Raw genomic sequence first — 72,089 nt, 5'->3', positions numbered from 1 at the left:
TAGCGGAATGAGGCGTTACCTGTTGTGCAGCATTGTATGATTTTCACCATTGCACTATGAGCCGAAAGTATTTTCTTACGATTTCCTTATCGATGTTTGATCTGACTGCTTGTAGATCTTTCACAGAAGCAATAAAAACTTCACTGTCAGTGTGACTAGAACCGGGAAGCATAACAGAGAGTTTTTCTCAGGTCAGTAAATTACCACAGAATTACGAGGTGAATAGTGGATAGAACTCGTAAACCGCTACTTAAAGGACTAGATTAGTAGCGATTTCAGAGTACTATGACTTTCGTGGACTGAAAACCGCAAATTTACAAAGTTTTGGTTCACCTCAAATAATAATAACTCAGTTTATTTAATGGAAATGACCGGAAAACTCAAGTGAACTTTGAGGATTAATTCCGTGCACACCAGTAAGTAACTCGTCGATCACACAGTTGCCTAACGTACCTTGCCTTGTTGCCAAATCTCAGTTAGAGTACCAACAGAAAGACGACGAACAGATGTGTGGCTACAGCTGGCTGGTAAGTGACCATAGCTGGCGTCTCAAAGATACGCAATGCATCTGATTCGCATTTCTGTAACTAGTCTTAGGGACTGGAGTAGAGTTACTAATAATACTCAGAACTGACAGCAAACTAAGCATCATAAATCAGTAACTCTCATAGTTGTTATTATATTTCTTTCATAAGTGTACTCAAAACTAAGAAATTCATTCATGGTCATTTTCGTGCCTGACCGATAGTCGAACACAACAAACAAATAAAATTATAAAAATAATGTGTGTGTGTGTGTGTGTGTGTGTGTGTGTGTGTGTGTGTGTGTGACAAGAGAGAGAGAGAGAGAGACATAAATATAAAAAAGAATGAGAGAGAGAGAGTAAAAAGTACTTCTAAAGAAACTGAAACATGGAATGTAAAGAAACCTCTCATAAAAACGACACGTTCCACATGATTACGCAATGTCGTATTCATGATCTGTGGAACAAGTAGTAATGTAATCAGATCTAATCTAATTTAATCATTTCGATTGCTGACTAGCCATGAACAGTCAGGAATTACCGAAATTTTCGCCAATATCAGTAACCGAATCTAAGCCTGAAAGTAAAAGGCAACTGTTTTTGTAATAAACCGGGGCTACAATCAAGACTCTTTCGTCCCTGTTAACTAACCACGAAATATGTCTAATATACTTCCATTCAGAATTAACAAAGTGTGCATGCTTTTTAAGATGAAACGCATGATGAGAAGTTCTGTGATGCAGATACGAACCCAACTCATAATCTTTTTGTAAATTAAGTAAAATGAAATGTTATGTATCGGTTTTTCTTACCAGCTGCTAGGTTTTTAAAGCTAAAATAAGAATACAAATTTTTGTGCCTGAGGGACAATCGAACCGCACACCTACCGTCCTTCTTTATCATCCACGAATATAGCTTAAGAATCAATTGCTTAGTCATCAACAGTAAGAGGTGTGTGTGTTTGACCAGAAATAACGACGCCTATAGCGATTGTTGACAACACATGAACAGACATTAAAAATGCACATTAATTTTCACTAGCAGGCTGGTTTGCACGTGAAAATGAAATTATGAATATTTTTGTACTGGATCAGGATTCGGAGCCACTTATGTACCTTTGGAAGAGACCTAGGGAAGAGTGCAGTCTTGGGAAAAGGAACGAAATTATTGAACTATGCTGTTCCAAGAGATTCAGATCCTCAAATGAGGAGATGCGTATTCGAATCACAGTCCAGTACCAAATTTTTCAACGTCTCTAGTTCATTCAAGTACAAATAAAATAAGAGCCCTGTTCCTTTATGTGGCTATCGGTACATGAAACAAAATAAATTTTTCTAATGTAAGTAAGTTTCCTGGCGATAGTATTTCTGTTTATCATGACATCCGCCTATGTCATTTCCCAACGTAAACAGCATCTGAACAGTTGGAAATGAAGGAACGTGATGTTTAGTACGGATTCTGGATTATATCGTCTTTCTCTTGAAGTTACCAGAGGTAAAGTAAATCTGTCTGTGCGTCTCAAAAGTAAAAGCCTGAACCCACGCGTTGTACCTGTGTTAGTTCGTTCCACCAGACCATTATGGCCACATATCCCAGCTGAAGGAGTGTGCTGTAAAGGAATATGTGCGTAGCTTACAAAATTAGTCACGGTGGAAAAAATGCGAGTCTATAAAATGGTTAAGTAGAAGCAAGCTCCTGACGTGGAGATTATGCTATTCTCATGTCAGCAGGATGTAAATACTTCTCTAGGCATCATAGCCTCAATGTGAAGCCATTTTGAAATTTTCACTAATTTAGGAAATGTCTTAGTTCGAGAAAATCCAGTGTGAAGTGTGAAGTTACCGGAAAATTCGATTATTACCGTCATTATTACAATCTTTTTCTTCATACCGCTGACGGAACACATTTGCTTGAAGATCATATAATTCCTTTTGGTGATTATAGAAGCAGTTGCCCAAGAACAGGTTCTTCCCTGTCTGCGGAATCCTTTTCATGTTAATATCAAACATCAGCAATTACTCGTGGATTACATTAAAACTGAAGTAATTGATGAAGTCGTTGCTTGATAACAAAAACGCTCTGCCCTTCTTCATTTACTTACGCCTAGAAATGGCTGTCGAATACTGACAAACAAAAAGCCCAGGGATTTTACTGCCTTCCGATATACGTCGCTGTCAGTTTTTCCATATGATTTGCTCGACCTGACCTGTTTCAAGTTGTGTATGGCAGAGATTGTTTTAGAAAATCAATTGTTTTCCTTAGCAATAAACAGAAAGATTTACATTCTAAGCAATGCAAGTTCAAACTTTTCGCAATATTAGTTCAAATTTAATATTCGCTTCTATAATGTAGTAAAGTATTTCACAGTTGCAAAACCCGCATCCGACTCGTTGACCTTACACTTGGTCGCTGACCATAAATTCTAGCTCTGAGTGACGCCAGTTTAAGTAACCTAATGTAGCGACGACTGTTTGCCATTGCTCTTTCTCACCGGAAAATAGGCAGTTCACTACTTGGGCTTAATAAGTACACTGTAATAGTAATTTCTGTGTGTATGGAATTCGTACGGATTGTAGAATTTGGTGGTGCTCTGTCTTCTACTCCTGTATACAATATGCCTGACGTAAATGGGCCATTTCTCATTACACGCCCCGGGCAGTACAACATCATACTGACAACAGTAACGTGCTTATACTGACAACCTCACAGTTCGTTTTACCTGATTTTGTAATCATTTAAATAAAACAACATGACCTTCCAGTGAGAGACGTTTCCTGCCCATTTTCCTGTGAAATTTGTCAGTAAGCTTTTTGCCTTCCAACCAGCGAAATGCGGCAGAGGACGGTTGCTGAACGATTCACAAACCACGATTTAGTGCCGTTAAGACGATTTCTTTAAACTTTGTCGTAGCTGAAGGAATTTAATTTCTTCTTAACTCGCCTTATGCAGCAACGTTCACAGACATCTCAAACAGGAAAAGCTCTTTATCTAGATACGAAGGTAGTAAAATAAACCTCTCACAGTTTGTGTCAGGTTGATCTTTTCGTCTGACAGCACTGCATTAGTATTTTGTCTAAGAGGTATCACAAGTAGTGTTCCTGTAACTGTAGGAATCATAGGTTGAAAACTAGTTTTAACACCGATGGGTACAGTACTGCTAAATCAATCTAACAGAATTTTTTCTGTAAATTATCAGCTCCATTAAATAAATCAGAAAAAGAGCTTGCACATGCTGACCCCTATCACGGTTATAACTGACGACTAAGTGAGCCGTTGCGACACGAGACACGGGTGGTAGCATGGGGCTACGGACACACTGCTGCCAGCATGCCACTCTCGTAATTATATTGGTCGCTCAGCCTAATAACGCATCGTGAAAGATAATAAAATTTGTCACTTACGTGAAGAATAGCATTTCTTTAGCCAAAAGATTGAATTCTCATTCTCAGCGTCTTAGTTTACGTGAGGATTATATAGCACGAATCATTCAAATTGAAAGGGAATATCAAGTGAATGTAGCAAGTCAGTTCAGTACCATACACGAAAGTGATTGTGCTGTCTCAGTGTTGCCAAATGTTTGTGACGATGTTGCCAATTCTCAGCTGTGCTAGGACCAGCACATAGAGGCATTCGACTGAAACATAGCCATGACCAAGATTGTAACTGGGGTCGACAGCATCGGCGTCTACCACCTTGACAACTCGAACGGTGACAGTGCTCGGCCGGTTACTTACGTTTACTGGTATCAAAAGTACAACATGAAAACACAAAAATGTTAATAACCCAGAGATTATTAACTTTGAAACCCATAGTAAAGTAAAGCAGTCATCAGTCGGAAGATTGGTTTGGACGCCACAGTGCTTTCTTGTTGGAGGTGGTATGCCGTTGTTATCCTCCGACCTTTGAGTTGACGTACCTAACCAGTTAATAATGGAACCTACAGTTTAACGAGGCTTTCGGACCACAGTGCTACTCGGCATTTTTCACATCATCAAACACTGCCCGAGGTGAAATAAGTGTACAGTGGCACATGAAAATTGTGGTACTGATCAAGGTTGCACCCGAGACCATTGTAGTCTTAGTCTTGCTCTTTACCACTTCGCCACCATGTAACGGCTGGAAGCTCTAACGTAATAATGAAATGTTTTATTTGTAGACGCTATTTCGGTGTACAACAATGAAAATACGATTGTCCGTCCTCAACTTTGTCCTCGATTTTTTCAGATGCTATGGAGTGTATAGCACAAAGCTAGAACATCCATGCAATATTTGACAAAAATCGGTAGCGCACTTGTCAGACCCTCTCCCTGTGGAACTTATTTGCAAATCGGAAGTTTTTGGAGACTGTTTCCCCCTGCTCCCCACAACGAGCGTTCCAAGTGACATACAGCAATGTATGCAATATCTCGAATATACTGAACGCCACAGTTTTCTTTAGTCTTCCGTACTAAAACATGTTCGTTCCATCGAAATAATAGTTACGGCTAAAACATATTTCTGTATACCCTGAATTTTGTTGGACAGATATATATCGTCATCTAACACAGCTCATAACAATTTCAGACTAGTGATTTTGGCTGATATAACAATAAACACACCTATCTGTTGTAACTGGATCGTCTGCAACAGCATTGATTTAATGATATTGCTCTAAACGTTCCAGTGAAATCGTGAATATAATCCGCGTGTCACAGTATTGAAAGCTTGAAATCGGGAATGAATTTGACGTCGGTGCTGGTGCGAGTGCTCTGCTTCCTGTGTGGCACTTCGTTTCCTGTTGCCTTGTGAGTAGGTTCTTACTTCTGTCAAGGCGACATGTCACAGCTCATTGAGTTTGATAAAGGTCGTGTCGTTGCGCTTTATGAAGACGGGTACTGGTTCAAATGGTTCAAATGGCTCTGAGCACTATGAGACTTAACTTCTGAGGTCATCAGTCCCTTAGAACTTAGGACTACTTAAACCTAACTAACCTAAGGATATCACAGACGTGCATACCCGAGGCAGGATTCGAACCTGCGACCATAGCAGTCGCGCGGTTCCAGACTGAAGCGCCTAGAACCGCTCGGCCACTCCGTCCGGCAAGACGGGTACTGTATCAGTGCCATTTCCCGTGTTCTGGGATACAGCAAATCCACTGTTCATCTCTGGGTGAAGAGGATGGAAGATGAAGGCCACGTAAACCGTCGTCGTCGCTCTGGACGCCCACGGACTATCACATGGAATGAAGACAGGAGTATACTCCGCTGCAGTGTTGAGGACCCTTTCAGGAGTGGCAGAGAAAGTAAAAACATCCTGCAGCTAACAGTGAGCAGGTCGACCATACGTCGTCGGCTCAACGAGGAAGCAAAGAATGGACGTAAATCGGCGGTTAAGGAAATGCTGAAAGAGCAACATAGGGCTGCCAGGTTAAATTTCGCGCAGGCCTGTAGAAGGAAGCCGCTTTCGTACTGGGACAGAGTTATGTTTACCGACGAGAAGGTATTTTCAACTGCTCCAAATAGCTCTGTCCATGTGTATCGACCAAGTTTAACGAGATACGACCGTAAATATGTCCAACAGAGGCAAAGGCGTGACCGGACGTCTGTCACAGTTTGGGGCTGGATATCAGCAAATGGTTGAGGCGTGCTGTGGGAACTTGAGCGTCCGCTTTGTAGTGCTTATTACTGCGAAATACTGGAAGAAATCATATTTCCTTCTGTTCGCCAGCGATTTCCAGGAGGCAGAATCATTTTCCAACATGACTATTCCCCACTTCATACAGCCAATCGTGTATGACACTGTTTTCAGATGAAAGGAGACGTTGAGCTGTTAGACTGGCCTCCAAATGCTGCTGACCTAAATCCCATAGAGCACGTGTGGGCAGAGATGGAAAAAATTACTAGGAGGAAAAGACCTGCACCAACATCCAAGGCAGCGTTGTCGGAAGCAGTTCACGCTGCGTGCAAAGAGATATCACAGAGTGACAGATGCATCAGAAAAGCTTGTTTCCTCTGTTCCCTGGCGATTAAATGCAGTTGTAGAAGCGGACGGGAACTGGACGCGGTACTGATCCTACTGTGTTAATAGGAAGACGACATTGTTTGAAGCACATATTGTTTAATTTCAGCTTAACTTCTCTTCAGAGATTAAGATGCTGTGAACAAAAGGAAAACGTCTCCTATCTTAATTTTGTTAGTAACATTTTAATGTAAAATAAATCGCAAATATTAGCATAACAAGACAAAGATGTTAATTTTGGCCAAGAGTACGTTTTTTCTCATAAGACGTATAATGGCAATGAAGATTAAGGCATCAAAGAGAGACCATTTATGTTGTTTAACTTTTCTCCATTTCTGTTTATGCCAACTTGGAGGCACTACATTCAATTCAGTTCCATTTACTCTGGTGCAAGTGCCAACGCTGGCACAAACGAGAGATTCTTAATTTTAAGGCCAAGCAAAAGCCACAGTGGTGGCTATGTGGTGGCAAAGTGGTAAAAAGCAGTCAGCTGTGGGGCAAGGTCGTCGTGCCTGTGTCCCCCTGTTAGCGTACCGCGCGCGCGCGTGTTTACTTGTTTACCTTCCGCTGCGGCGAATGTCACGCGTCCGTGTCTCTGTAGTGCCATGGCGCACTCGTTCCGCAAGACCACAATTAAGATCACATTTCAAGCGGACTACGCAAGACATCGAGCACTTGACATTGAACGTTTCATCCGGGAAGAACTTCAGTTGCACCTCAAGACATCATTGGGATCCACTATTCCATAACACAAAGTTATCAATGAAAAGGCGTCCACTGATGTTGTGCGCCGACACACTCATGGCCAAATAGGAACTGTCACGATCGACCACGCTGGATTAGGCCTTCGCATTCTAAGGGTCTTCCAGCTGCCATTGGAAATACCGCCAGATGTTGTGATGACAGCTTTCAAACCGTACGGCAACGTGCTAAGCCACTTGGCTGAAAAATGGCAAACGTCTGAGACGTACCCCATCTTAAAGGGAGTGCGACAAATTAAGATTGAACTGACGAAGCAGTAATTGGCGGCTGCAGACCCGTTGTCATGTACGACGGACAATCGCGTACTTGCGCCGGCTGTGGCCAGGAAGCACATGTCCGTTCGGCCTGCATTCAACGCCGACTGACCCTGACACCGGTTGGTGAAGTTTCATCCCCGGCGACGCCTACTTCACTCCCCATCACGTATGCAGCGGCTGCAACCGCAGCAGTTGTTCCTGCCCAGGATCGCAACACCGTATTGCAGTCAGTGGTCGATGACAGTGTGGCGGACAGCATATCCCCCACTACGACGTCATAGGCAGACCTGCCTCAAGACGGTGATCAATTGTGCCACCGAGACGAGCCTAAAGAGAAGGTGGAAGCAGAAACGGAAATTGACCCGACCCCTGCCTTCCTTCCAAAGGAGACCGCATCAGATGATTGTCACCCGCAGTCTGACACAGAACAACATGTCCGAAAACAACGGACCCCTCGGAAACGCAAGAAACGGCGCCATACGCCATCCGATGATTGCCTGCTTCGGATGTGTGACCCGGACGAATATCCGGCGTCGGGCGACACTTAGGACTCTACCACCACAGCTCACACTTCCCGTCACGATTCTACGGCGAATACAGTTCCTGAGCCTCGGTCTGACAACACCACTTCTGCTACTGAACATGCGCGTGAGCGCTCTACTGACAGCACTAGTCAACAGTTACCAATTGCTGCATCTGATTCTTGGGCGGATGACGTCGAGGATGAGCCACAGCACCAGGAGGATGCCGAGGGCAGAGATGCTCCCTCGGCTGTACCCAGCACCGACCAACCACAGTGACTACGGCTGTGTCGTCAGCCTCTGTGGGGCCGCCCCTGCCGCCCACACCTGGCCTCCTAAATAACCCAGTTGCCGACCTGGCTGACCAGACATATCGTCTAGCAACGATTAACATCAACAACATACGTGCCCGACATAAACAGCGATGCTACAGGTTCTGCTCAACGCAGCAGACATCGACATTGCGCTCCTTCAAGAGGTGTATAGGTGTATGTCGCAGACTTCAAGGAACCCTATAGCTACAAGGCTTGAGTCTCACATGCGTCGGACAATGGCAGTGGTATGGCGATCCTCCCCCGTGAAGGTATATCCGCAGAAGATGTCGAGTATTTCCTTGACGCCAGAGGCATGGCTCTTACTATCCAAGGAGTCAAACTTATTAACATCTATGCACCGTCAGGATCTGGTCGGCGTCGCGAACGATCCACCTTTTTCGCTCATACAATCACGCCCTTCTTTATGGCTATTCGGATGGGACTTCAGCAGTAGCCAAGATCAGTTACCACAATATTATCCCTGCACAGAACTTGCCACAATTATAAATAATCTTCAGTTGGTGGACTCGTGAGAACATGTTTGTGGCGATCGGTCCGGATTTACTCACTACACCAGCCATTCCTCCAGCCGTATCGACCGAATTTACATCTCGCGCTCCATAGCTGTGGGGACGAGAGCTGCCGAAGTTTGGCCCATAGTGTTTTCTGACCACGAGGCCTACATCTGCGCCATTACCCTCGGCCGTCAGAAGGTATGGCACAGCTGTGGGCCTTGGAAGTTGAACGTCACTCACCTAGCCTCTCAGGAATGCCGCAGCCTTATAGAGAACATGTGAGATTCCTGTAGCCGCCGGCGTGGAATGTACCGGTCTACACTGTCGTGGTGGTTACTCTGCGCCAAACCAGCCCTCCAGAAGATCTTGTTAGGCTACGGCCGAGATGTTGCAGCATGGAAGAGACATACCATGGACTTTTACTACAGCATCTTAATGAAATGTACAACATTGCGGTACTCACGTGCACGGCAGGTGACAGTGAACCGTGCCAAGGCACGGATCATCAGATTAACACGTTGCCAGCTTCAGGGTGCGAACGTCAGTCCGTGCACTCAAGACAGAGTGGGCCAGGAGGAACAGTCCATGTATCACGACATTGCAGAACGACGGCGCCGACGCAGGACCCTGATCCAAGCTATCACGACGGAAGACGGACGACGCCTTGATACCCAGCGCGATATAGGAAACGCCCTTCATGCTCACTACACTAGGCTGTACTCGGAACATCGACATCCCCCAGAGGTGATCGCCGAATTTTCTCAACTCACTTAGGCCACGATCTCTCCGACAGCAGCAGCGGATTTGACTGCAGATGTATCGGAAGAGGAAATCATTGAAGCAATACAGGCGGGGCTGCTCATAAGTCCCCGGGACCTGATGGCCTTCCTCTGGAATTATACCGGACATATCAACAATGGAATGGACAGTGTCTTGAAAGGAGGATATAAGATGAACATCAACAAAAGCAAAACAAGGATAATGGAATGTAGTCTAATTAAGTCGTGTGATGCTGAGGGAATTAGATTAGGAAATGAGGCACTTAAGTAGTAAAGGAGTTTTGCTATTTGGGGAGCAAAATAACTGATGATGGTCGAAGTAGAGAGGATATAAAATGTAGGCTGGCAATGGCAAGGAAAGCGTTTCTGAAGAAGAGAAATTTGTTAACATCCAGTATTGATTTAAGTGTCAGGAAGTCATTTCTGAAAGTATTTGTATGGAGTGTAGCCATGTATGGAAGTGAAACATGGACGATAAATAGTTTGGACAAGAAGAGAATAGAAGCTTTCGAAATGTGGTGCTACAGAAGAATGCTGAAGATTAGATGGGTAGATCACATTACTAATGAGGAAGTATTGAATAGGATTGGGGAGAAGAGAAGTTTGTGGCACAACTTGACCAGAAGAAGGGATCGGTTGGTAGGACATGTTCTGAGGCATCAAGGGATCACCAATTTAGTATTGGAGGGCAGCGTGGAGGGTAAAAATCGTAGAGGGAGACCAAGAGATGAATACACTAAGCAGATTCAGAAGGATGTAGGTTGCAGTAGGTACTGGGAGATGAAAAAGCTTGCACAGGATAGAGTAGCATGGAGAGCTGCATCAAACCAGTCTCAGGACTGAAGACCACAACAACAACAATCAACAATTGCTGGCACGAGCATGGACTGATAATTGCCGCGATCTTATGTCTCCCACGTCGAAGATTCCTGGGGCTTTCCTAGAAGGACTGATTGTGCCCATACACAAACCACGAGGCGGATCCAGGATCGGTGATTATCGCCCCTTGGCTTTATTCAACAGTGACTTGAAGATTTTCACCCGGCTTCTGTCAGCACGCCTAAAGCGATCGGTACAGTGTGTTGTGTCGCAGGACCAGGCATCGTTAGGTGGTGACCATAATATTCGCACTGCACTTTGCCGATATCGAGATATGATCACGCTAGCCAAAGCTCGCCAACTGCCAGGAGTTTTGGCCTCACTCGACTTTAGCCAGGCCTTTGACAGAGTCGACCACACATTTTTGATGGAGGTACTGCGACACATTGGGTATCCGGACATCATAGTTAAGGTACTGATGCGTCTCCTACGCGGCGCGACCTCCAAGGTGTTATGTAATGGCCGTCTCACGCCGCCGATACAGATCCAGCGATCGGTTCGACAAGGCTGCCCTCTTTCGGCGATATTGTACGCCCTCGTCTTGGAACCACTCCTCTGCGGCCTCCGGCAACACGTGACTGGCATGTCCCTTGGTGGACACACTTTTTGCTGCACTGCCTATGCGGATGATCTGGTACTCCTTCTTCGCAGTAATGACGATGTTTGTGCAGTACTGGCGTGGGTGGAGACCTACGGCGCGGCATAGGGGAGCAATCTCAATCTCCACAAATCGCACGCCCTGTCTATTTTCTACCCGACGTTACGAATCAGTGACACAATCCACTGTATTGGCATTGAATTCACATCTGACATGAAGCGTTAAACAGCCCTTAACTACAGGCGTTTATTGAATCAGATGAGAGCAGGAATAAGTGACCACCGTCTGAGACATCTAGACCTCCTGCAACGGACACGACATGCTAACGTCTATTTGGCGTCAAGTATCCCCCATTTTGCACAGATACTCCCGATACCACCTACTGTGGCTCACCGCATGTTGGCGGTTTTGGGATCCTTTGTTATTACGGGCATGTTATTTAACATTCGTTACAAGTCCTTAACCTTCCCGAGGAGCAGAGGGGGTTTAGGCCTTTGTCATGTTCAGAACACAGCGAAGGCCTTTGTCATGTTCAGAACACAGCAGGTGTCACCTGCAACTGTGGCGACGAAGTCCGACGTGCCTCACAAGTCTCTTACTGGAGACCTTACGACCAATCTCACTCGCACCGCCTGTGCTGACATCGGACATCCTAGCACCTTTCTTCTACATTAGCCAATTCTTCCTTGAAATAAACTACATCCGCACCGCACTACTACCCACACGCTTGATGATGACGAGGGCGATATATGCTTCCATGCAAATGAACAGGACGCCGAATGTGATTGACTGTGCCACTGTGTGGCACGCAGTGAATGCCACCACCCTTGATACTGACGTGCAGTCTGCATGGTACGTAACTGTTAATGGGAAACAGTTGTGCCAGACCCGCCTACATCACATCCACCTCGCCGATTCACCCTTGTGCGCCACATGCCAAGTGATTGACCCGTATGAACATCGTTTCGAATGCGGGTCGGCGAAGGACGTTTGGTATTTTTTGCGTCAGATATTGGCTTTTCTCACACGCAATACTCCCGACAGGATAACTACCCGGTCACTTCTTTTGCCCGATGAGATGTATTTCCAGAGAGCAAAAACGAACTCTATGACGTGGATTAGCGGCCACGCTGTTCACTACCTGTTCGGTAATGGCGAAAGGACAGTACCCGATTTTTGGTATTACCTCAACGAACGACATTTTGCGAACGTCAAAAACCCTAAATATAGGCAATATTTTTCCAATTTTCTTTGGAGCGCATTCCATAATCCGCCTCACAGCTGGATTATTGATGAAATGAGAACCATAGTACCTCTTCCCAGTTCCTTTTTTTATGAGATTGAACAAACAACGGAAACAACACAGCAACGAGACGACAGTCATCGAAAAATTCGCAGTGGGCTAAAGTATGGAGCACCCTTTATCGTAACGGGATGACTTCCTATTATTCTGTTTATGTAGCAGAAGAGGAACGGCTTTCCTTTTATCCATTTGTATAAAAATAAAATAAAATACAAATAAAAATAAAGCAGAAAAACAAACCTTCCAAAATCCTTTTTCCTTTTTTTTAATAAATAGAGAAATAAAGTAGGTATTGAAAAAAAAACTAAAAAAAAGTGGTAAAGAGCAAGACTAGGAATACGAAGTTCTCAGGTTCGATCCCTGGTCAACACCACAATTTTTATGTGCCATTTCACACATACTTCCCCTCGGGCAGTGTTTGATGATGTGAAAAATTCCGAGCTGCACTGTGGTCTGAAAGCCTCGTTAAACAGTAGGTTCCCCTATTAACTGGCAAGGTAAGACAACTGAAACGTCGGAGGAAAGCAATGGCATATGACCTCCAACAAGACCGTGCCTACTGAAGCACTGTGGTGTTCAAACCAATCTTCCGACTGATGACTGCTTTACTTTACTATGGGTTACAAAGTTAATGATCTCTGGGTTATTAACATTTCTGTGTTTTCATGCTGTAGCTTTGATACCAGTAAACGTAAGTAACTGTCCGAGCACTGTCACCGTTCGAGTTTTCAAGGTGGTAGACGACGATGCTGTCGACCCCAGTTACAATCTTGGTCATGGCTATGTTTCAGTCGAATGCCTCTATGTGCTGGTCCTAGTACAGCTGAGAATTGGCAACATCGTCACAAACATTTGGCAACAATGTGACAGTACAATCACTTCCATGTATGGTACTGAACTGACTTGTAAAATTCACTTGATATTCTCTTTCCATTTGAATGATTCGTGCTATATAATCCTCACGTAAACTAAGACGCTGAGAATGAAAATTCAATTTTTTGGCTAAAGAAATGCTATTCTTTACGTAAGTGACAAATTTTATTATCTTTCACGATGCGTTATGAGGCTGAGCGACCAATACCATGATGAGTGAAGGGTGCTGGCAGCTGTGTGTCTGTAGCCCCATGGTACCACCCTTTTCTCGTGTCGCAACGGCTCACTTAGTCGTCAGTTATAACTGTGGTAGGGGTCAGCATGTGCAAGCTCTTTTTCTGATTTATTTAATGGAGCTGCTAATTTACAGAAAAAAATTCCTTAACGAAATCTGAAGAAAATCTTTACACATCTATTCCTCTTGGTAGCTCGACTCAGTAAGTTGTATTAATGGTCATAGATCTCGGCTTTCTGACTGCCAAGCTACTTCACAATACAAGGTCTCTGAAGAAATTCGAATCGACCATCAACGATACGAATTTCATTGTTGTTCTTCACTTAGGACTCACTTGCCAGGATGATAAGTATGAAGAAAATTAACGTCTTGATTACTATAGGGCCTTTATGCTAAATTTCCACAGCAGCAATCAGAAACTCTCTGCAGACATTTGCTAACAGAGGCTTAAGCAACTTACTTTTTCTCTGGGTAGCTTCAAATATGTGCAATTTTGTCACCTTAACTCCAATTGAATATTTTAAATAACACTTTTGAACAACGTTCACTTCTCCATTAATTAATGTATGAACCTGAAAACAAGCAATTAGCCTGAGTAGCTATAGAACAGGTTCTGAAAGGTATTGACACAATGTTTCGCATCCATTTACCATAGGGAATCAAAGAAAGAAACCAAACACGTTACACTGCATTTACTCTCTGTGCATTGAATAACACGTATGAATCCAAGACAAAAATAAATTATTTGAAGAATCTCCTGTGAAAGGAAAAAGAACAGGATGTGACGCTTTAATTATATCACACTGGATCAGGAACAATGAAATTAATTCTGTGCCACATTGATGTATTGCATACTAGTGTAATAAAATACTCATCAAATAAAAACGGTTATGTGCTTCCATTGCTATCGGGTGTGACACACAAAACGTAGACAGATTTCATGGGTCACCACTCAACAACATTAGTGCATGTTACACCGTCGAAAGTGACGAGTGGAGCAGACGTTGTCGGAGAAGGCGAGACAGCGCAGTGCTTCAGCCCCCGCCGGTAGGCAGCAAACGGGTCCCAGAGAACTGAGACACATGCAGTGTACAGAGGCAGATGGTCAGCCAAGAAATCTCTCGCTAAAATATTGTTGAACATAACTGTAATTACCGATGTGACAGGAAGCGAGATATATTGTACATTCGCTTGAATTACACTCATAGCTTCAGCACCGAGAGGAAAGATGCGATAAAAACTTTGTCGACGTGTGCTTTCGGTTGCCAGACATCGTATTAGCTAGTCCCGCGTTTTACCTCAAGAATACGGTCCTAGTCAAGGGTGATGTACTCAGACTGCGGTCAAGAATTCCTCCGGGAAGTGCCTCAGTCTACAATGTTGCCAGATCGAGTATATTACCGTACATAGAATTCTGAGGGGAGCACGACAGTATTGTCCACCTTACATAAACGACTCGGCGGTCAATGTTTTTGTCTAAGACTGTATCTACAACACATATTGCACGCTCAAGACCTAGAAGAATTTACAAAAAATCACTTTATGAGAGCAATATTAATTATAGCGTTCGAAGTATTCATAGTATTGTATACGCGTGTGTAAACGCCTTCCAATGCCCACTCAAGGAAGACAAGGATACACTGTCTAGCTTCAATATTATAAATACGCTTCAGTTTGTGGATGAACTCAGACTTAGGTTGATTATCATTTTGAATATTCAAACTTAGGTTGATTATCAGTCTGAATATTCAGCATTCGTGTTAAAATCGTTTACAACCAATGATTCCCACAGCTATAGGAACACTACTTGTGATACCTCTTGGACAAAATACTTACGCAGTGCTATCAGATGAAACGATCAACCTGACACAAACTGTGGGAAGTTTGTTTTACAACCTTCGTACCTGGATAAAGGGCTTTTCCTATTTGAGATATCTGTGAACGTTGCAGCATAAGGCGATTTAAGAAGAAACTAAATTCCTTCAGCTACCACAATGTTTAAAGAAATCGTGGTTTGTGAATCGTTTACCGGCCGTACTATGCCGCATTTCGCTGTTTGGAAGGCAAAAAGCTTACTGACAAATTTCACAGAAGGAATAGGGGAACGAAACGTCTCCCAATGGAAGGTCATGTTGTTTTATTTAAATGATTACAAAATCAGGTAAAACGCATACTGTTACGCTATACTTATGGAGCCCAAGTAGTGAACTGCCTATTTTCCGGCGAGAAATAGCAATGGCAAACAGTCGTCGCTACATTAGGTTACTTAAACTGGCGTCACTCAGAGCGAGAATTTATAGTCAGCGACTAAGTGTAAGGTCAACGAGTCGGATGCGGGTTTTGCAACTGTGGAATACTTTACTACATTATAGAAGCAAATATTAAATTTCAACTAATATTGCGAAAAGATTGAACTTGCATAGCTTAGAATGTAAATCTTCCTGTTTATTGCAAAGGAAAACAATTGACTATCTAAAACATTCTGTGTCATACACAACTTGAAACAGGTCACGTCGACGAAATCATTTGGAAGAACTGACAGCGACGCATATCGGAAGGCAGTAAGATCCCATCGCTTTTGGTTTGGCAGTATTCGACAGCCATTTCTAGGCACAAGTAAATGAAGAAAGGCAGCGCGTTTTGTTATCAAGTAACGTCCTAATCTATTACTTTAGTTTTAATGGAATCTACGAGTAATTGCTGTGTTTGATATTAACATGAAAAGGATTCCGTAGACAGGGAAAGAACCTGTTCTTGGGAAACTGCTTCTATAATCACCAAAAGGCATTAAATGATCTTCAAGCAAATGTGTTCCATCAGCGGTATGAAGAAGATGATAGTAATAGTGACGGTAATAATCGAATTTTCCGGTAATTCCACCGTTCACAGTTGATTTTCTCGAAGTAAGAAACTTGCTAAATTAGTGAAAATTTCAAAATGGCTCCACATTGAGGCTACGATGCCCAACAGAGTCTTTACATCCTGCTGACATGAGAATAGCATAATCTCCGCGTCAGAAGCTTGCTTCTACATAACCATTTAATAGACTCGCATTTGTAAGATAAGCACATATTCCGTTACAGCACACTCCTTGCGCTGGGAAATGTGGCCACAATGGTCTGGTGGAACGAACTGTCACAGGTGCAACGCGTGGGATCAGACTTTTACTTTTGAGACGCACAAACAGATTTACTTTACCTATGGTAACCTCAAGAGAAAGACGATATAATCCAGAATCCGCATAAAACATCACGTTCCTTCATTACCAACTGGGCAGATGCTGTTTACGTTGGGAAATGACATAGGCGGATGTCATGAAAAACGGAAATACTGTCGCCACTAAACTTATTTACATTAGAAAATTTTATTTTGTTTCATGAACCGATAGCCATTTAAAGGAACAGGGCTCTTATTTTATTTGTACTTTATTGAACTAGAGACGTTGAAAAATTTGGTGCTGTTCTGTGATTCGAATTCGTATCTCCTCTTTTGCGGATCTGAATCTCTCGGAACAGTATAGTTGAATAATTTCGTTCCTTTTCTCAAGACTGCACTCTTCCCTAGGTCTTCTCCAAAGGTAAGTATGAGGGTCCGAATCCTGATCCAGTACAAAAATATTCATAATTTCATTTTCACGTGCAAACCAGCCTGCTAGTGAAAATTAATGTGCATTTTTAATGTCTGTTCATATGTTGTCAACAATCGCAATAGGCGTCGTTATTTCTGGTCAAACACGCACACATCTTACTGTTGAAGACTAAGCATTTAATACTTAAGCTATATGCTTGGATGATAAAGAAGGACGGTAGGTGTGCGGTTCGATTGTCGCTCAGGCACAAAAATTTGTATACTTATTTTAGATTCAAACACCTAGCAGCTGGTAAGAAAAACTGATATGTAACATTTCAATTTACTTAATTAACAATCCGATTATGAGCGGGATTCGTATCTCCATCACAGAACTTCTCATCATGAGTTTCATCTTAAAAAGCATGCACACTTTGTTACTTCTGAATGGAAGTATATTAGACATCTTTCGTGGTTAGTTAACAGGGACGAAAGATTCTTGATTGGAGTCCCGGTTTATTAGAAAAACTGTCGTCTTTTATTTTCAAGCTTAGATTTGGTTACTGATATCGGCAAAAATTTCGGTAATTCCTGACTTTTCACGGCTAGTCAGCAATATGATATGATTAAATTAGATTAGGTCTGGTTAGATTAATACTTGTTCCATAGATCATGAATACTACATTTCGTAATGATGTGGAACGTGTCATTATAATGAAAGGTTTCTTTACATACCATGTTTAATTTTATTTACAACTACTTTTTACTCTCTCTCTCATTCTTTTTTACATTTATGTCTCTCTCTCTCTCTCTTGTTACACACAACCACACACACACATTCTTGTTTTAATTTTATTTGTTTGTTGTGCTCGACTATCGGCCAGGCACGAAAATGACCATGAATGAATTTCTTAGTTTTGAGTACACTTGTGAAAGGAATATAAAAACAACTATGAGAGTTACTGATTTATGATGCTTAGTTTGCAGTCAGTTCTGAGTATTATTAGCAACTCTAGTCCAGTCCCTGAAACTAGTTACAGATATGCGAATCAGATGCATTGCGTATTCCTGCCCATGGCAGCCGCATCTTTGAGACGCCAGCTATGGTCACTTCCCAGCCCGCTATAGGCACACATCTGTTCGTCTCTTCCTGTTGGTACTGTAACTGAGATTTGACAACAAGGCAAGGTATGTTTGACAATTCTGTGAACGACGAGTTACTTCCTGGTGTGCACGGAATTAAGCCTCAAAGTTCACTTGAGTTTTCCAGTCATTTCCATTGAATAATCTGAGTTATTATTGCATGAGGTGTAACAAAACATTGTAAATTTACGGTTTTCAGTTCGCGAAAGTCATAGTACTCTGAAATCGCAACTAATCTCGTCCTTTAAATAGCGGTTTACGAGTTGTAGCCACTATTGACCTAGCACTGTCGTAATGTACTGACCTGTGAAAAACCATCAGTTATGCTTCCCGGTTCTAGTCACACTGACTGTGAAGTTTTTATCCCTCCTGTGAAAGATCTACTAGCAGTCAGATCAAACATCGATAAGGAAATCGTAAGAAAATAGTTTCGGCTCATAGTGCAATGGTGAAAAACATACTGGTAACGCCTCATTCCGCTGCTGAGAAGGAAATTTTGGGTTTCCAGGATTACATAACTTTGTTTATGAAATGCCACAGTGCGCAAATTTCGTAAGGTTTCTTTTAGTGTTGTTAAAACTGTAGTAAATCTGAGAGACAAATTAATCATCAACGTTATATGCGAATTCTCTGATGTTATCTATAACCGTCTGACTATACACATGCAGTTTATTGATTACATGCATGTAGAAAACTTGTTCTGAGTTAAGGCTGTCAAACAAGGTTTGAAGAACAATAAAATGCTACTACCACACGACAGCTAATGCAGGAAATACTTTTCTGACGTATTTTGGCACGATGCGCTCGCCCCATACTTAATACAAAAGTTTGGATTTGCATCTGATGCCTGACCGTCTATTAAACCTGAAAAGAACAAAATGTCGCAGAAGTTAGCCCTTTATCCACATGCGGCTATTTTGGGTTTAGAAGTGAAGGGAATTATGTGCAAAGTTCCATTAGATTGATTACCTCAGCAGACAGCAGAATTACGTTTTAAGAAATGCAGCAGTGAATGTATTCGAACTCGCGACACTTACCATGACGCTACCAGCTGACACATAGCTACAGCAGTTGCAGAAGTCTACAAAAATTCCTCCAGAACTCTTGCATTCCTCAGTGCTGTGAGATAATGCATATGGACGGATCTAGACTCCTGAGAGACAGACAGTTACACCTATTCTCTTGCACTGCATGACGTTTTCGACAAACAGATAGCGTAATAGAATAGCTCAAGTGGAAAGGAACACTTCCCATTTAAATTTCTGCATCCTACAGCGTTGGCAGTTCTGTGTAGGTGGCAGTTAGATGATTTTATTTCGGCGATTACACGATAGAGTCGAATGTATGCACTCGGTAGCCGAGGCAGCTGGTTCATGGCGATTTGGTCAACCGAGTAAATGAATGTACTGAACATGCAGCAAACCACTATAAGGAGCCTGTGTGTCAATTCTAATCCAGTGTGGCGCAACGGCGTTACGATAGAAAAATGAGTCACCGAGAAGAGGATCTGGTGGTCTGTTGGATTGATGATAGGTTCATATAGTTATGGTCGGGGTTTAATTCCAACTTCTGCCGATGATTTTTGACAGGGAGAGAGAGAGATACTTTTCTCTTCTGGCAACGCCAAGTGAAGAAGGTGTAATGACATTGTCGTCTGAAATTCCCATTAAACATGATATTCCGTCTCTACCAGGTACACGTTAGGCTGAACCACAATAGAGCCAGGAGTGGTGACATGTAGGGACTCTTATCACCGGTAACCTTTCTTATATTAGTTATTTATTTCTAGTGACGATACATACGCTATGTAGGGTCACAGGACGCTTATTCCATCTTTTATTTGAGCTTCTGTATGTCGATAAAATTGGTTCTGTACTGCGGATACAACTCAGAGCGGCCTTAACGCGGAATTTGACCTCTTAGTGACAATACAGCTCGGCTACAATTTGTTGTTTGTTCTAAACTGTAGATTCCTCAGCATCTCCACATATTGCGTGTGAATGGGTTTGAATCCTGGCACGGCACTAAAGTTTTCATTATGTATTATCAAGCTCTAAAATGAGAATACCTATCTGCTGGTGGACAATAGTTTTGATTTTTGATATATTTTCATTCATTGTCAACACTAACGATATCTGACGTTTTTGATTCCCAGTAAGACACAGAACTATTTGCGAGATCACTGTAAGTTCAAGGATGTGATTCTGAGCAGCTGGTGGAGAAAAATACGGTAGCTACGTCTCTTGTTGTGTAGTCAACAACGCTATGTGTGGGGATCGATTACCAGTCAGCACTGATCCCTTCGTCATATTATTTCTAGTTCAAACATGCTCACATGTCGCTGCTGGTGTAACAAACTCGTATTTAACGTTCGTTTTCTCTATAATATAACAGCGATAGGTGCCGGGTTGGAGTACTGGGGAGGTAAAAATTAATGTTTGATCTCGTCATTTCAGTTAAAACATCTAGCTACTGCCGTGAAAATCCGATATGTCACAGCTGATTATGTTTAATTCCTGTCCAACACAAAGCTTTACCTCACGGCATTTCAAGTAAGTCTCTTGTGAAGAAGCAATATTTAACATCTCTCGTAATTCGTTAACACGAACAACAGTTGCTGGGTGGAATTCGAGTACGTCAAAAATGATTTCCTTTTATAATTTAGAGTTGATATTTCCTAACTGATACTATCTAAAATCGTGGTATATCACTCTCTGTGTGCCCAGTCAGGAATGACTGCTAGTTTCCGTCAGTCACGAAATCTTAGCTTAGTCTGCATGACCTGAGTTTGAATCCATATGCAGAACGTGATGGCTCCTCGTGTCATTTGAAATTCATACATATTCTCAACTAGCTACTCGTGAATAACTTAAATTTTTAATATCATTTTCTGTTAAATAATAAGTTCGGAATGTTACTCTGAAGAGGAATTCATGACTACGACGAACTTACTGCGTACGTTACCTATCCGACGTAATAATGAGAGTGGTAACATTTCAGGTATGTCATTTATTGTAATAAATGTGAGCTTACAAGTCTTAAGGACAGTCTTATCTGTGATAAGGTGTTCCCTGATATTTTCAGTATCGTGGTATTACTTTACATCTTGAGCTATTGCGATACATGGCAGTGTTTTCTAGTGATGACTTGTTGAAACCATTTTCAATAGTCCAACGACTATACCGAGGAGTGATTAGAGGACCTGCTAGACAGCTGCGTTATGCGGGTTGCATGCTAATCAGGCGATATGCAATTCAGCTCGTTCGGATACTTCTGAGCACGACTGTTTATCCTCTACCATTATTATATTTGACATTTTAATTGTGTATTTTTACTAATCTTGAAAGTTTAAAATTGGTATCCTGAAAAAATTATCGTAACATGACTTAGCCTGTTTTCCTTTGGGCTGTTCATCTCTGTGTCATTTTGCTGTGGGCAGTAGCGACGTTCCAATGCCAGGCACCACCCTTGTGTTTTGGACGGCTGTTAACTGGCTGAGTAATTCCGGCACTTGTGGCACTGTGTTGGTAAGGTGAGCTGATAAAAGTTTCTGATGGCTGTCTGGCTGTTTTATTACGAGTGATACTTTCAGACCCGTTAATTGTTTTAAAATCACGTCAGATCAAATGACGGCTAGCGACCTATTTATCTCTCCTACGGTGTAATCTGTTTAATATTTGACAGGTCTGGCTCCCGACACAAGCTTGCCGGTTTTTCTTGATTATACTCTTTTTGTCACTGAAAAGTCTAGTTGCCACTTTACATTCAGCATATTGAAATTACATTAATATTTGAAGGGGCTAGATCCCGGCATCTATTTGCTGATTTTTCTGTATTGTTTTTAGTCATTAAAAGGGGATAGCGCCAGTTTTATCTCCTTTAATTGAAATTAGTTTAATATTTGAAGGGACTAGTACCTGACATCATCCTGTAAAGTTCCTCTAACATTTTTCAGGGACGCGTGTCCGTTTACCGTTTGCTATATTCAAACAGTTTTTGACACTTTAAGGAAGCAGATGTCGATCTTTACTGATTATGTTTCTTGTCTTGGGTTTCAGTGTAAGGAAAGATCGTAACTTGTCTTTGGTTCAAAAATGGTTCAAATGGCTCTGAGCACTATGGTACCTAACTTCTGAGGTCATAAGTCCCCTAGAACTTAGAACTACTTAAACCTAACTAACCTAAGGACATCACATACATCCATGCCCGAGGCAAGATTCGAACCTGCGACGGTAGTGGTCGCGCGGCTCCAGACTGTAGCGCCTAGAACCGCTCGACCACTCTGACCGGCCCTCCACTGCATAACGAACTCCAAAGCTTCAGTCATCACTAATCATATTCGAGGTTTCATAATTGGTATGGTTTCAGATGTGACTGAAACCAATAAATCTGCCACTTCTAGCGTTAAAAGATTTTTTGCTCTTCAGATTTAACCAAATATAACATTGATGATGATAATTTATGGCAATGTTTGCCGACAAGATAAAGAATGCAACTTTTAACACTAGATTGCGTACTCACGGCAGTTCTCCTTGGCCGTTTTTTGGTACGACTTCGAAAGAGAGAAAAATTAATGAATGATCGCCGATGCGTCGGTTCTCGATTATGTTCAGGAGACGTACAGATTCATTGCGCGAAAATAATTTCTCAAATGACCTCTTAACCCGGATTGCTTTCACGCAATCAGACTCTTCAAAGAAATTATCTAAGGGGCCTATTTGAATAATAAAAAAAATTGGAAATGAACGCAAAACAGTGAAATTTTGTAAAAAAAGTTGTCAGATCGGCAATTGAACCCATTAATGGTCTTCCAAATACAATCGAGACCACGCGATAGAGAGCGAACCTGTAACAAATTTCGTTTAAACATAAACATTATTTGTGGTTAATTTAAAGAAAAGAATAAGCATAGATTTTCTGTACAGTGAAGCATCAATATATTCTCAAAGAACAAAGGCGTTAAACTATAAACATTAACAAATTTACAGTGAATACAAAACTTACATTTTTATGTTTTTCTCCTACATGGAGCAGTCCAACAATCGCTGCTATTGTATGTGTGATATTTTGTAAAAAATTAAATGTCCTGGCGTGCGCGTAAGTATTTTTTATCGTCACAAGGTTTACAAAAGCGTTTTTTTTCTTGGTGATAACGTGGTTTTTCACACTAAATGAAATATAACTTGTAGCGGTGCTACACAACACGTCTTAACAAGTCGGCGACCAAACATCAAAGGTAATGAAGTACATGTTAACATATCGGCGACTAGAAGTACAGCTAACTATAAAGACTCTAGAATTTTCCTAACAAATGATAAATTGTTATTTCTTCTGTTTCGCAGCTTCTTGCTATCAAGCGCTGCGGCAATGATTTTAAATATCTGCGCCCAGCGAGTCATAGTGTTTAAAAGTACCTTTTAAACGCTGGCCGCGCGTCATGGTATAGGCGCACGTTATAAACAGATTTCGTTTCTTTACTCTCGCGTTGTCATGCTTAGTATCATTACAATCTACAGCTCGATGGCTGTCCTTTTCTCATATGCAAAATGTCTGAAATCCAATAATATCACACACTTCACAGTTCTTAGAAATAATAAATGTGAACAAGTGCACGATACAAAGACAGAGGCAGAATGCGTCGCACCAGATGCGACAGGCTGGCTTCACGAGTAACCACGGCATCCTCCGTCACAGTCCCCAGAAGTAAACCCACTGACTGCTGGGCTGGCAGGGTACTGCGCGTGTGTAGGTGGGACAGCAGTGTCTGAAGCCGTATTGAGAAGGAGGCAACCTAGTCGGGCCTCTTCTGGCAGCTGTGGCGTATACATGACTTGCATTTGGCACTGCTGATATGAGTTACATGTTAACGAATTATCTTAGTTCGAACTTTGTACCATGTATTGAAGAAGTCAAGGAGTGTTTGTATGTAGAAAATTGTTCTACAGCACCATAAACACACATGACACAACTAATGATCCAAGTTACTGTTAGAGTGCACTAGTGTATCTCGCGTCCGTCGGCCGTCGTAATTTAATATATTATTATTATTACTATTATTGATTGTTGCCGACTTGCGTGGTGGGCCTTAATAAAAATTATATTTCATTCAATTTTGATTTACGATTAAATGCTTTTGTGGAGGTCTCCTTTTTAACAATATTAATTTTAAATTATTTGTTACGTTAATGAACGTTAGACTCGCTGAATCTTAAAACATGAGAATATAAGCTGTACAATGTAATAAATTTTTCATATTAATTTCCTCGGCTAGTCAGCTCACTTTAAAACAAAAGATCTTTAGTTATTAATTACAATTACGGCCCACACACGCGCGAGGGTATTTTTTCTTACCTCCGTTAACCATTGTATTGTAGTCGGAGTCCTGGCTCTGGCTCTCGGCCATGGTACTGACAATAAGAATCTTAAAGCTACTTATTTTCTGCAACTACGTGCGGCTGTGGAAAAAAATGAATTTTATGTTAATAGCAGGTGAGTTTTTCGCTTCCCCTAATTTTATATAAGTTAATATGGCCACATAATGGCGCCGTTGGCTGCATCGGCCGCTGCTATTGTTGAACTGTAAATCACTTGAATGCAGGTTAATTCAAGGAAGGCGGACATGAAATCGGGATCACCTCTTACAAATTAAAAGTGCACAATAATATTAAATGAATATATTATATGCTTAATTATTACAAATATGCTTACATTTGCCAGCACACGCAAGATGTCCGTCTACACACAACCAAGACAAGAGAAGAAGTGAAGACGACTAAAAAAATTAAGAAAAGAGCGTATCTTATCGTCTCGTTAGATCATTTTGTTACATTTCTTTACTCTCGAGACTTACACAGAGAAATTGTTATTTTACGGGTACATTATATATATATATATATATATATATATATATATATATATATATATATATATATAATTCAATTTTTGAATGTCTCTTCTTTATAAATACCGTTTTTTAAGTCTTTTCGTAATATAGCACTGGGGACGCCATATGTATTAGACTTTTTTTGATTTTTGCGCTAAACTGAACAACGTTATTTTCACTTCAAAACTCTTTATTTGTCAAAACTAGTCTTTGTCTCATTTCAATGTGAAGGTCATCCAAACGTTATAGTGACCACCAAGATGGGGAGTCAACATTATCTTGCAGTATAAAACATTTGCCATCCTTTGCTGATAATGCTGACATGTCATTGCACAGTGGAGACTACAAGACATTTCTCACATCATACTTCGTCATTTTACAGAAACCTATCGTAAATGGTGTTGACTTCATGATACAATAAATAGTAAAATGCAACATGGGTATGTGTAGGGTATTTTACGATGGTTTTCGAGTAGCACATTGAAGTATGCCACAAGTTATTATAATTTATGTGGAGCGTGTGTATTTGTAGAGCAGTTAGTTACAATTTGGCGTAGCTTGTTACGATTTGTTATAACACGTTGAAGTATAAGGTATTTTCTTATATATTGGGCAATTTGTTACAACCTTGTTGTAATATTGCATAATTTTCTTACAATTTTGCTGTGGCAGAGCGGATTTTGTGGTAACATCCTACAATTTTGCTGTAAAGACATAATTTTTGGAGAATTTTGTAACAACTTTGCTGTAAAAAACGCGATGTAAGGGGCAATTTCTTACAGTTTTGCTGTGACATGTGGTAATCTATTATAAATTTGCTGAAACGTAGTAATACGTGAGGCACTTTGTTATAATTGTCAATTGGGAGATACAGTTGATTCCTTTGCTTGGGGCTTAGTAAAACATTTAGTTGACTTTGATATTGGTTTTAGTTGATAAGTTTTGGCAAGTAATGAACACGATTTAGCTGTGGGAATAAAATGTTCACTAGCATAGAAACATCAGCATATTCCCACTGACAAGTGCACTTTAACCTCTGAGTCAGATCATGTGCCATGTGTGCTTTGTATTCTTCTAGGAAACAATTCTACGTATTTTGGTAAGTAATATATACAACTCTTGCTTTCTTTAGTCTGTGGTACAAAAGTCGGCATGAAATCGTTGATTAATATGCATGTTATATCACTGATGCCAACATATCAGCCAAAAGTACCGTGAAGAATAATACAGACAAATACACGTGGAAATATCGAATTTTAGGATTCATTGTACCTTGCAAAAGTGCTTCAGTGATCAAAATGTTCACGTTAAAAATTTTATTTATCCGTAACGTACATAACCATTTTCTTTTATAATTTCGTTTTTGTACACGTCATAATAGTGCAGTGCAAAGTTACACTTTGGTACTACACAAATACGTAGTTTTACCGATAAAGTGCATTAAAGGTCTTGTCATGAGGCGGTAACCTTCTCCCCCTAAAATGAGGCTTCATCAGCTTGGTTTTTGCCCACAGTCTCTTGTATAGCTAACAAAAGCTATGAGCTGCGAGCTTAGCAATTTATTTTAGTACATCACGTGTTATATCACAGTTATAGATGTAGATGTATTATTACTGATCAGTTACTTTGAGAATACGCGTTTTAGGCCTCAGGTGGGAGTTACACGATCGTATCCTTTGGACATGTTGGGTTTTTCCATATTGTATTGGGAACATGATAAAACTTCCTTTGTATATTAAGATGATATGTAGTGCAGTTGACACAAGGCAATAGATATCACGTCACAAAGTATCATTCCTGTGGTAGCGTCTGTACTTAAGTTCCATAAAAATATAACGTTGATGGTTAGACACGTTACCAGATGTATGTTAAAGTTCTAAAGTAATACAATCAGTATTGTACATACTGTCATCGATTACATTTAAGCGTAAAACTTCCATCCCCTACCCCTCTATAAAAGTGCTTAACTATATGTCAGGGGATGAACATTCGATCTTTGTACAGAGAGTTCATTGCCTCAGGTAGATCTAAAATAGCAATGCCAATATCCTTTCGTAATTTATTAATTACCACAGGTAATTAGGAGATGTGTACAATAACCAATTTTGCTATTTAATCAGCTATAGTGAAATGTGCATTTCCGTAGATAATAAATATATTTTATACACTGAAGTACTGTAAGGTACACCAATATTATCAATATCTTAACACAGTCCATTAAAATATACAGGTAATACTTAATATGGAAAATTGTTGGCTATTAGAAGGTACAGAGAACAAGGAGAGCGACAGGCAGTTTCGTTTTAAAGTTTAATACTGTATCCTGACTGGCTGTTTAAGTTTTCATGGCTGGTAAATTACTTGCGTGAGACTGGAGCGCTGAGAGATCATGAAATGACAGAAATAGATATGGCTTAGGCAGGGACATGACCTCCACCTGCCACAGTCGGAGTCTCTACCTACCATCTACGGAGGAGGGAATGGCGTGGACACTTGACCCTTAAACCCCTTACATTCCTACTGATGAAGAGTGCAGGTGAGGCGTACGCAGGCAACCTCACTCTAATTTTAAACGATTGGCAAGGTGAGATCGGCACAGTTGGTATACTCAACGAATAAATAAGATCTAGCAGAACCATAATACCTCGATACATCAGTCTGTATCGAACTACGACTCAATTCTGTATCTCGGTAATAGTGAGTTTGTATACAGTGTATATAAATCACCATTTGGCATGATCATGGAAGGAGGAGGTTCATTTTATGAAAACATTCATTAACCCACTCATTTGAGACCTGTATAAGATGATAGTTGCAATATTACATTAATGCTGACAGGCTACCATACGTACCGTTACATTACTGCGGCTTTTGGTATTACTGGCATTATACAAGTGCTACTTCATTTTTAATTGTATCAGTACTACTACATTTTTAATAACTTTACCTATCCAGTGTACCAGTAGACTCTTGAGGAAGATAGTGGACAACAGGATTAGTTATTAATTAGTGCACATACCCCCTTTTTCCATTATGTGTCCGCATTTTATTACCGTGTAGATAGCGTGGCGTGAGTCCAGAGCATGAATGTTTGTTGATGCATCCATAAATGGATGTGTAATGTCAAGCTGTTAACTACTTATGTTTCTGAGAAAGAATGCAAACAAAATAGGTATGACGGAGATGTACAGTAGTCTGAAATGTGTTGTGCCATGTTTGGTCAGGGAAATGATTCAATTTATTCTACCGTGGATTAGAAGTCGATGATGCGTCATCTGTATGCCAGGATAGGCATCGTATCTTCGTCTTTTAAGTGAAAGGTCGCTCCGTCAGAGCGTCACCTTCAGGTTGCTGTCTAAGTTACGAGAATGAGTTATTTACAAAAGTAACTGATTAATCAGTTTTCTTGTAAGTCTGTTAATAGTAGCGAAGTGTTATAATGCACACTAATTTTTACACTTCTGGTAAATTCAATATGGAGAGTGATTCAATTTTGATCGTGCAATCATTGAATCATCAGCCTTTAGCCTTTAGCTTTAGGACTGCTGATGTTATCATTATTTAATTACAGGTGCTCCTTCCTTATGTTTCCAGCAATTTGTATAGGATCAACTGATGATTTCTTTGTGTGAAACGTATCAGTCATTGCCTTCCATGGGCTGTCGTTGATGGCCGCACAGACAGTTAGCTTTCACTGTAACTCGGACATTTCATACCGAATAAGTAGCGTGTTTACGTGTGTACTGTATAAAAGTATTATCGTGTGAACGTTCTTCCAATGAGGAAAGATCTCACAGTCAGTAAACTGTATGGCACTATTCTCCATGTACCGCGTGGCCATGGCTACACATAAAAATAGCTCTCATCGTTAATAAATGGCTCTCATTTAAGGTAGCATGCGTGTAAAAACATACATTGAGAAAGAATATTACTGTGTGAATTTTATCGGAATCAAGATTTATCGTGTGAACGTTCTTCCAATGAAGAAAGATCTCACAGTCAGTAAACTGTATGCCACTGTTCTCCATGTACCGCGTGGCCATGGCTACACATAAAATGAGCTCTCATCGTTCATAAATGGCTCTCATTTAAGGCAGCATGCGTGTAAAAACATACATTGAGAAAGAATATTACTGTGTGAATTTTATCGGAATCAAGATCTATTAAATGGTGCGTAATGTGTATACCATCGTCTCAAAAAGCCATGTGCGCACGACTGTACAGACAATGGGCAACCGCTCCTTATGCATAGCTTTCAGATCAGGCAGTGTGCGTGTGTTAACGTGAATTTGATATAAATCTTTTGTGTGTGTTATAGTTGATGCGTGGACGATGTAGCTGTGAGTAAGGTATATGAAATATCCCTACTACGCTCGCACGTGGTCACAACTACATAGACGACGAGGTTTCTTCTTGGCCTCTGCGATGTTGTGCATTCTGTTACGCTGATATATAGATGAGCTCAGCTTCTTTTTGTTATTACGCTTACTTGCTTAACTTCTACAATCAGTGGGTAGGTGCACTCTCCCTGTGTACCGTTTTAAATATTCAGTCTCCGTTCTGATTGCCCACAATTTCTGGTAGGCGTATGGTGCCCCAATTGATTTCTTAAGACTTTTAAAGTGATTGTATTCAGGCCCAGCTATAAACCCGACCAATTAGTTACTGAGGACACTTCCCTTCCATACTCATTAGACTAAATTAAATAATAGTGAGACCATTTAGCATACTTATGTGGTACACCACGGTCTGCACCTACTGTATGTACTTACAAAGTTGTATGCTTTGTTTTCCCGCCACACACTTGCTTTCAAATAATACACGTTGGTGTAGCATACGGAAAAAAATTCTGTTGCTCGCACACATACTTTCGTAGCCCATTAGCCGTAAATAATTGGGTCCTTTGGCATACTAGTGATTAGCACATAGTGCAAGAATAGTCATTGAGGATAGGAATGAGTGGCATTATTAAGCTGAGTGGCATACGATACATTTCTTTCACGTTATAGCGTACATATTACAGTGCTACGCAGATGAGAAGCTGGTCAGAGAAGGACACGTGCTCTAATTTGGACTTGTCCCCACAGCACCACTCCTACTCTGTTTCTCCTCTCCAGGGACTTTCCCGAGTTAAAACGAGAGGAAAACTGAAACAACCCAATTTATTGCGCATGTATCATTAGCGCATAATCATACCAGAAAATAATGAGGCTATGGCAGCTCGACTACAGTTTGTATATTCCGGCATGTCATGACAGTGTTTTTAAACAAGCTACAAAGAAACTAAGTGGAGAAGCACGGAGGATCACAAACAAAATGTTGCAAATCTGTCAACTCTCAGATTGAAGGATATACGCTTCTACGAAAAAGAAGTTAGCTATATAGGGGAGAACAGATTACAGAAATCTCTGCAGTATCCTCCCACAAGTGTCGCAGCCATGAAATACACTCACAGAGATTGGTCACAAGTGCGGACAATTGTCCGGCCATGATCCTACCCAGAGTCATTAGAGACATCGGACCAACGATATTACGGCTGGTTACCTAACCCTCTCTAACAACTATAAAATCATACTACCTAAATCGGCATTATGTGATGTTTGCAATACAGAAGTGAATGTAGCACTTAGTGATGACTATCATCGTGTATATATCACAGACCTTTCAGTGTCACTGAAATGAGCTTCATAAATGCCTTAGCCTGAACCCTGGGTTTAGTCTATTGTTGATTTCATTGAAACGACAGAGAGAGAGTGACCTACAGAATAAACTGAGAATAAAACGTAGTTTCAATTCGGCAACTATTATTGTTGCAGGTGTATAGTAAAAAACAAGAGAACAGTTGGTAAAATACGTAAAATTAATTTTTTTCTTTTAAATAAACCAAGGATTGTTAATGAAAATTGAAAAATGAATAAACACAAACAACATTAAATGAACACAGCAAAAAACTAAACTCAGAACGACAAACGAAACCAAAATGAAACAGAACAAAATCTGAACACAAACAAGAACGTAAAGGAACAAACGAACATTTTTCCAGTGGGTGCAAGCGGCACCTGAGGGTTGGTTAAAGGGTCTCTCAGCTGCCCCCTCCACCACTACATGGACTTCCTCCATCTTGGCATCACCCATGACACTCTCGGCTGCATTCTCCTCTAGATCTCTAGGGGCTTGTTCCGTCTTAGCAACATTCACGAGAGTCTCAGCTGACCCCTCCTCCTCATCTTCACAGTTTGCATCCATCTGGGCAGCACCCATGAGACTCTCAGCTGCCTCCTCCTCTAAGCCTTGATGGGCTTGTTCCATCCTGGCAGCATTCACGAGACCCTTAGCTGCCCTTCCCTCCACATCTCCACACGCAGGGGCAATCTCAACAGTATCCATGACACCCTCATCTGCCCCTTCCTCAATTTCACCACACGCTTGAACCACCTTGGCAGCACTCATGAGACTTTCAGCTGCCGCCTCCTCTAAATATTGATGGGCTTCCTCCATCCTAGTAGCATTTACTACACTCTCACTTGCCCCTTCCTCCTCATCTCCACATGCCGGGTCAATATCAAAAACGTCCACGACACCCTCATTCGCTCCTTCCTCAGTGTCACTACATGCTTCGCCCATCTTGGCAGCACCCATGAGACCCTTGGCTGTCTCCTCCTCCAAATCTTTACAGGCTTGTTCCATCATGGCAGCATTTACGAGGCCCTTAGCTGCCTCTCCCTCCTCATCTCCACATGCTGCGCCAATCTCAGCAGCATACACGAGACCCTCATCTTCCCCTTCCTCAATCTCTCCACAAGCTTCACCCATCTTGGCAGCACCCATGAGACTCTCAGCTGCCTCCCCCTGTAAATCTTGATGGGCTTCTTCCATCCTGGCATCATTCACTGCACTCTCAGCTGCCCCTCCCTTCTCATCTCCACATGCTGGGTCAATATCAGAAACGTCCACGATACCCTCATTTGCCCATTCCTCAGTGTCACCACATGCTTTGCCCATGTTGGCAGCACCCATGAGACTTTCAGCTGCCTCCTCCTCTAAATCTTGATGGGCTTGTTCCATCTTGGCGTCATTCACGAGACTCTCAGCTGCCCCTTCCTCCTCATCTCCACACACTGGGTCAGTCTCAGCAGCAGCCACGAGACCATCATCTGCCCCTTCCTTAATCTCTCCACATGCTTCACTCATCTTGGCAGCACCCATGAGACTCTCGTGTTCCTCCTCCTCTAAATCTTGACAAGTTTGTTCCATCTTGACAGCATCCACGAGACACTCACCTACTCTCTCCTCCTCCTGTTCCATCTTGGCACCGTCCATCTAGGCAACCAAGATAGTGTTAGGTGCTTGGTTAAACTAGAAACAACATTATACACTAGCACTTACATTATTAAATAATAGTAATTGGTAAGAGTTTTCAGAAATTGCGGTGAACAAGAGGTTTATATGGAGCATCAGTGTTTTACTTCTGAGTCAAAAGAAATTCAGAATTTGAATAGTAGTGATAATATTTAAGAGGTAGTAAGTAAGATATTGGAATATTATTACTGCACAGCTGATGACTTATGTATGGTATGGGAAAGAGGGTCTTCCATTATCACCGACTTCACAATAGTGTAGCGCTAAGATTCTCATACTGGCAGCATGTCTGTAACTAAAAAGTCTCAGGCCAACTGGAGAACGGGATGCAACTCGTCCGCTCTGACCAATGACGTCAGAAATTTCCAGATTTAACAGCTGAGACAAGTGTTCATAAACTAAGGAATGCAGGAGAGAGAAACAGGTGGTAGACATACATAACGTCCAGTAATATTTCGACCATAATGTTAAGGATATCGCTCGTTTGAGTCCTGGTACTTCTGTAAAAAATAAAGGAAAAAAAGGATAGAAGTAGTTGTAGCATAGAATACCTCAGTTGACATATGTATGAGTTGTATCTCGAAATTCAGTCGATATGTTTAGGTTAATTGCAGTATGGGATACGAATTAAACGTACGTCGATTACTTCGTTTTCGTTAGCATTGGTGTCCCATTCTTCAGTTGAACTGTATAGGTCAAGTGAAGTACGGGATACAAATTTTAAAGGTGTTGTTTCTTTCGTCTCCGCAACTACTAACATTATGTTCTTGCGTAGATAGTATTACTATCGAAGCATACATGATACTTGCATCCAATTCTTCAGTTGACCTATATAGGTCAACTGAAGAAAAAGATACTACTGCTAATGAAAACTGGGAAATCTACGTACGGCCGGCCACGGTGGTCGTCCGGTTCTAGGCACTCCAGTCCGGAGCCACGCTGCTGCTACGGTCGCAGGTTCGAATCCTGCCTCGGGCATGGGTGTGTGTGATGTCCTTAGGTTAGTTACGTTTAAGTAGTTCTAAGTTCTAGGGGACTGATGACCTCAGATGTTAAGTCCCGTAGTGCTTAGAGCCATTTGAACCATTTTTGAAATCTACGTACGGAAAATTGGCTACCTGTTGACCGATGTAGGTCAAATGACGTATGGGATACAATCTTTTTTGGTTTCGATACTAATAGTATCGACTGAAATTTATCACAGTTTTGCTATCGACGTCAAGAAAACCAATAGCAGTCAAAATTGTATCCCATTCTTCAGTTGAGCTATGTAGGTCAACTGAAGAGTATGATACTAATTAGTATTAGCGAATGGGAAATAACGACAATTATAACATGTGCATTTAGTACTTCAACTGACCAATATGGGTAAATCACATCAATGTTACACATGTCGCTGTTTTCGTCTAGCTAGCACCAGTATACGGTACTTCAGATGAAGTACAGGATACAAATTTTACGTATGTCGGTCTTTTCGCCTTCAGTAGTGCTAGTATAGACTCAGAAAATGATACTACCACCCGACGAAGAACTGTCTCAGTTACAAGCCTTATGTGGTTTGGGGATTCGCAAAAGACGTACAATTCCCCATTTGCTCATTCCCTATCTTTTCAAAGCCTCTCAAATTGTGCATTAACAATACAGAGATTTGAAAACCAGATTTTAAACTCGTTTTTCTTTCCAGGAGCAGTTATGGCCTATATCCATACTTTTTTGGATATAAACGGCTAATTGAAATTGAAGAAGCTGCAGAAAGATTGAAATCTGGAAAAATGGTCCGAGGTAAGTCCAAAACCCACTGAGAAATGGGAAGCATTGCATTACAAGACGAATGGAACACTTGAACACATGAAATAGAGAGGGCAGTAGAGAAACAAATGGGCAAAAATATTATTTCCAATATAATTCTTGCCTAATTCACCAGCTGCTGCTTTGAACTGTTTAAAGAAGAAAATTTAAAAAAAAAGGAAATGAAGCCTCAAATGTGAATACACACACGTAAAAATAAGTTTTGCAGCAATCTGAAAACGGGAAAACAAGGCTGGATGCAGAAGAAATGTGAAACAATAGAAGCGTGTGTAACAATCGGAAAGCTAGATACCATATATGGGAAAATTATGGAAACCGTTAGAGGAGAGAGATTCAGATGCACAAATATCAAACGTTTATCTGGCAAGCGGACGGAGGTCTGGAAGCTGGATTTAACGTATGAATTGGTCCTACAAAGTAAACCAACTTAAAAAGGGAAGTGGATGAAGATTCTAAGTGAAATATGGTACACTAAAAACAGTTTCTCACAGCAGTAAAGAACCAATTCGAAGAAAGACTCTTGGCGTACACTACAGTGTTTCAAAATTGTTCAGATCACTGGTAGGGAACCTGAAAAAGGTGTTCCACGTGATATGTAAAACATCCTAAGCAGGCGAAATACACTCAGACTTTCAAAAAAAAGGAATAATCCCATACCCAGACAGACCAAATGCTCACAAGTTTCAAAGTTAACGGAATAGTCACGAATAATCTAACACGAATTAATGAAGACGTTGGTAGCGGAGGTTTCGCGGAAGTATGGGGACGAGAAAGTCATTTCCGACCTTAGGACTCTGAAGACAGACTGCTGCAAGGCAAAAGCAAATCGGTAGGAATTCCATGTCTGAGCGTCACAGGTATAAAATACAGGGAGTGATGTGGTCCAAAACTTTTGAATAAAACATAGTGCAATTATAAAGGTTTCAGGATCTCGCAGGCATACAGCAGCTAAGACGGGAGTGAGATACGTTTGTAACCTAGCAATTCAGCAAGCAGTACGGAAAGTAGACAACAATTAGGTATGGGGATTGAAGCTCAGGGGAAAAAAAATAAAACTTTAAGTTGAGTTCATGACATTACAGTTCTGTAAGATACACCAATTTCCTTTGACTATCAGTTGAACAAAATGAGTAATGCCTTGAAAAAAAATTATCAATGAATACTAGCAAAAGTAAAAGTAGGATAGTAAAATGTGGTAGAATTGAATTAGGAGTTGAAGGTGGAAAAATATTGACAAATGACACTGAGAAAAGTAAACTGAGCTTTGTTGTTTGGGCAAAAGTAACAGATTATTAGCAAAGTAGAGGACATGTAAACATCACGACGTCAATAGCAAGAAAGACGTTTCTGAAAAGCAGAAATTAGTTAACCTATAATATAAATTTCAGTTCTAGGTAGTCTTCTCGAGGTATTTGTCTATAGTGTAGCCATGTACATGAGTGGAAAGCATGAAGATAGACAGTTCAGAAAGAATGGAATATATAGTTTTGATATATTTTTCCAAGAGAGTACTGAAGAGAAACTGGGTACAGCGAGTAACTTGCGAGGAGGAAATGAATCGAAATGGAGGAAAAAGTCTTTTATCACACAATTCGCTGATAGCTGGGATCAGTTTCTAGTATACATCGTGCGGATACATAGGATCTTATGTTGTTAACAGGGTGATGCGAGACGGTGAGTGGAGAGAGGAGGTGGAAGGGTTGTAAGATTTCTACAGGTAGAGGATGACTTGAACACAGTAAGCAGATTGAACTGAATGTCGGCTGCTGCACTTATGGAGAAGCAAAGAGCCTCTCACAGGACAGACTACCGTGGGAACCTGCATCTCATCATACTGCAAACGGGAGACCGCATCATCAATAACACCACCACGTGAAGATTTTCTAACAGTTGCCTGGACCTTACTTACCAAGGAGAAATGGCCGTATTGATGTTATTCATTGATGAAGAGGGGCCTAGACTCACGCGAAAGAAATTCTGTCGTGGTGCATTCTGGTAGCAGTTCTTAACTCACTGGAAGTAATAAAACGGCAGTTCCTATAACTCCACATTCAATAGCTTCATTACCCTTCTAACAATCAGCACACTTTCTTTTTCTAATCTTCTGTAACTGATTATTCTAGACTGTTATTGTCATGGCATTTGATAATAAGTCTATTTAATTTTTTGTTTTATGTCGCGCATGATGTTTGGTGTAACATCGGAATATTTTCACTCCGCCACTACGTGAACTTGTTATATCTGTTTCAATAAGTGGATTATATTTTCGTAACCCTTTAATGTATTTCAAGCTACCTGCTACGCCCTCATCTGGTTCTTGTTCTGTGATCATAAAGATGTACTAGAATGGTGGAGCTAATGCCATGAAAAGCCGTATGCAAGAAATAGAGAAGATAAGGAACTGGAGAACGCTGAGGCAAGCAATCCGGAAGAGGAGGGAGTTTGTTCCCCACGTGATCAATTTTATCTCGTAGTCAAGCAGCTAAAACATGGGAAAGCTTCTGAAGATGTTGATAAACCAGCAGAACTCGTCAAGGCTGCTAGACAACAGCTACATGAAGAACTGTTCCATTTCATACAAATTACATACGAAGCCAGGGAACACCGAACACACTTTGAAGAATAGTTACAGCGCCAACCCAAAAGAAAGTATCTGCAAACAAATGTGAACAATTTTGCACCCTCAATTTAATAACACATGGCACCCAGATCTTGACCTCTATCATTGTAACGCGGACTGAAGAAAGGATAGGTGTACAAGATACGGAAGATCAATTTAGCTTTAGAGGAGCTGTAGGCACACGAGAAGCAGTACTCGGGTTACGGCTAATACCTGAGACAAGACTAAGCAAGAGCCAAGAATGCAGCAGAGTGTCGTAGGAGGAATGGTCAGTATTCAGGTGTATGACAAGAACGATCATTCGAAGCTTAACCGTCTACTAAACATGGGTTCTAAAATGCAGCAATGAGCACTTCTTCTTCGATAGTGTACAAAATTTCGTCTTGGCCTTCTATATTTTGAGGGGCGCAAGTATGGCCCAAATCACGAAAAAAATTTCCTGTAAATATGGGCTGTAAAGTGCTCACTTTCAGACTTTGGGCACTTGTGTTGCTTCACTGTTATGAAACACATCTCTTCCACAAAACATGTGCTTAAAGATCTTAAGCTACGAGTAGAGTTCATGTTTACTAGTCTCTTTTGCTTCGAATGACCGTTCCTGTCGCATCTCTGAATGCTGATCATACCTCACAGGACACTGTATATTGCCTACGTCGACAAATATAAAGTATTAGACGGTGTAGTCTAGCGACAGATTTTTGAGATGCTGAGAGAGGGACTGCCGTAATGTATCAGAACAGAGGAGTACTGCAGTAACTTTACAGAGAAAAGGTGACTGTGATAAGAAGCGGATAGCATCAAGAGCAAGGCACTGTTAAATAAGGTGTACGTGCGGATTGTTCACTTTCTGCTATCTTATTCAGCGGATACATTCAGAGGACTCTAGATGAATTTAGGGACATACTAGGAGATGTAGTAGGAATTAAAATTGAAAGTAAGATAACAGACATGTTGAGAGTTTCTGATGATACTACAGTGTTAAGTGAGTGTGCGGAACTACAGAAGCGAGATGCAGATGCAGCCCCATTTCTTCCTAACATGCAAATTAATAAAGTTAAGACAAAAATCTTGATAAGTAGACAAAATACCGTTGCCCAGAGCTCACTTAACAATGAGGGACTGGAGACCGTAGAATTATTTGGCTTCCTATGGAGTAAAACCACCCTCAGGCGGATCAAGGAAGGATATTGCAAGCCAAATAAAGCAGCCAACAGCTGCTTTTAACTAGACCAGGAACCTTACACATCTCGTTTCATAGCCCTATACCTGAGGAAAGACCTCATGAAGATTTTGTGTGGAGTGTGCCGCTGTACAGATGTGAAATACGGACAATCGAGGAGGCGAAAAAAAAAAACTGATAGCCTTCGAGATGTGGTTCTATCGTAGCAGAACAAGATTTTGTGTGAAAAGAACGTATTAAGTGAACTGAAGCTCTGCAGGGTAGATAACGTGCAGCTATGTCTCCTAAAACTTATTGAATGCCACACGTGTCAGCCACATGCTGAGATATTATGGTGTCATTAAAGGTGTTGCTGAAAGGACAGCAGAAAGGAAGAACACAAGAGACAAAGCTAGTCTAGTATACATCAACCGTATCATGGACGACACAAGTTCCACCACCTATACTGCATTCAAGACAAAGTCCGGAGACGGAAATGCTTGGCAAGCTGCTGATAGCCAACCTGATAGTTAAAGACCAAAGAAGAAGAAGGAGATCATGATAAGTTATGAAAGTGGAACAATTAACGGCAAGACGCTTTAAATGTTCGGAAATGGGTACACTTTTGAGTAATTAGCCTGTGCTAAATGTGAGGAGAGAAATGCACCTAGACTGTGTGGTCAGAAGCATCCGGACACCCCCAGAAACATACGTTTTCCATATTAGGTGCATTGTGCTGCCACCTACTGCCAGCCACTCCATGTCAGCGACCTCAGTAGTCATTAGACATCGTGAGAGAGTAGAATGGGGCGCTCCGCAGAACTCGCGGATTTCGAACATGGTCAGGTGATTGGGTGTCTCTTGTGTCATACGTCTGTACGAGACATTTCCACACTCCTAAACATTCCTAGGTCCACTGTTTCCGGTGCCACAGGGAAGTGAAAACGTGAAGGGACACGTACAGCACAAAAGGGTACAGGCTGGCCTCGTCTGTTTGACAGAGACCTCTGACATTTGAAGAGGGTCGTAATGTGTAATATGCATACACTATCCACACCCTCACACAGGAATTCCAAACTGCATCAGGATCCACTGCCATTACTATGACACGCGGGAGGTGAGAAAGCATGGATTTTATGGTCGAGCGGCTGCTCATAAGCCACACATCACGCCGGTAAATGCCATACGTAGTCCCATAGTGCTCAGAGCCATTTGAGCCAAACGTCATACGACGCCTCGCTTGGTGTAAGGATAGTAAACAATGGACGATTTAACAATGGAAAAATTTTGTGTGGAGAGAAGAATCTCGGTAGACAATGTGGCCATTCGATGGTAGGGTGTGGGTATGGCGAATGCTCGGTGAACGTCATCTGCCAGCGTAAAATTCGGAACCGGAGGTGTTAGGGTGTGGTTGGTTTTCTCATGGAGACGGCTTGCACTCCTTGTTGTTTTGCGTGGCACTATCACAGCACAGGCCTACATTGATGTTTTAAGCACATTCTTGCTTCCCACTGTTGAAGAGCAATTCGAGGATGGCGATTGCATCTTTCAACACGATCAAGCACCTGTTCATAATGCACAGTCTATCGCGGTGTGGTTACACGACAATAACATCCCTGTAATGGACTAGCCTGCACAGAGTCCCGACCTGAATCCCATAGGACAACTTTGGGATGTTTTGCAACGCCGACTTCGTGTCAGCCCTCACCCAACGACATAGATACCTCTCCTCAGCGCAACATTCCGTTAATATTGGGCTGCAATTCCCCAAGAAACCTGCTAGCACCTGATTGAACATATGCCTGCCAGAGTGGAAGCTGTCATCAAGCTACCACATTGAATTGCAGTATTACCGATGGAGGGCGTCATCATTTTCAGCCAGATGTTGGGATTCTTCTGATCACATTATGTATCTCGCACACGCTGCTCTGTTAACCTCATTCTATGAGTAAAGTTTTTGTCAATCCGCGACAGCTGTGTCAAAGTATTCTTTTTAATGCATCAAATCGTAATTTGTACACTTTACCTCAAACTTGTTGCTCAGTCTGGAACAGAGTATAATCCTCAGTATTGTTCTAGCTGTAACTCAATCAGCTTAATTCTAAAGCAGCCTATATCTATAGAAAACAAAGTAATTCCACTTTATAGACTAACATCCATTAAGGATGTGGTAATACCCTGTTAATTATCTTTTTGGTTCCAAAACCTAAGCATTATGGTGTTGAAAACTAATGTGGGCATAGCATCTCTAGCAGAACCTGCATGGATACACGTGGGAAACCTATTACTCTCCTCAATGAGAGACAGTAATACTTGAAAGGTATGTGCTGAGATTCGATCAGGATAGAGCCGGTGAAAAACGTCGATAGTTCCCAACAGCAAGGTTGGACGAGTAGTACATCTTCGAGTTGTAAGATCTTTGACAGCTAACAGAGCTAGGTGCACGTGGTAAAAGTTTGAGTAGTGGTGAGGAGATGCGCAGAGATAGCAGACGCGTTTCGAGTCAGAGCTAGATGCCTGCAGGAGGCAGCCGGGTCGTGACATAATCAAAGTAAGAATTGGCGCTACGCACATAATAAGCTATGTATTGAGCGAAACTCGGCACATACCTGGGGAAACTAGAAAGAATAATTAATAAAATAGGTTTTCTTTGGTTAAATAATGTCTAAAAGCGAGATAGAATCCCATTGTTGATGCAATAAGCGTTTTGTGAAACTTTCTCGTAAATCCATGCTGTAGAAGATTTTTTTGGTTTTTCACATGTGCCTTAAAAGTTTGAACAATAAATATTTTTTAGATAAAATTAGAGTTTCATCTCACACCCTATGTCGTCCTCCGCATCCTGTGCTTGCATTGAACCAAAAGGTGCATTAAAGTAAAGTTGCCATGAGTAAAGCTAATAATTTCATTTATCAGAGCAAAATAATCTATATGCCATAGCACAGTTGCCAAATTATTCAGATCAGGAGAGAATTTTTATTAAGTAACAAACAGGGCCAAAATGAATAAAGTTATCTAGAATGACAATTTTATGCCATTGCACTACGGCTGAGTTGAATATATGTTTTATTATCGGCTAAACGGGAAGGAGTGCACGAGCTAAGTCCACAGACGCAGTCAGATGCAGGTTGGTGACTTTCATTTATTTTTACCACTGAACTTTCATGCAGTCAGATGTGTATTTTGAGTATTAATTTTCCAACAATATTTTCATGCAGTCAGATAAAGTTCAGTTAAATACGCAGTCAGATGCAAGTTTTATTAAAGGCTAAAGCGGTCAGATGCAGTTCAGTCTAGTTTAAATAGAGAATTTTTATCAACAACACTTTCATACTTTCTCATAATCTGGGCCACTGCACTTCTTATCAAGCTAAATTGATAGTATGGACTGACAATCCTTTTACAATATCACGTTTGTTTCAGTGTTCGAAGAAGTGTCGTAACAGAGCAAACCCCACGAAATTGCATCGAACTGTGCTCTCATTGTGTGAGCAGTGTTGGAAGAGATATGACTATGTTCTTTAGGTGAGACGATCACTTATTTACACAGATGGAATGTTTATGAGGCCGAATATATCCTACTCAGTTGTTTCCAGATATCATACTAAAGTACCGTTATCAAGATGTAGTAATTATACCATTTCAAACATGTGGATTAGATGGGATATAATAACCTTCTTGAAGGCAACAATCGTTGAAGTGTTGTAACTGTTGTGACTGCATTATCCGTCCTCTACCGTTTCACGTGTTCTTTGGTGGTATTCCTGGCATCAATTATTCCCAGCTGCTGGTTTCAGATCCACTGACTCTTGCGTAGCACGCACAAGTGCTCTGCTCCACTAAGAGGATTGCCTACTTGTACTTATTTGTATATAAGTACATGGGAAGTTTTGTTTTTTATTGTGATATTTCTTGGCGCTAATGTGACTGTTGAAGGTGTGACTGACCAGACGAGTGTATGCTACTGTGGTCGAGATTTGCATTACACAGCAGCATCTAAAGAACTTCCGCTATCCTTGATAGCAAATGACAACGGCAGCAATCGCACTGTAGCCAGACGTTCGTACCCTCACTAGCAACCGTATAATTTTTCAGCTATGATTCAGTAGGATATTTTCCGAAGTCTTACATCTCTGTAAGAGACAAGCCAATCGTAAATGATATTCTACAGAAAATTCCATAAGTTGTACTAACTCGATTACGACTTTGTCGCAAACTGAAGTTCAGCTGCTGATCTTACAGCATTGCCTGGTACGTGCAATACTGCTAAACGGATGTGTCTCCGACTGGTAGCAGCCTTCGGGCCGTTCAGACCCGTCATGACGGAGTTCTGCAGTTGGCGGACTCACAATAGCTGTAGGCTAGCGTCTGTAACACGAGTAATATTTGCCGAACCCGTGACAGTTTTACAACGGAACCTTACATTCCATGAGTAGTACTTTATATTTACATTTGGGTCTTCGAACCAACGGTTGCTATATTATTGGATTCTAATATCGTGAATCAGTCTGTTAATACTGAAGGACAACTGCATTTTGAAGTCATGGAGATGTGTGCAAACCATGAGACTATCTCGACTGATATCACCTGTCTAAGTGGCTAATTCTGCAGTGTGTACAATCAGAGACACAGCTGTTTGCTCATCGCTCTCACACGCTTACTCTTAATGTTAGTAACAATGTCGACTTACCTCAGTGGGGCCCTCCTGCGGCGCGTCGACCAGTATTACATCTCGTTCCTTGGGGCAAATATCTCTTTGAGTAGTCAGGTCGCTATCTTGATCCTTAAACGGTGCATTATCTTCTACGACCTTATTCACTTTGAAGCCCCCAATAACGTTGACCTGTGGGTCGTTTGATCTTATAGTTATTTATTCAGCTAGGATGGCATATATCAATCATAGATAAAGCTTTGGATACTTCACTTAGCATTCTTAAACAGATTATATGTTAAATTAGCAGCCCTTAAATGTAGGCTATAAGAAGACCTCATTAAAAACTAAGTTATTAAATAAGTTAGAGAACTGTGAATGAAAGGTCGATGATTAGTCGTAGGTTGACACGACTATTTCTATTCCATCCATGAATAGTTACGCAGGCACTTGATAGAAAAAGCTGAGACGATGTGCCTAGATTGGAATATAAGAAACAATTTACTACCGAAACAGTGCATAATCTGCGAGAAGACATAAAGAGGCCACCGCCGTGGTCGAAGGTTCTAGGCGCTTCAGTCTGGAGCCCCGCGACCGCTACGGTCGCAAATTCGAATCCTTCCTCGGGCATGGATGATGTGATGTCCTTAGGTTAGTTAGGTTTAAGTAGTTGTAAGTTCTAGGGGACTGATGACCTCAGATGGTAAGTCTCATAGTGCTCAGAGCCATTTGAACCATTTGACATAATGAGTTTAGCTTCCACAGAAGAATGAAACCAGCCTCTTAAGTGATATATCTAACCACATGAGACATTTTACGTGGCTTGTTTTGTAGGTAACCTTCGAGAAGGTTTTTTCTTTACTACTTACGACAGTACAGTACAAACTTATGAACGCCAAATACACAGTAAAGTAAGCATGTATCTCAAACCAGGGTGTTGTGCAAACGTTTTCGTAGACCCTGTCTGGTGCCATAGTCAAACTCCGTTAACTTCACTAACTTGATACGCCTGGGCAGTAAGTCAAACAGAGCTTGGATGGCGTGAACGGGTACAGCTGCCCATGCAGCTTCAACACGATACCACAGTTCATCAAGAGTAGTGACTGGCGTATCGTGACGAGCCAGTTGCTCGGCCACCATTGACCAGACGTTTTCAATTGGTGAGAGATCTGGAGAATGTGCTGGCCAGGGCAGCAGTCGAACATTTTCTGTATCCAGAAAGGCCCGTACAGCACCTGCAACATGCGGTCGTGCATTATTCTGCTGAAATGTGGGGTTTCGCAGGATTCTAATGAAGGGTAGTGCAACGGGTCGTAGCACATCTGAAATGTAACGTCCACTGTTCAAAGTGCCGTCAGTGCGAACAAGAGGTGACCGAGACGTGTAACCAATGGAACACCATACCATCACGCCGCGTAATACTCCAGTATAGCGATGACTGATACACGCTTCCAATGTGCGTTCACCGCAGTGTCGCCACACATGGATGCTGTAAACAGAACCTGGATTAATCCGAAAAAATGGCGTTTTGCCATTCGTGCATCCAGGTTCGTCGTTGAGTACATCATCGCAGGCGCTCCTGTCTGTGATGCACCGTCAAGGGTATCCGCAGCCATGGTCTCCGAGCTGATAGTCCATGCTGCTGCGACGTCGTCGAACTGTTCGTGCAGATGGTTGTTGTCTTGCAAACGTCCCCATCTGTTGACTCACGGATCGAGACGTGGCTGCACGATCCGTTACAGCCATGCGGATAAGATGCCCGTCATCTGTACTGCTAGTGATACGAGGCCGTTGGTATCCAGCACGGCGTTCCGTATTACCCTCCTGAACCCACCGATTCCATATTCTGCTAACAGTCATTGGATCTCGACCGACGCGAGCAGCAATGTTGCGATACGATAAACCGCAATCGCGATAGACTACAATCCGATCTTTATCAAAGTTGGAAACGTGATAGTACGCATTTCTCCTCCTTACACGTGGCGTCACAACAACGTTTCACCAGGCAACGCCGGTCAACTGCTGTTTGCGTATGAGAAATCGGTTGGAAACTTTCCTCATGTCAGCACGTTGTAGGTGTCGCCACCGGCGCCAGCCTTGTGTGAATGCTCTGAAAAGCTAATCATTTGCATATCAAAGCATATTCTTAACGTCGGTTACATTTCGCGTCTGTAGCACGTCATCTTCGTGGTGTAGCGATTTTAATAGCCACTAGTGTACTTAATGAACATAATAGTTTTCTGTTTATGTGCGTTTATGTTTAACATGACGTCTGTAGCGAAGTTTAATATATACAGCCCTATAGTGACCTATGTTTCATTCAGTAGTATCATAAATCCCCTATTTATATACTTATAACTCCGCTGGGATCTAAATTTGTTAAATAAATTCAATTTCCTAATTTTGGCCTTGCCCAATACCTTTAACTAAACGCCTGTAATCCTCTAGGAAGCAATTTGTTAATCGGTAAGGTCACCCGGTACAGATACTTCTGACTTCCAGAGAGGTATGTGGATGGCTTCGTTGTAACCTCACAAAGGAGCTTCCTAACGAAAACTTAATTTATTTTTACATTATTATGCAGAATCGTCGCCAAAGAAAAGTGTTCCTTTCAATTAAAAGTGAATCACGTGGAGTTGTTAATTACCTATATGTCAGCTGCCCTGACAAAACATTACTTACGAAGTCACCGCCACACTTTTAATAGCGGGCCGACCGGTCCACTGGAACAGTGAACAGAAAGATGAAAACCCAAACACTCTGATTAAATAAAAGTCGGTACTTATCTTTATTAACGAAGATACAGAAACACAGTAGTGAACTCCGTGTCTACAGAAATCTGTCTAGTTCGAGTCGGAGCGGCTAGGTCAGCGTCGGCTGACGACAAACAACAACTCTGCTGCGATGAACACACAACTGACTAGCAAGTACACAATTCGGTGGCGAGTATACAACTGAGCGGCGAATACAGAACTGTCCTAGCACTCGCGACTCCAGCGCTTAAGAAACCAGAAGCCAGCGGTGGCGCGCGCAGACTTGCGGCGATTTCCTGTCTCGCTGGCGCTGCTTATGCGGACGGCGTCCGGACTTTGATGCTGCCAACCTTTTGGCAGCGGGCTCGGGTGGCATTACTGGCTAGGATATAACACTCCTTCCCCCCAAATCCCCGCAACGTCGTTGAATAATGACGTGGCGAGCGTCGACGGCGGGGGAGGGGTCTGGCCGCAGGCGTAGCAGAAGAGACCGGGGCGGAGACTGTTGTCGGTGGCAGTCCCCGGTCCGCACCCCAGCATTGGCTGCGCGGGGCCTCGGGAAACACCGACGGAAAACCGAGGTCAGGGTGCACGCCTGTGACCACGGGCGCAGCTTCTGGTACTGGACGCGACGGGGCGTCGGGACCCACGAAGAGAGGCAGCGTCTCCTGACGCTGCGTCGACGGCTGCTGAGTGGGCGCCGGACAAACTCTGCGGTGTCAGACTCCTTGGGGGTGCCCAAGGAAAGCGGCTGCAGGACAGGCTGCACAGCCACCGCTTGGGAAGGGTCGACGTCCATCAGCTCCGAAGGCGGTGGCGACTGAAGAGGGACCGCAGGCGCCGGAGCGACCACCTGGGGCGCTCCCGGATGAAGCTGCGCGGGAGGCATCAACGGGACGGGCTGTCGGCGTGGTAGCGGCGACGGCTGCTGCTGTTGCCCTGGGGGCGGCAGCGAAGTCGGAAGGCGCGGCTGGAACCCGCCGCGGACCAAATCTGTGGACAAAGAACGAGTGGCAGAATCCGGGCGGCCAGCGCGGCGCAACTGGTTCTCATGCCTCCTGTGCACCCCAGTAGCACCTTGAACAGTATAAAAACCGCGACCCTGGACACTTATCACGGTACCACGTTCCCAACGACGGCGACCGTGATAAACTCTGAAAAAAAACGGCGTCGTTGCACTGAAAACTCGTGCGATGCTCCGAAGCGGCGGGTCGATCCGGGGGGTGCAACAACCGTAGTAGGGTGCGATGACGACGGCCGTGGAGAAGCTCCGCACGCGAAGGGCCGTCGCGTGGCGTGGTCCGGTACGACGACAGGAACGTGATGAGGGCCTGCTGACGAGAGTGCGTAGCACGAAGGCGGTCCATATGATCCTTGAATGTGCGTACAAAACGTTCCGCTGCACCATTCGATTGAGCGTGGAACGGCGGAGTAAGAACATGGCGAATGCCATTGGCAGAACAAAAACTTTCAAATTCAGCAGAGGTAAATTGTGGACTATTGTCAGACACTAAAACTTCTGGAAGACCCTCAATACAAAAAATTGAAGTCAACGCCTGTATAGTTTGTGCAGACGTTGTAGACTGCATGGGCACAACAAACGGAAAATTACTAAATGCATCTATTACGATGAGCCAACGAGAATTCCAATATGGACCAGCGAAATCAATATGTACTCGCTGCCAGGGACCGGCAGGGCGTGCCCATTCAAAATAGCGTTGAGGCGGAGCAGCTTGGTGTTCGGCACACGTCGAACAATCTGTAGACATTTGCGTAATCTGCTTATCAATGCCGATCCATGTACAATGACGGCGGGCTAGCTGCTTGGTGCGGACCACTCCCCAATGACCTTGATGCAACAAGTCGAGGACCTTGGATTGGAGCACTTGGGGAACCACTACACGAAGCTGGTCATTCTCGGTGCGTAACAGCAAAACTCCGTGCGAAACAGACAACAGATGACGTTGCGGATAATAGCGACGAACCACAGGATCCGATATGTCCTTTGCCTTGGACGGTCAACCACGTTGAACAAAACGTAATAGTAAACTCAGATGAGGATCCGTAGCTGTCTCACATGCCACCTGACGATAATCAATCGGAAAATCCCGGAGGGATTGATGCTCATCGGCGTCAATCTGATGGCAAGAGTCGTCAGAGGAATCGAAGACATCATCCGCAGCAATCGGCAATCTAGAAAGCGCGTCAGCGTTTGCATGCTGAGCTGTAGGGCGATACAGTATCTCATACTGGTATTGTGATAACAAAAGAGCCCAACGTTGTAGTATATGAGCTGTCCGCTGAGGAACTGGTTTAGACGGATGAAACAGTGACGTCAGGGGCTTGTGATCTGTTACTAAATAGAATGGTCTACCATAGAGGTAGTGATGGAATTTTGTGACACCGAACACAATAGCCAACGCTTCCTTGTCCAATTGGCTATAATTACACTGAGCTTTGTTTAGCAATTTAGATGCGAACGCAATAGGACGTTCGGTGTTACCGACTCGGTGAGACAACACAGCACCGAGGCCGAAAGAAGAGGCATCACAAGCTAACACCAGAGGCTTGTTAGGGTCGTAATGGACCAGACAACGATCATTCAATAAAGCCTCTTTAAGCTGCTGAAAGGCTGATTGGCAATCAGCTGACCACACAAACGGAACTTTCTTACGGCGGAGACGATGCAACGGTGCAGCAATCTGTGATGAATTAGGTATAAACCTAATATAATATGTCAATTTGCCAAGAACTGCTTGCAATTCATGCAGATTGCGAGGGGCGGGCAAATCACGAATAGCTGCTAAATGTGACTGGGAGGGATGAATGCCTTGAACATTAATAACATGTCCCAGATACTCCATCTCCGTAAGGAAAAATGAACACTTATCGATGTTGCAACGTAGGCCTGCCTGAGACAACACTGTAAACAAACACTCCAAATTACGGAAATGTTCAGCAGGCGTCCGACCGGACACAACAATATCGTCTAAATAGTTGCAACACGATGGCACATTAGCCAGAAGTTGTGACAAAAAACGCTGAAAAACAGCTGGAGCTGACGCACAACCAAAAGGCAAACGCAGAAAACGGAACAACCCCAACGACGTGTTTATGACAAAATACTGTTGTGATTGCTCGTCGAGGGGCAAGTATGCTTCACGGAGATCAATTTTGGAAAAGAAACGAGCTTCCCCTAACTTATCCATCAGCTCGTCCGGTCTAGGCAAAGAAAAAGAATCAATGACAGTCTGAGGATTAACTGTCGACTTAAAATCAGCACACAAACGTAACTTGCCAGACGGTTTCTTTATAATAACTAAGGGAGAAGCCCACTGGCTCGCTGAAACGGGTTGAATAACACCGTTGTTTTGCCAACGACGAAGTTCATCTGCTACAGGTGCCCGGAGGGCGTGAGGCACTGGACGAGCACGAAAAAATCGAGGCTGAGCATTATCTTTTAACGTAATATGAGCGGCAAAGTTCGCACCACAACCTAGTTCGTCTTTAAATATGTCACTGTATTGTTTACACAAATCGGTTATGCTGTCTTGAGGAACAACAACAGAATTAATTTGCAACACATTGTCTTGGATAGACAGGCCAAACAAGTCAAAACAGTCTAATCCGAAAATGTTTACACTGTCTGTAGCGCGGAGCAGTGTGAATGAAACTGTTTTTGTATTGCCACGGAATGTGGCTGGCACGCTACATACACCTAACACAGGAATTTGTTCTCCACTATAAGTAGCCAAAGAATGTTTTGCCGCTGAAAGTTTAGGGCGGCCGATAGCCGCATACGTAGCACTATTTATGAGAGTCACAGACGCACCAGTGTCTAATTGAAAATTGAAGGTCTTATCCTGGATGCGTAGCTTCACAAATAGTTTATTACACTGTCTCTGGATCGGTGCAGGGGAGGCGGAAGACACAAAATCAGCGCGGTTAGCGCGTGTTCGCTGCTTACGACAACTCGTGGGTTGGCCGGGTGGAACAACAACTCCCGCTTCACTTGCAGTCTGTCCATTACTTTTTACAGCGTTTGAATTACGCTTGGGTCGCATAGCAGAGGGCTGGGTGGGTGGCTTATTGCGAACAAGTTTATTACCCACACGAACCGTGGAAGAGTCTTTAAACGCGACCTTCTGGGCGGGCTGGCTTTGAAGAACATGAATATCCATGGGCTGGGCAGCACTAGAATTGTTCTTGCGTTTACGCAAACAAACAGTCTGGATGTGTCCTTTCCTTTGACTAAAGTGAAAAACCGCGTTTCTTAACGGGCAACGTTCACGAGGATGAGCAAGAACACACTTAGGGCAAGACTTAACTCTATCATTTTGCACACGCGGCTGACGAATGTGTTTAACATGACGCGACCGGCTAGCGTTTACAGTCTGACTCTGCCGGTGGGGCTGCGGGCGTGTCATAACTTGCTTAGCACAGGCAATTTGAGAAATACATGGCTGATCTAACTCACACTCAGCATAGTCAAAAGTATCTTGGGCTTCAATGATGTTCATCACAGTCTCTAATGACGGGTCAGGCAACTTTAAGATAGCAGCACGAATACGAGAATCTGCAATGTTTTGAGTAATAGCGTCTCGTAACATGACATCACTGTAGGAAGCTCCACACACACAATTAAATCGGCACTGACGGGTGAGGCCCCGTAAATCTGTTAACCACTGTTGATTAGATTGATGTGGCAGTTTCTTTAATCTGAAGAACTTGAATCTGGCTGCTGCCACATGAACTCGCGACTCGAAATACTCAGCAAGCTTGTTAACAACAACGTCATAGTCTAAAGCTTCTGGCTTGGATTCCGGGAACAACTTACAAAGTAGTCGATAGACTTCCAGGCCTGCAGTGGAAATTAAATAAAGCTGCCGCTCAGTACCCGTGATTTTGTAGACTGTCATGTGCGCCTGCAACTGCGCGAAATATTCTCGCCATTCTTCTCTTGATGCATCAAAAGCACGGAAAGGTGGTGCTGCCTGTGCTTGTTCCTTTTGTGTTGGAGGATTAGCCGCTTGTTTGGCGATTGCTTCCACCAGACTTTGTATTTGCTGACTCTGTAACAAGATCAACTGTTGTAAGTCGGCAGACATAGTGAACACAAATTAAACCAGCCCCCAAAATTTTATCGCTATAATTAGTATAACCAGAAACAAGTTGAACCAGCCCTGCACACGAGTTCGGCAGTCCTCGTCGCCAGTTGTAACTCACGCTTATCTCATCACGTGAACAATTGTTGATGGAATTATAATAAACCAGAAAAGACTGCACTGATGCTCTTCATGTGTCAGGGCTGTTTTAAGAAATTTAAGTTGTTCTCGGTATGCCATTTGTGTCAGTCACAGAGGATTTCATTAATACAGTTGGAATGTATTCGAAGTCTGATTAACTTCGACTAATTCTTACCAAGTTTTCTCCTATGTTAACGTAGTCACTTCGCTTCTACCGTGTACGTTAGATGAGTCATCACTTTCTTGCAGGCATAAATCGCCGAACTTTTGTAATTGATTCCAGGTGCTTTATTGGTTCCCTACTGTCTCATAAGTGCCACTGATTGTACTGGTATTCAGCTTGTGGTTTCGTACGAGGGTATCCTACTGAAGTGTGCAGTTCCGTTAACAGTCTGGGCTAGTATCACTTATACTTATATCTATACGTACATGGCAGTTTTCTCTTTGATGTGATAGGTCCTGGCGCCAGTATTTGTGCTCAGTTAAATTCAAGTCGGCCAATCGGATTGCGGATCTCCGTGTTTACGTAAATCACATAAAACCGTTATCGGCATACTTGCGTTTAAAATGAGTCAAATGGTTTCACTCCTCGTCATTCTACACTCCGAACTACATCTATAATGAATTCATAGACACTAGATGCCGTTCGCTAGCATTACACCATTACCTCAAATCTGCGGCGATACTGATGGACGGATGGTCTCCGACTGCCAGTAGTCACTGGCCAGTTGTGACTTGCACAGCTGCAGATCTATAATTTGTGCACATGAAGCTGTTTGAAGCTGCTGTGTTTCACACAAGTGTTATAATCGTAACCCGTGGATATTTTACACCGGGCCCTACTGTCCCACAATAATAATTATCCGTACGACCCAAGATTTACAACATTATCTTGTAACCAATGTATCATTTGACTGTAATAAAGTGAACCCCTTAAACTATCCTTCTGGAATTTACAGTCGAGGAGGCATGTCTGGAGCATCAGATGTATTCGATAGACATGATCTGGCTGAGTGGCTGATTCTGCTATGAGTGCAGTTTAAGAAGTACCTGTTGTTTCTCAGCTCTCAACCTGTCTGTCCGCCTCTCCCTGCCTGCTCTCCACGGCAGTAATGACGCTGACTTACCCCAGCAGGGCCCTCCTGCGGCGCGGCGACCAGTTTATTCTAACGTCTCTTGCGGCGACGGCGACTCTGTTCAGTGTGTTTGCGCTCGCGGTCATCAGACGGTGGTATTTCTTCGGCTGCCTTTCTCTTCTTGACGCGCCCAACAGCATGGCCCTGTAGATGGTTTGGTTTTACTATCGCTTATTCAGCTAGGATGCCATATGTCTAACAGAAGGAAACTTTAGACAACTGACTTAGCTTTGTTAAACATGGTATATTAAGTTAGCAGACCATAATTGTGTCTAATAACGAATGTGAAATGTGATGCTATAGGCGTTTGTCAAAAAATAATATATCAAATAGATATAGGGAACTGAGAGGCATGCGAATGAAAAGGGTGCAGAATGTTTTAATGGGCCACACTTAACAAAATAAAGGTTGGTTGACACGAATAATGATAAGGCATCTAGGAATAATGAACCCCGCACCTGAAAGGGGATGAATGTGAAGGTGTGCAAAGTGTATAAACACCAGATTTTAGTCCGCGCGCTGTGTAGTACACAACATATGAAGAAAGCTGAAACAAGTCAATAGATATATGACTCGAAAAACATAGACATTGTCTGTGATCCGTTTTGTGTACACCGTTTGTAATGCATCTTTGTTCACTAATTGCGACAGTAGAGCATAAGTATACGTACAGCAGGGACATAGTAAAATACGCAGGCAATTGCAAACAAGAAAATTTGCTAGCGAGAACCTACATTTATTTTTATAATACTCTCTGTTACCACCTTAATTTCTCTCACTTGATCCTCTGATCGTCACACGTGAATATACGTGTAAAGCTCTATCAGGCCGCCAAGTCTACCCCGAATTCACATTCTGGAAGACTACACAAAGAGATTGCGACAACATTGTTACCTTGTATTTAAGAGCCTCTCACACTATACATCTCTGTGTTATATCTTCGTGTGGTTTGGTCGGGTTATTTGTATTCTTATTAACTATTCTTCATGTTTCAAAATCTCATTCTGCATGTCCCATTGATGTGGGCCACAAGCACTGGAACCGTTAACCATATTACGTCGCACTGGTATCGTGTCTGTTTCTCCTGCAGCTACTGAATAGAAGCTGAAGTCGGATTTGTGCCTCTTATTACCGACAGCATATGCCCACTGCAGTTCATAGCAGCACTTAGATTCATGAACAGGTATTGAAGCTAACACTCCGTATGGTCGTACATCCTGTACTGGACACTTGAGGTAGCATGTCGAATGCACATGGGAAACCATGTAAGACTGAATCGACCGTTAACATGCGTTTTTAGCTTGTGTTTCAAACGAGTGCTGTATTCCGCATCCTTGTAATTTTACAACGGAAGTTTACTTTCCACAGAAATATAATTCCGTTATATGTTACATTTATTTTAGGATATTGTAACCGCTGCTATTTTGTATTAATGGATTATAACAAAGTGAATTCCTTACCTAGTCCAACGTATAAAAATGAGAGAGCTGTCTGGGAGAGTGACTGATTCTGTGATGTATACCCGGTAGTACTGATGTTTGCTCACCTCTGCACGGCCGTCCTTCCGAGTATCGTCCTTACTATTCTCTTCTTTCTTGATGCGAGGGACAGGTCCTGGAGTCGGTTGACAGGGAAAGATCTCGAAGATGGACGGATATTCTGGCTCCCTTCTCTCTCTGAAGCGTCCGTACTCCATAAACTGTGGGTGTTTTGTTTTTGTATTACTGACTCATGTAGTATTGCATATATCTAACGCGTAGGAATACTCTAGAGATTCGACTTACCACACTTGAATGGATTTTATATCACATAGGCAGTTCGTAAGTGTAAAGTCTGAAAAATGTTTTACATAGTGTTACAGGGAGTAGTTATAAATTAAGAAATCAAATAAAGTAGAGAAATGAGAGGTACAAGAGGGAAAAGGTGAGGTAAGCCTTTAATGGAACATGCTCAACAGGATTGGACGCCGGTTAATGGGACTGCTGCTAGGAAATCCTAGACTAGTTAACGGCCACTTGAAACCAAAACTTTTGTGTAGGTGCTAACTGTAGAAGATATTAAGCAGATTTTGCCAATGCAGTGTGGTAAACATACTGAGATAAAAAGATTAGCCCATGAAGAAGAATGAAACTGTTGTGAATTGGCAGGAGCCCATTCACGGGGTTAGGAGGAAGCCAAAAGGCACGCGCTTAAGATCGCGCAGGCTGGCGTGAGGTCTGGAACAGGTAGAGTAATTATACAATCAAGAAAAGTACGTAGCTGCTGGAATACTTTAATCCATAATTGGTGAACATCGGTCTGACTGTACATGCATCCCAAGATAAATAACAAATGATAATGGCGCCTTGCTAGCTCGTAGTAAATGACGTAGCTGAAGGCTATGCTAACTATCGTCTCGGCAAATGAGAGCGTAATTTGTCAGTGAACCATCGCTAGCAAAGTCGGCTGTACAACTGGGCCGAGTGCTAGGAAGTCTCTCTAGACCTGCCGTGTGGCGGGGCTCGGTCTGCAATCACTGACAGTGGCGACACGCGGGTCCAACGTATACTACCGGACCGCGGTCGATTTAAAGGCTACCACCTAGCAAGTTTGGTGTCTGGCGGTGACACCACAGAAACCAGTCAAGAGACTCATGTTCCCTAACCATAATTGATTAACTTTGGCCCAGGGTTTGTATAACGTTTATGATGATGTTTTGTTTAATAATTACAGCAGTACATGTGTATGCATAGATGTGAACACTAAGTACATAGTAAATTTTGAATGCAAGTATAAATATGAAACTTGGAAATGAAAATATAAAGTTATGCTAATAATACTACCCTAAATCGTCTGCAAATTAAATTAATAAATCTAATACCTTGTTAATATCATACAAATTAGGTGTCCTGATAAATTATTAGATGGAATAAATTTAGCCACATATAATAATTCAGATTCATCGCACGGTGTAATTGTTTCTGAAATTGTATAGTTGCTCTAAGGTTACTATATCTTTTTTTCTTTGATGATTCACACCCATAATATTACTCCCTATGTACATCGTTATTCTTTTTAATTATTGTTTTATTATAGGGCAATTGTTTCATTTAGGTACCTCCCTTAGTAAACATACTTGATCTACCGTTACAGAATACCTTTCATGGCCTAAATGGTTTCCAGTTTTTTGGTAACATCTAAGTTTCATTGCCAATTGTACTTGTATGTTTATAGTTCCAGAACCTCCGCTTTGACGCAACAAAGGAAGTAATTCTCCATCGAATAATGTAGCAGTGTTATCAAACGGAAAAACAAGCAAGTATTCGTAAGCTCCAATGCTTTCAATCAAATTTTCGCTGCTGATACATGCAAGAAGCGTTCTAATGCAAACCAGACGAACAATTAGCCATCAATCCGTAATACTTTCGATTTCCACAGGGTGTCCCATAATCACTGTTCTACCATGCACAAATGGTATTCTTTAAGGGAGTAATCTTAACTGTCAATCGTGCTACGGCTCCTTAACAGCACTTATGTTGACGCACTGATGATAATATTATGGTTATAGCACAGACTATTTGGGGATATGTATTGACTGACAGAGTCAGTGTTTTTTTTGTGACGAAATATCCTGTCTATTGCCTTTGAGTAGAGCATGGCAATTCCGAAACAGTGAGACTTTTGCACGGTTTACGCTTTTGATGTTGAAACTGGTAACTTAGAATGCTTGTCTGAGACATAGCTAAGGCTTTCATCAGGGGAATAAGCCGACAAACTTTTTATTGTACTGGTTCGCTATCTTCAGACGTCGTGGGTCGAGATTTCCAACACACTATGTGATACGTGTAACTAGGAAAGAGCATATGGTCTAAAACATTTCCTATCTATCTCCATTCTTGAATCACATTTCTATCGTTAAGCTCAGCTCAAACAGTGATAAAATAACTACTACTGCAAGCAACGCCTTCAGCAGATTTCAGGGTCGTCAATGAGGTCTGGTTTAACCTGAGACAGAAAGTAATTCACCCAACGTCCCATTCGTTCATTAAAGAATTCACCCTCGAAGGAGCTTTCTGCTGTCGTGTGCCGAAAAACAAAATTCCACAGTTCTGGTTACAGTTTGCCATCAGACACTAACGTGTTCATATAATGGTGCCTTTACTTAGATTCAGTTTCTGATTACGTGTAATAGGTGTAGGATGCCGTTTGGTCCACACAATATCTTGACAGGAAAATGTACCGTGAAACATTCGCCACTTCTGGTCCTCTCTAATGAAGCGCATTATTTTTCACGATTTATCCCATACAGGTCATGTTCGATACGTTTTCATAAAAACTGTGCAATTTAACAATCTGCTTCCAGGATCACACTTGCCTCAACGGGTCACTTGGGCTATTATTATTAAGGTAATCGGAATTATCCTCCATAACGGTTTCGAGAGAAAGAATGTAGGGGTCTTGTAACCAAGCATATGGAATCGCAGAAGCACTCTCCTTCCTTTTACGACCAACGTTCGTCTAGCTGTCACTTCCATGGACGCACAACTCTCTGTCCATCTCCTCGTGCCGTTCACTCTGTCTCCTCCCACCACTCTCTCCATCTTTCTACTTCTCACTTGTCTCTCCTTCCGCCGGCTGTTGTGGCCGAGCGGTTCTAGGCGCTACAGTCTGGAACCGCGCGACCACTACGATCGCAGGTTCGAATCCGGCCTCGGGCATGGATATGTGTGATGTCCTTAGGTTAGTTAGGTTTAAGTTTTTCGAAGTTCTAGGGGACTGATGACCTCAGATGTGAAGTCCCATAGTGCTCAGAACCATTTGAGCCATTCTCTCCTTTCTCTGTGCTCCCCCTCTATCTATGCAGTCCTTTCCCTTATGTCGATCTCCTGCTGCCCCCTCTATTCCACTTCGTCATTCCCCCTCCCTCTTCCTCTTCCCATCCTTCCCTCCCTCCTTCTGTTTGACCGTCTCCTCCTCTTCCCCTGTTCAATCCATTTCTGGCTCCCCCTCTCTCTGTCCATCCTCTTCTCCCCTTTCTCCGTCCTTCTCTTCTCTCCCCGTCAAAGTCATTCTCTTCCTCTTTCCTTTCGCTGTCCATCTCCTCCTCTCCCTTCTCTCTGTCCATTTCCTCCTCTACCATTCTTTGTCTGTCACCTCCTCTCACTATCTGTTTGGATCTCCTCCTTTTCCCTCACTGTATATCCACATCCTCCTGTCCCCTTGTTTGTCCATGTTATCACTCCCACAAGTATACCAGGCTTGTTTTTCTCATCTCACAATATGTTTTTCCCAGATCGTAACGAATATGTGTACCAAATATGTTAAACATATAGGATGAGATTTTTGTAGTGTCTTTGACAGTGCATGGACATGACAACTATGTTTCACATTTATTTAAAATACAGAGTCCGCCAGAAAAATGTATACAATCTTTGTCAGGCTCTATCGAGATATCGATAATGTCGTTCGATTTCAGTTACGAGTGTGTTGTAGTACGATCTTTGGCTCAACAGGTGTTAGTACTTTTATCTTGGAATTGAGAAAATAAGATGGCCGGAGCACGATTGACATTCTAGCAAGGAAAATGTATAGTGAAGTGATTTTTCAGGTTTGATGATACCGTTGAAGTGCAAAGTCAGTGCAGGCGGGAGTTGTAAAAGAGAACCGCCAACCCACATAACAATTAAATGCATCATTGACAAGTTTGAATTGCACAGAACGATTTGTGATATTCATAAAGGAAGATCAGGAAGAAAGCGTACAGCTACAAGTCCTGCATCGTCGGCACTCGTGTTGGAAATTATTTTGTAAATTTTACTAGGAAGTCTGCTACGTAACGCGTACGTGAAGTGAGGGTTAGCAGTACAAGTGTACGAAGAATCCTGAAAGCTGCAAAGTCGAAAGTTTACGTTCCACGATTACTGAACGCGATTTACGATGACGATCCTGATCGCCGAATGCAATTTTGCGAATGGTATCAGCAAATGGTAATGGATGACGAACAATTTGTGACGAAGGTAGTATGGAGTGAGGAGACGCAATTTAAACTTAATGGAACTGAGAATCTGCATGACAGTGTGTGCTGGACAGCGGAAAATCCGCATGTTTTATGTGGATAAAGCGCTCAATCTACCAGGGTTCCATTTGTGGTGTGGACTATCAACCAGGGGCTTAGTAGAACTCTCTTTCTTTGATGTTACTGTCACTGGAGAAATTCACCTGGAAATTGTACACAGATAAATTTTTGCAGGTATATGTGCTCCTTATGGAGCTGATGAAGAGGTCTTCTACCAACACGACGGGGCGCCACCACACTACCACCTAGGCACACCAGCTTTCCTGAATGATAATTTCCGCGGCATTGGATTAGACGAAGAGGGTCCATTTAGTTCCCTACCGGCCGTTGTGGCCGAGCGGTTCTAGGCGCGTCAGTTTGGAACCGCGTGACTGCTGCGGTCACAGTTTCGAATCCTGCCTCGGGCATGGATGTGTGTGATGTTAGGTTAGTTAGGTTTAACTTGTTCTAAGTTATAGGGGACTGATGACTTCAGATGTTAAGTCCCATAGTGCCAGGAGCCATTTGAACCACTTTTTTGAGTTCCCTACACAGTCGCCAGGTCTAACACCTATGGACTTTTACTTGTAGGGAACTGTGAAAGATAACGTCTATCGACGTAAGCCACACACTCTGGAGGAACTTCGCCAGGACATTACAGCGACATGTGCAGCGATCTCCTCTGTAACATTGACTGAGGTTGTTGCGGCGACCGCTCGTCTTTCTGTTATGTGTACAGCCGCCAACGGTAACATTTTGAACAATTAAAGTAACAATGTGCGAAACTGTAGGTTGTAAAACATGTGTGATAACTATTAAATGTAAAATAACACATAAGTAATACTTTTCGTTCCTTAAAGTGTGTATAAATTTTTCTTGCGGACTCCGTATTTACCGTGTGTTTGTAGATAAATTTTGCCTGTATCTCTAACGAAGTTCGTCTTGCAGATTCATTTCCTCACAGTTCACTATTTATGACATCAAATCTCCTGAATTATATATGACGTACAAATAAATAATTTTCTAAGTACGCTCTACGGGATTTGTGGATACGTCTGTGACAAGTGTTGCGAATGCAGTTGATAGTAAGGAACCAATAGATTAATAAGCCATGCATGATGTGTCAGTATTTCACGCTTCTTATTCTTTGATATCATGCCTCCTCAGTTATATGTGGTACAATGATGGTAGACTCTGTGGTATTGCGAATACAGCGTGCAAAGAGGTGTCTCGTACACAGTAGTACAGAAGTAATAAATTAAAACTTAATGCTGTGCGAATAGCGAAAATGTAGAAACGGCAAATTAATTTCCTTTCTTCATTTCCTGGAGTTGTCAACGAGAGAAATTTGCAAGACACTGAGTGCTCTCATTCTCAGGTCAAATACTGAAAGCATGGAGTACGGTTATTCGCGTGTTATGGGTTACACTGCTGTTTTTCTGTGTGTGTCAGAATGTGTATACGAGAGAGGAACGACGAGGAGAGAGACAGTCGGAGAGGGAAAGAAAGACATGGATATCGAGATATGGCAGAGGAGACGGAGAGAGTGATGGGGAAGAAGAGATGGGAGAAGAGAGACAGGCGCACTGGACAGGAGATATTGTGAGAAAAAGATGAATAGAGAGAAAGGGGGAGGTGTACATGAACATAGTGTGGGAGGAGGAAGTGAACGGAGCAAGACCGGGTTAGTAGATGGCCAGAGAGAGGTGGAAAGAGGAGATGGGAAGAGAGAAGTGGTAGAAGTAGACAGACAGAGGGAAGGGGCGTTTGGGAAGTGTGCATGGGGAAGATGGTGACGTAGTGGTCAATTGGAGAGGGAGAGTGTGTGAGTTAGCAGACGGAAGAGAGGAAACAGAAAACGTGTGTATTTCTTCCTTTCTAATAGTAAACTGGGAGAAATAAATACTCGGGCGCCCCCGTGTACTCAGCCAATAAATATGTAAGAAACGGCAACTGGCTCTCAAAACTTAACTAATATCGTACTAAAATAAGCAAACCATAATTCGCACAGGTCCAATATGTTGTTCTTTAAAAGTTAACTTTGAGAGAGCAACGAAAGTAGACTAACGGGTGGACATAGAACGAAAAGATTATAAACCGCAGAGTGACCAGAAATTTTGATGAGTTAGGATGACTCCATTCTTGCGAAAAGAAAATTGTGTAGTTCAATCATTAAAAGACATATGTAGTGGACAAGTGTGAGTGTATGTAAAGAATACAATAAAATAAGCGGACAATAATCTGTGATGGGTATAACAGGTTCACAGTCATGAGAATATTACCGAAGGAAGCAATATGAAAAAGCAGAAAGTCTGATGACCTAAAAATGTCATGGAGTTATGGTATTGCGTAGGTGACGGTTTTATATTTACTTCTTACCACAGCAGAAGTCACATACACTGATCAGTCAGAACATTATGACCACAGACCTACTATACATATAAACACGTCCAGTCAATAGCGGCGTCACACGGCAAGGAATGACTGCTAGTCTGACACACGCCTGTGCATGTACTATCAGTGACAATGTTGTTCGTTTGTAGAATGGGGAAGGCGCGCGGTCTATCTACGTTGGGCTGAGGTCAGATTGTGATGGCCCAGAGGCTCGGCATGACCGTGCCGGGAACTGCACGACTTACCGACTTTTCGAGAAGTGCTGTGATGAATGACTTCAAGATGCAGCGAAACCAAGGTAAAACCATGTCCTTACGTCGTCGGGTTGGGTGGCAACATCTCATTACAGAAGTCAGACTGCAAAACCAGGACAGGTGGCGAACTGTGACGAAACTAAGATCAGACTTTAAGGCTGCGCACAGTTCAAGTGTATCCGAGTACATGAAGCACCGAACACTCCTAACGAATGGCCTCCACAACCGTCGACGCATCCGTGCGCCAATGTTAGCATTTGACTTCCGCAGCTACGACTCAAATGGGCACGTGAGCATCGTCACAAGATTGGCACAGTGGCAGAGCGTTTCACGGTCCGATGAATCCCAACAGATTCTTCATAATGCCGATGGGAGGGCGCCAATCCATCGTCTTCCAGGTTAACAACGCCTTGACACCTGTACTGCGGGATGGAGACAAGATGGCGGCGGCTCCATTATGCTCTGGAGAACATTCACGTGGGCATCCGTGGGTCCAGTCTAGCTTCTGCAAGGTACCTTAACGGCAGGGAGTACACTGTTTGGAGACCAAGTAAATCCCATTATGACGATTACGTTTCCAGACAGCTGTGGGATTTTCAGCAAGATAATGCACCATGTCACGAGACCAGGAGTGTGGTGGAGTGGTTTCACGAACACCCCAAACCGCCAGATCTGTACCCTACCGAACACACGAGGGATGTGACCATACGTGGCTTCAGAGCCTATCGCTCCCCTTCCCGGAATTTACGGGAATTGGGTGACTCGTGTGTGCAGATGAACTCCAGCGACCTATCAAGGTGTCACTGCTTCCTTGCCACGACGTAACAGCGCAGTTATCCGCGCCAAAGGTAGACATACCGGCTATTAGATAGGTCGTTCAAATGGTTCAAATGGCTCTGAGCACTATGCGACTTAACTTCTGAGGTCATCAGTCGCCTAGAACTTAGAACTAATTAAACCCAACTAACCTAAGGACATCACACACATCCATGCCCGAGGCAGGCTTCGAACCTGCGACCGTAGCGGTCACGCGGTTCCAGACTGAAGCGCCTTTAACCGCACGGCCACACCGGCCGGCAGATAGGTCGTCATATATTCTGTCTGATCAGTGTATGTGTAAAGCCCGTATGAAGCAAAGTTCATGGGCAACTGAAGCCAAATATATTCAAAACAAAATCCGTTTAAAACTTATGTTTATGATAATACTGCTGTAGAAATTAATAATGAAAGCGAACAGACATTGTATGATTTGCAATTATTAATAATACACCCACTATTTGATTTATACGGATTTATTTAATTGTTAGTATTTGTCCTGTTATAAGACAAATATTTCGACTATATAATACTACGCCCCTCATTTAAATATATGTTCATTAGCTATGAAAATATAGTTGCTTCATAAAGGCGTAAAATTATCTCAAGGTGAGATCTGAAACTCTTCATTGTAAATGATCGTGCATGGATGAGGGCAATGAGATTTGGACAGTGAACCACCAACGATAAAGGACAGCGTCTCCTTGAGTGTTCAGATGAACATAACATGATACAACAATCATAATCTTTCAAGTGCATAAAATAAAACACTGCACCTAGAAAGTCAATGTGATAATGACAGCCATTTCATCGATTTTATATTCACGTTGGGAGCGTAAAGATATCAAATAAAGTCTAACAACAGTTCTCCAGAATTAGACGTAGACACCGAAAATGAGTGTATGTTTGTAAGGTCTAATTTAAGATTTAATATAAACCAGAAAACTAAAACAAATAGTTGGAATATTGAAAAAAACTGGGAAGTTAAAAGAACAGATTTTCTACTAGAGCAAGCATTGTTACTAATTTAAGTAATGCTTTAACATCGCTGTGCCGTTTTTGATACATCTTGGAGTTGCTCACCATGTTCAGATCCATTATTCCAGCATCAACGTCTTTCTTCCACTCTTTTCTACTTGTGTAGCGCTCCACATAAGGTGTCGCTTCCTTCGTTTCTTCGTTTTCTTCCTGCAGGGAAGACACGAACAGCACAAGATGCTGCGTAGCACCTAAGAAGCCAAAAAAAATCACTATACGCGTAAACCAGTGCCTATACATTAAGACAACGATGACGCCGCCTCAAACGTGGACTACACAGCAATCAGAACGTTTTTTTTTTTTTTTGTGCACTGGCTCTGACAAGGATTTGGCCCTTGCCTCTTGGCATAATGTCTTGAAACTGTAAAATCTGCGTTAATGGGCGTATTTATTCCAAACGTTGAGAAAAAAATGAATTGTATACTTCGATCAATTCTTCACGTTCAGTGGGACTGTGGTGAAGTGCAATATCGAACAGTGCGGGTATACATGTGTTTTCGAATTAGTTTTACGTTACATCAAGTGAGCAGTTGTGAGATACAATGGAGGCTCACTCAGTATCCTCCTGCTTCATTTATCACAGGCGAACTGGAATTCCATATTACCAAGCCGTACCACAGTATCAGTGTTCAGGACGTCCACGACGAATGGCAGCTGCATTTAACCCCGAGATAATATCTGGAGTATCATATTAACAAGTGAGGTATATTTCCTTATCCGAGCAGAGTTAGACATGAGAGACGTAAGAATTTTAACTCTAATCATTATTTCCAGTCGTAATTTTCATTGTCCTTCAGTGGCATATTCGGTCAGCCGTAGACAACAGAGATAGCCTGCTACAAGAAATCCATCTAAAAAAGGTGTGTGCTGCTTCGATTTCCGAAACATGATCCAAACTAGATAGGCATATCACCTGTAGAAGGTACTTTGTTATTAGGTCAGGCTGACTCGACTCTAAAGGGGGTGCAGCTGTCCTGCTGCGGCAGAAATTACTTTCTCGGATATACACATTAGTTCCCCTACCGCAGGACTGCAGATATCGGTAGCACGAATTAAATTACGTTGTGTATTATCCAACCCGTTAGCTGGTTTTTAATACCCGAGAACTGAGATAGGTGAAGTAAGAGTGGAAAGTACTGTTGCTCCAACTTGAGCAACCGCTGGTGCTCTGCGGGAATTTCAGCGCTCACACCTCTATTTAGGGAAATTCGTGTACGAGAGACCCAGGACAGAGCTCCCCTGATGTAATGGAAGGCAGTCACCACACAGTCCTCAACGACGGCTCTCCTGTCCTGGAGTCTCTCACGTAAATCTTGCCACCAAAAGTGAATATTTATACTCGGTAGATATTGCATATTGCATCAAAAATCAGGATAAGGTAACTTTTCCTGTTATTTGGACGATGGAAGCGACAACAAGAGACGTGGAATTCTTTCCTGTAAGTCACTGGAACATAAATAACAAAAACTGACACTCTTTCAAAAAGTAATAATACAGTTGCTGAAGTAAGTTTACCAGAGACCGGCTCAGTGTAAGTATCTTACTACACATTCTTTAGAGTATTAAATGCGAAAGACTTCTAGTATCAAAAGCTACATTTAACTTGTGGTGTCACCACCAGACACCACACTTTCTAGGTGGTAGCCTTTAAATCGGCCGCGGTCCATTAGTATACGTCGGACCCGCGCGTCGCCACTGTCAGTAATTGCAGACCGAGCGCCACCACACGGCAGGTCTAGAGGGACGTACTAGCACTCGCCCCAGTTGTACAGCCGACTTTGCTAGCGATGCTACACTGACGAAGACTCTCTCATTTGCCGAGAAGATAGTTAGCATAGCCTTCAGCTAAGTCAATTGCTACGACCTAGCAAGGCGCCGTATTCAATTGATATTTATTATATGAAGCATCAAGAGCGATGTTCTACAATTGTGGATTAAAGTTAAGTATTCCAGAAGCTACGTACTTTTCTTTATAGCATTCATCACGTATCCTGTTTCAGACCTCACGCCAGCCTGCGTGAGTTTAAGCGCGTGCCTTTCGGCTTCCTCCCATTGTGTCTAGGCTGTCTTCTCTAGACACAACATAACTTACTTACATGTTAAGAACTCCGTGGTACGGTGGAATACGGAGTACTCACCAGTGACTGCCGAACGTCGTCTAGAACGTAAGAAGGGTAAAATCTTCTCATCTGTGGGAGATCACCCGTGAAACTGGGATGTAAATGCTCGAACTAACATGTTTTAAAAATTGTGAAAACTTCTTAACTGGATAAATTCTCCCCAGCAGTCATCGCATATGGTCATTTCCTAAGACCCCCCATTCCAGATGTTGTTGTGGTTGTTGTGGTCTTCAGTCCTGAGACTGTTTTCATGCAGCTCTCCATGCTACTCTATCCTGTGCAAGCTTCTTCATCTCCCAGTACCCACTGCAACCTACATCCTTCTGAATCTGCTTGGTGTATTCATCTCTTGGTCTCCCTCTACCATTTTTAGCCTCTACGCTGCCCTCCAATACTAAATTGGTGATGCCTTGATGCCTCAGAACATGTCCTACCAACCGATCCATTCTTCTAGTCAAGTTGTGCCACAAACTTCTCTTCTGCCCAATTCTGTTTAATACTTCCTCATTAGTTATGTGATCTACCCACCTTATCTTAAGCATTCTTCTGTAGCACCACATATCGAAAGCTTCTATTCTCTTCTTGTACAAATTAGTTATCGTCCATGTTTCACTTCCATACATGGCTACACTCCATACAAATACTTTCAGAAACGTCTTCCTGACACTTAAATCTATACACGATGTTAACAAATTTCTCTTCTTCAGAAACACTTTCCTTGCCATTGCCAGTCTACATTTTATATCCTCTCGACTTCGACCATCATCAGTTATTTTGCTCCCAAAATAGCAAAAGCCCTTTGCTTGTTTAAGTGTTTCATTTCCTAATCTAATACCCTCAGCATCACCCAACTTAATTCGACTACATTCCTTATCCTCGTTTTGCTTTTATTGATGTTCATCTTATATCCTCCTTTCAAGACACTATTCATTCCGTTCAACTGCTCTTCCAAGTCCTTTGCTGTCTCTGACAGGATTACAATGTCATCGGCGAACCTCAACGTTTTTATTTCTTCTCCATGGATTTTAATACCTACTCCGAATTTTTCTTTTGTTTCCTTCACTGCTTTCTCAATATAGAGATTGAATAACATCGGCGAGAGGCTACAACCCTGTCTCACTCCCTTCTCAACCACTGCTTCCCTTTCATGCCCCTCGACTCTTATAACTGCCGTTTGGATTCTATACAAATTGTAAATAGCCTTTCTCTCCCTGTGTTTTACCCCTGCCACCTTCAGAATTTGAAAGAGAGTATTCCAGTCAACATTGTCAAAAGCTTTCTCTAAGTCTACAAATGCTAGTAACGTAGGTTTGCCTTTCCTTAATCTAGCTTCTAAGATAAGTCGTAGGGTCAGTATTGCCTCACGTGTTCCAATATTTCTACTTAATCCAAACTGATCTTCCCCGAGGTCGGCTTCTACTAGTTTTTCCATTCGTCTGTAAAGAATTCCCGTTAGTATTTTGCAGCCGTGACTTATTAAACTGATAGTTCGGTAATTTTCACATCTGTCAACACCTGCTTTCTTTGGGATTGGAATTATTATATTCTTCTTGAAGTCTGAGGGTATTTCGCTTGTCTCATACATCATGCTGACCAGATGGTAGAGTTTTGTCAGGACTTCACGCACTATCATATCTCCCATTTAATCTTCATTTACATCCTCTTCCATTTCCATAATATTGTCCTCAAGTACATCGCCCTTGTATAGACCCTCTATATACTCCTTCCACCTATCTGCTTTCCCTTCATTGCTTAGAACTGGGTTTCCATCTGAGCTCTTAATATTCATACAAGTGGTTCTCTTTTCTCCAAAGGTCGCTTTAATTTTCCTGTAGTCAGTATCTATCTTACCCCTAGTGATATAAGCCTCTACATCCTTACATTTATCCTCTAGCCATCCCTGCTTAGCCATTTTGCACTTCCTGTCGATCTCATTTTTGAGACGTTTGTATTCATTTTTGCCTGCTTCATTTACTGCATTTTTATATTTTCTCCTTTCATCAATTAAATTCAAAATCTCTTCTGTTACCCAAGGATTTCTATTATCCCTCGTCTTTTTACCTACTTGATCCTCTGCTGCCTTCACTACTTCATCCCACAAAGCTACCCATTCTTCTTCTACTGTATTTCTTTCCCCCATTCCTGCCATTTGTTCCCGTACGCCCTCCCTGAAACTCTGTACAACCTCTGGTTTAGTCAGTTTATCCAGGTCCCATCTCCTTAAATTCCCACCTTTTTGCAGTTTCTTCAGTTTTAATCTACAGTTAATAACCAATAGATTGAGGTCAGAGTCCACATGTGCCCCTGGAAATGTCTTACAATTTAAAACCTGGTTCCTAAATCTCTGTCTTACCATTATATAATCTACCTGAAATCTGTCAGTATCTCCAGGCTTCTTCCATGTATACAACCTTCTTTTATGATTCTTGAACCAAGTGTTAGCTATGATTAAGTTGTGCTCTGTGTAAAATTCTACCAGGCGGCTTCCTCTTTCATTTCTTAGCCCCAATCCATATTCACCTGCTACGTTTCCTTCTCTCCATCTCCTACTACCGAATTCCAGTCACCCATGACTATTAAATTTTCGTCTCCTTTCACTATCTGAATAATTTCTTTTATTTCGTCATACATTTCTTCAATTTCTTCGTCATCTGCAGAGCTAGTTGCCATATAAACGTGTACTACTGTAGTAGGCGTGGGCTTCGTGTGTATCTTGGCCACAATAATGCGTTCACTATGCTGTTTGTAGTAGCTTACCCGCATTCCTATTTTTTTATTCATTGTTAAACCTACTCCTGCATTACCCATATTTGACTTTGTATTTATAATCCTGCATTCGCCTGACCAAAAGTCTTGTTCCTCCTGCCACCGACCTTCACTAATTCCCACTATACCTAACTTTAACCTATCCATTTCCCTTTTTAAATTTTCTAACCTACCTGCCCGATTAAGGGATCTGACATTCCACGCTCCGATCCGTAGAACGCGTTTTCTTTCTCCTGATAACGACGTCCTCCTGAGTAGTTCCCGTCCGGAGATCCGAATGGGGGACTATTTTACCTCCGGAATTTTTTACCCAAGAGGACGCCATCATCATTAACCATACAGTAGAGCTGCATGCCCTCGGGAAAAATTACGGCTGTACTTTCCCCTTGCTTTCAACCGTTCGCAGTACCAGCACAGCGAGGCTGTTTTGGTTAGTGTTACAAGACCAGATCAGTCAATCATCCAGACTGTTGCCCCTGCAACTACTGAAAAGGCTGCTGCCCCTCTTCAGGAACCAAGTGTTTGTCTGGCCTCTCAACAGATACGCCACCGTTGTGGTTGCACCTACGGTACGGCTATCTGTATCGCTGAGGCACGCAAGCCTCCCCACCAACGGCAAGGTCCATGGTCATCTCTTTCAGATGAAAGAGATAAATTATATACGGAAGTCCTCTACGAATTCAGTCCTTGTAATGTGTTATGCTCACTGTCCTCTGCTCTCTCTCGTGACAAATCGTCCCTTCACGACTTTTCTACGAACCTTATCGACATCTGAATTAGAGTCTGCTATCTCCCTGAACAGTTCAAATAATGGTTCCAGTTCCCTAATCTAATTCGTGCCTGGAAGTCCAACTTCCTTCATACATATCCCGTTATCGGCTTGTCGGCGTTTACTAAAAGAGCTCTTGAAAGACTTATTTTGTTTTGTGTTCATATCTTTCCAAAGCGCAGTACCAAGTGTGTAAGAATAAAAAAAATTACTCATACAAACTCAAGAGGTCTCCCTAAACGCTCAGATCAGCGCACTACTCTGTTTTTAATACACACACGAAATACGAAAAACATCATTACACGAGATGTTAAATCTCTCCAGTATGCAAATGATTTGTCGCTTTTCTTCTACACTTAAAGACCAAATCTCTATACCTAATGTCAAGCAGAGCCATTTACACCTTCAATGACTGTATGACTGCCAACGACCTAACAGTCTGACTAAGAAATTTTCTACAGTTGTCATCAGTCCACTATGTAACCACGAAAAGAAGCAACATTAACGCAATGATACCTGCAGCTGGAACTTGACGGTCTGACCACTGTAAGTCTGTCTTCGTCCGCTGCATCATCGATTAGAATGATCGTTGTACCATACCGTTGCGAAAGGTGCACTTCATCAGTTTGGCTTAGTAGAATTCGGGTGCAGGCTTGTGGGCCTTGGAAAACTGCTATCAACTTACAAGAATGTCTTTCTAGGAGAAGTTGTCGAAGCCCTGCTGCATGACGACGTCGGAGAGATATTTTAATAGCCAAGTAGGGCAGCAGCCCAATACAGATTAATCATGCTCCTGCGACAAATGAGGGTGTATTCCACACACAAGGTCTGCATTGGAAATGAGGAGTGTTTGCCCTCTGCTAGTGAAAGCATTAGGCTCAGTGCACAGTATCTACAGTTAGGTCCAAACAGATAAATCCATAGACCAACTTAGAAATCCATTCCGCTATCAGACGTAAAATCTCGGTAGTCACTATTTACAGCACGATGAAAAATTGCTTTGGCACAATGAGTTCCAGTTTCATTGCCTACTTTAAACTTTACTGACGCACTTTGTTCACTTTTATATTGATTGCTTTTAATTTCTTGAGACTCCAGCAGAAAGATGCGTATTACTTCTCCCGCAGCTGAAGTATTCCTAAGAACTCCGTCTGCCGCCACCTTGTTAATATTTTACTGCAGAAGCGGCAGCGATTCGAAAGGCTCTGACATTAGGTATTTATGTGAGGCTCCAGAACCTGCTGTAGTCTAGGAATCAAAAAGCGTGTTCCATTCTATTCAGACTAGAGTGTAACAGTAAGATGAATATTCAGGTATTCGAAATTTTACTATAAGCATTGAGAAATAAAAGAAAAGGCATGAGAATTTCATTCCAGTGGGCCCCAGATCATGTATGGCTGGCTTAGGAGACTTAGTCTCAAAGCTGGCAAAGAATTCCAATGATTCTGGATGTGCGATGAACGTCATTCTACCATCCTCAGATTTCCAGCTGTGGGCGACACTGCGATCCAGCCAGTAATTAGAAGGTTCTTCTGTCTTCGAGACTTTCAGCCTAGCAGGAAGCTGAAAACTATCTTGGCACTTATTCGTATGAACCATTAAGTTCATCCTAACCACTTGCATTTGGTAGATGTCAGGGATATCCGTTTCTACGAGTGTCAGAACACACAAGAAAGAAGGAGACGCAAGTTACCATCTGTTTACCTACAAGTACTTGGAAATACATCAAAACTCTTTAGTGTAAAACCTTGTGAAATTGATGATTCCCATTCCAACAAGTGCTCATGTTTTGTTGTATTATAGGGATCCTCAAATATCTTCCCCACTCCTTCTGATGCGTTTAAACTACATAGTAGCTAATTTTATTTTCTTGTATCTCAGAAATGTAAGTAAATTCGCTGTCCTCGATTGTGTCTTGTACTTCACACCACGTGCTTTCTGTTCATCACGTACTTTCGTTTCTGCAAGCTCCCAGTAGGTTGACTGAAGAAACATGTTTATCGCAGCGTTAGCATGGTTTTAAGAAATAGAGGTAATTTCTGTACTTTCGGACTGCATTGATTATAGAAAATGCTTCAAAATATTAATATACCCTGCGCTATAGAGAAAGAGATCATTTATTTCTTCAAAGCAACACAGCGATGCTGTTTATAGGTGTAGCGCTACGTCTCCATTCGGCACATTCACAGTAGAGAATACGAGACGTAGAAGAGAGCGAAGAAGAAAAGGCAGAATATGACGACAAAGATTACGCATTTCCCATGAGGTAACGCACCAGAACATCAAAGCCTATGCCAACGGAACATTAAGGATGTTTCATATAGTACATGTACCTGAGATGTCGAATAAAACTTGTAAAAGTTGATTCTGATTGCTTTGCCTGGTTTTAACGATACCTGTCTGAAGTCAGGCATAGAGACTTGGCCTATATGTGTAGAAAAAGGCATATAGCATCTGCATACTGGAGAGTGTTAACCTCTGGTGTAATGATGTTCTTCATATCACATTTGTGTAGTGCTGCAAAATACGTTTTCGTTTCAGAGAAAGCGAAAGAAGGAACCATTTTTCCAGTTCCATAGCAAAGAGAGTCAACGACCTTGCCGCAGTGAAGACACCGGTTCTCGTCAGATCACCGAAGTCAAACGCTGTCGGGCTGGGCTAGCACTTGGATGGCCACCGAACGGGGTGGCGCAGTGGTTAGACACTGGACTCGCATTCGGGAGGACGACGGTTCAATCCCGCGTCCGGCCATCCTGATTTAGGTTTTCCGTGATTTCCCTAAATCACTCCAGGCAAATGCCGGGATGGTTCCTCTGAAAGGGCACGGCCGACTTCCTTCCCAATCCTTCCCTAATCCGATGAGACCGATGACCACACTGTCTGGTCTCCTTCCCCAAACCAACCAACCAACTTGGATGGGCCACCATGCAGTTTGCCGTTCGCTGTTGGCAAGCGGGGTGTACTCAGCCCTTGTGAGGCAAACTGAAGAGCTATTTGTTTGAGAAGTTGCGGCTCCGGTCATATAAACCGACACACGGCTGGGAGAGCGGTGTGCTGACCCCATGCCCCTCCATATCCGCATCCAGTAACGCCTGTGGTCTTAGGATGACACGGCGGCCGGTCGGTACCGTTGGGCCTTCATAGCCTGTTCGGATGGAGAGAGAGAGAGAGAGAGAGAGAGAGAGAGATAGCAAATAGAAGAAACAGTATAAAGGACCATATACATAGGGACTTGCAAAAGTAAGTGACACATGTCGGCCCATGCTTGTGCAACAAGTATGACGCGTTGTCAGAAGACAGTAGATACTCTGGGTATCTTGCAGACACAGTTCTCCAGTAATACAGATAATAAGTGAGAGTGAAATCACGAGACATCTGGACACGTACTCCAAGTTTGAATTACGCGGGACAGTACGATCATTGTGGGCATAACGTCTGACACACAGGTTAGCCGTGAATTCTGACGCTGTATGGACTACATTCAATATCGCGTTCAGCAACAGTGAAATTCTGCCAACAGTTTGACCAAAGCCTGAGAGATGAGGGTCATGCTGATTGCCAATGGAGGCCATCGACTTGTGCGTCTACCATAGACGGCAATGTGAAGGTATTGAGGAACTGATTCACACCAGTCACAAATTTTCCGACGATGAAGACATTTACACAGCTGTTCTACAATGGCTGCGTGGACAGGAGCGGGTTTCTATAGTCAAGAAAGTGAGCGACTGTTAAAACATTTCGAGTCTTGCTTACAGAGCTTTGATGACTGTGTTGCAAAACATTGTCACGTATCTGTGTTTGTTTGAAGTTTAATGCAGCAATCAATATAATATACTTGGCGTGACATAACAACGTGCAACGTTCTTTCTGAAGGCGCTGGAGTGAACAATTTTCTGATAGTATTTTATGACATAATAATTAACTAACATTTTGCGGTACTTACGTAAAAGTGTTTATATATTTCAGTTGTCAGATTACAAATAAAATATCTAAAGATAATCCGTGAAAATATGTTA

The sequence above is a fragment of the Schistocerca serialis genome, chromosome 1, assembly GCF_023864345.2.
Source record: "Schistocerca serialis cubense isolate TAMUIC-IGC-003099 chromosome 1, iqSchSeri2.2, whole genome shotgun sequence".
Classification (NCBI taxonomy): Eukaryota; Metazoa; Arthropoda; class Insecta; order Orthoptera; family Acrididae; genus Schistocerca; species Schistocerca serialis.
The sequence above is the reverse complement of the archived record's forward strand: the minus strand, read 5'-3'. Positions refer to the sequence as shown.